Source organism: Phragmites australis, chromosome 4 (genome assembly GCF_958298935.1).
Source record: "Phragmites australis chromosome 4, lpPhrAust1.1, whole genome shotgun sequence".
Lineage (NCBI taxonomy): Eukaryota > Viridiplantae > Streptophyta > Magnoliopsida > Poales > Poaceae > Phragmites > Phragmites australis.
This window is the reverse complement of record NC_084924.1, coordinates 15,489,488-15,561,576: the sequence shown is the minus strand read 5'-3', so window position 1 is coordinate 15,561,576 and position 72,089 is coordinate 15,489,488. Positions and strand designations below refer to the sequence as shown.

The 72,089-nt window shown below is 43.0% G+C and overlaps 2 protein-coding genes across 4 annotated transcripts; one reads left to right on the top strand and one right to left on the bottom strand.

Annotated features, from left to right (window-relative positions):
* The first annotated feature begins 41,659 nt into the window (after positions 1 to 41,659).
* On the top strand, positions 41,660 to 47,123 carry LOC133915808 (serine/threonine-protein kinase Nek2-like). Of its 3 annotated transcripts, none has more exons than XM_062359132.1 (15): positions 41,660 to 41,861; positions 42,850 to 42,975; positions 43,055 to 43,121; positions 43,388 to 43,453; positions 43,628 to 43,674; positions 43,772 to 43,817; positions 43,902 to 43,982; positions 44,073 to 44,115; positions 44,205 to 44,254; positions 44,340 to 44,421; positions 44,510 to 44,559; positions 44,868 to 44,941; positions 45,033 to 45,084; positions 45,174 to 45,614; positions 45,968 to 47,122. In XM_062359132.1, the coding sequence occupies exons 2-15, from the start codon at positions 42,890 to 42,892 to the stop codon at positions 46,547 to 46,549; spliced, it is 1,767 nt and encodes a 588-aa protein (XP_062215116.1). In that variant the 5' UTR covers positions 41,660 to 41,861; positions 42,850 to 42,889; the 3' UTR covers positions 46,550 to 47,122. The 3 variants fall into 3 exon arrangements, with proteins under 3 accessions (XP_062215116.1, XP_062215115.1, XP_062215117.1); XM_062359131.1 differs by having other exon boundaries at positions 41,660 to 41,999; XM_062359133.1 differs by lacking the exons at positions 41,660 to 41,861; positions 42,850 to 42,975; positions 43,055 to 43,121; positions 43,388 to 43,453 and having other exon boundaries at positions 43,664 to 43,691; positions 45,968 to 47,123.
* Positions 47,124 to 63,665: 16,542 nt separating this feature from the next.
* Positions 63,666 to 67,914, bottom strand: LOC133914633 (glycine-rich protein DOT1-like). Its single transcript, XM_062357697.1, has 3 exons — positions 67,855 to 67,914; positions 66,292 to 66,390; positions 63,666 to 64,031 (listed from the first exon to the last, which is right to left on the bottom strand). Exons 1-3 carry the CDS (start codon positions 67,912 to 67,914, stop codon positions 63,666 to 63,668), a joined length of 525 nt encoding a protein of 174 aa, XP_062213681.1.
* Positions 67,915 to 72,089: the final 4,175 nt, after the last annotated feature.

The window sequence follows — 72,089 nt, the reverse complement described above, 5'->3', positions numbered from 1 at the left end:
ACCCCCGTAATGACGAAACATCCTTCGGGCATCCTACTGGGACCTCATCCATTCCTCTCTTCTCCGAACGTCTCACCCTCCAGAGCATCAGCATCAGGATCGACCTGACCATCCGGAGCATCATCTTCGGTTGTGCCCTGCGCAACGCAACATCAGCGGCTGTCTCCAACTCAAATTGATCCATGTTAAGATATGCACTCGGGCTACCGCCTCTTGTCTGGTCCAGCTCCATGTTTGCAAGCTCGTCTTGTATCGAGGCTGGACCCGAATCTAAAGAGGGGCCTTATATCGGAGGGGGGACAGGACGGGACCATGCACGGCGGTTAGATTTTGTACGTACCATTCTTACATAAAAATTTTAGACATAAGAAGCACTTGATTTAGAATTAAAATTAATGAGATATAAATTAAAATTCGCGAGGTAATATAGTTAAGTGCCCGTTAACAGTTCTTCTGAATGTCAAGTGAATTAGCATAACCACTTCATTTTATTTGCGTAGGCGTGGAAATAAAAGGACAGTGGATGTTATTAAAAAAATATTTGTTTTCTTGAATTGCATTGTTAATAGTTAGAATAAGTCAAAAAATTATTTGTCTTTTATTTTCTTTTAATTAATCCCTCTTTAAGCTTTAACTAGCTGATGTACCCGTTAACAGTTCTTCTGAATGTCAAGGTGAATTAGCATAACCACTTCATTTTATTTGCGTAGGCGTGGAAATAAAAGGACAGTGGATGTTATTAAAAAATATTTGTTTTCTTGAATTGCATTGTTAATAGTTAGAAGAAGTCAAAAAATTATTTGTCTTTTTATTTTCTTTTAATTAATCCCTCTTTAAGCTTTAACTAGCTGATGTAAGCGTAGGCGTGGAAATCATCGGAGATACGAATAATGATACTCCCGGAGTATCAGAACTCCATGCATGGAGTTTTAGCAAGTCTACTAGTATACTGCGTGAATGCATAATAATACACAATTTCCAAGAACTAAAATTATATGCTCAAAATATTGCTGAGTCAACGATCACACAAAAGCATTGTTCCAATAAATTCCAAAGTATTATTTCATATAATATAGTAGTCTAGATGTGTATCAAATAACAAGCTAGAAACCAAGACATAGTATTTTAAGAGTATTAAAAAATCTATTTCCCATCTCTCTTCAGAGATTCTGAGTTTCTGACTCTGAAGTATTTTATTACACTTCTTCAGTCCTCGCACTCCTGGTTCATGAGAAAAGTACTGAAGAGATAACCAATATGTATCAGGGAAAACATACATGATATATTGATAAATTTCAGCTAGACTTAACATAAAAAAAATGGTATCCAGCATTTTAGTCAAAGCTAACGTTATATTTACTACTTTACCACTTCCACAGGTGTTCAGTATGCAGCGTCTTCATGTAAATGCAAGCTTTTCTCCAAGAAAAATGTACAAGTACATATGCAAATATAGAATAACCAAGGAACCTACGTGGTTTCTTTGTTGATTTAGCTAGTTATTTTATCTAACCTTACTAATTTCATAGTTATATTTGGTTAATCAAATATTAATCTTCTATTTTTTTCTTGTTCACAGCCCCAGCAAATGTAAGTATATCAAGCCTCAGCAAGTATCTCACATGAGCATTTAGAAAATAATTGCTTCATATATACAAACCAAACCATAAGGTCAAATAGCTATAAGAATGAATATCATTGCTTGAAAATTTCTAGTTCAATTCGCCATAAGCTCTAGCGGTGATGTTTTAGTATTTTCTTTATGCACAAAGATCTGGCCATAATTCTACACAATCACACGGCTAACATGTACAATGTACCTAAGTAAGGACAAAGTTGCTGAATGGCTATTTCATACATGGATTCACTCATGTGCAGTTTTGTAGTCTTTTGAGAAAAGATTAAATATTTTAAATTAATTTGTGTGCATATGATTAGCTCAAAACTACAATTTGTTCTACAAGCTTATTGACTTATCTCTCTAGAAAGAAAAGAAAAGACTGTAGAGGCTCATCGGCAGCTCCTGGATGCAAATCTAGAGATCATTGAGTACTTGGTTTTTCAAACTAGCAAGCTTGGATCAATAATTGAGGAGAAGCATATCCAGTTTAACAAGAGTTTATAAGTATTTACTCTAACAGTGAAACATTTAGTGACAAAGGAGCAAATGATTCTTATATGAACGGTATTATTTAAAGCATTACAGTATTGCCAACAGTTACAATCAAAGCAGAGAGCAATCGGAGTTGCATTCAAACAAAATGGAAGTCTAGTTAGGAACAGAATAGCAAGTCGTGGAAAAATATGAAATCTAGCTAGGAACAAATAATAAGTCATGATCCTACACTACAGACTAAAATCAACCATAGCAATTTAGGCTGGTCACATGAAATGAGCGAAACCTTCCCTTGCGCAACAGTTAATATAGTTGCCCAAGAACTGTGCCAGGGGCATGAAGTGCTGAACGCTAAAGAAAGCTCACATAGGCAAAAAGACTGCAAGAATCTTGTGAAGCTCAGGCATGCAGCAACTCTTAGATCAGGGCTTCATTTAAGTCTGTTCATGTTCTCCAAATTTCTGGTTTTATTTTGTCATTTTTTTTCATGCACAAAAGATAACGAAATGACAAACCAATGGCAAACAGATTGTATGTTTGGGAGATTCAGTGGAAGTTTTGCAGTTTGAGTTTTTAAATGGCAAATCTGCAGTTGGAGGTGGCAAATATGCAATTTGCCCAAAGACGTACTGCTAATTTCAATGCCATCTTTAGTCTACACAGAAGCCAGCTTTACCTCCTGACGCTAATTTCAAGCTAAACAAGCTGCGTGCACGTTGAAAACCTGACGCTAACTCTGACTTGCAACAACCACAAATTAACAAATCGATTACTGAGAACAAAGCCTACCTGACATTTTGTAAGGCACGAAATATCTCAGCTAGTAAAGCCCATAACTCAGGTTCTTTAACCAAGTTGCAAGTTCAACCACATCCCACATGAATAGCTTTGTTTCATGCGGTATTGCAAAAAAACATCACAAATTTGTCCTAAATTTGCCACTGCATGTCCTAAACATCACAAATTTGTTTCATGCGGCATTACCTAATCCATCATCCACTACCCTAAACATCACAAATTTGTTTTATGCGTCACCCTACCATTCACAAATTTGCCCTAAATTAGACAAAATCACACCTACAAGGAGGAAGTGATGGTCGGGGAGGATGCGGCGGTCGGTCGGTGAGGAGGCAGCCCATCGGGGAGGATGCAGCGCTCGGGGAGGAGGCAGCCCGTCGGAGAGGAGGCGATGCTCTGTGAGGAGGTAGCCTGTCCGAGAGGAGGCGACGCTTGGGGAGGAGGCGGCGCTCGGGGAGGAGGCGGTGCGCTGGGAGGATGCGACGTTAGGGTGAATGGAGCGACCGGCTAAGTGTTGGATAAATATATAGTAGAAGTATCAGTGCCGATTCTATTATGTGAAGTATCAATGTCGGTTGCTATGTAGAACCGGCACTAATAAGTATTTTTTTCTGAAAATATTCTTCTATTGTTAAATTTGGCTGAAAACTTGAAAAATCATAGAAAAATGCAAACAAATTCTATAAAATCGTTTTAACTAGTTTTATGTTGAAAAATAATTCTACAAAATTTTAAATAAATGTTTAGGCTTTTTAAAATTTAGATTTAATTTTAGAAAAATAGTTTTCATCGTTTTTAACCGTTTAAAATTCATTTAGCCATAGTTTTCACATCGTGGCTCCGATTTGGGATGTTCTTGCTCCCAAATCTTTCTAAAATCATGCACTAGTCAGCCTTAGCGTTTGTGTGTTTTTGGGTATATGTTCAGGTACAATTGCGTATTCTTACTCCATACATACCCTCGATATAAATTAAAGCATATTATTACTTCATACATGCCATCGATATATACTAAAGTATATTCTTACATCATCCATACATGTTCTTGATAATAATTAAACCTTATCTTAAATTTATATAAATTTCAGCAAATACATGAAAGCTGCTTTCATTAAACGATTAATGCTTCGTTATGGTCACAGTGTATGTAGGTAGCTTCCTCAGTGTCATCAATGAGAGGCAGTTCAACATTCTCTTCAAAAGGAGGTAGATCATTGAATTTGTTGCAGTCTTCTTTGTCGACAACATCCTCAATACCGGCAATCTTTCTTTTTCCGTGAAGAACCATATGACGTCCTCCTTGTTAGCCGAGTCCAGGTCCTTTACATAGAAGACTTGTGCAACATCCTTAGCAAGCACAAATGGTTGTACTCTATATCCGACGAGTTTGAGGTCCACGGTAGTCATATCGTACTTGTCGACCTTGATTCTCCCTGGGAGTCTGGCCCATTGGCACCGAAACAGAGGGACCATCAACTCACCATATTCAAGCTCCCAAATCTCCTCTATGAATCCATAGTAGGTCTCTCTGTTGGCATCGCGGTCATAGGCATCAATACGAACACCGTTATTTTAGGTAGTGCTCTTGTTGTCTTGTGCTCTCGTATAAAATGTATAGTCGTTAATCTCGTATGCTTGGAATGTGCGAATCATAGTTGACGGGCCATTAGCCAGCAGTTCCAACATAGCATCGTCGGTATCATTACCCATCATGTGTTGACATAATCAATTACCAAAATTATCTATGTGCTCTCCTGCGATCCGATCATCAGATTTTGTTGGATTTGTGGAGCGTAGCATGCTCACATGCATAGTGACATACAGGCCCACTACAAGTGATTGTTGCAGAACTGCGAAGTGTGATTGAGTGAATGAAAACACGATATTTGATATGGATTGAAGTATGACCTATCGTCCTTTTCCCCTTTAGCCTCCCCTCATAGCGAGATATAGGCATACCAATCGCATTCAGTTTCATGTAGTCAATACAAAACTCAATGACCTCCTCCGTACTCCACCCTTGGGCAATGCAACTTTCCAGGCGACCTCAGTTACGAACATATTTCTTCAGAACCCCATGAACCTTTCGAAAAGATAGATCTGATGCAGAAACACGGGGCCAATGTTGTTTATCTCACCCACAATGTAGACAATTATATGGGGCATTATATCAAAAAATATTGAAGGGAAAATAGTCTCAAACTGATATATAGTATGTACCATGTCTTCCTGCAGCTTTGCCAGTTTGTTCAGATCAATGACCTTCTGATTGCGTTGAAGAACGAACACAGCTTTATGATTGGGTCTCGGACCTATCTAGCAAAATACCTCTAATTGCAACTAGAAGTATCTGGGTCATCATCACGTGATAATCATGAGACTTCATGCCAACTAACTTCTTATCTTTCATGTTTACCAAGCTCCTAATGTTGGAGGAGTAACCAGTCAGAACTTTGACATCACGCAAGCAACCACATAGGCTGATCTTCACTTCCTTGCTCATAGTATAGCAAGCTATGGGAAGTTTCTTTTTGCCATTGTCTAATTGCATGTAATGTAGGTCCTTCCTAAGGTTCATTTCTTCCAGGTCCAGCCGTGCATTTAGTGTATCTTTTGTTTTGCCAGATATGTTTAGTAAGGTATCAATCAAGCTATCAAAAAAATTCTTCGCCATGCGCATGACGTAGATTGTGTGTCGGATCATAAGATACTTCTAATAAGGCAGCAACCAAAATATTGATATCTTTTTCCACATAGGAGCATGTTGCCCAGCCGGGATTTTTGTACTGTCTGGCCCCTTTCCAAGTACAACTCTAAGTGTCTTTACCATCTTAAATACTTGTTCTCTAGTGCGAATCCTCAGAGCTTGACGATGCTCCACTGTCCCGTTAAAAGCTTGCGGTATGGGTGATCCGGACGAAGGAACCTACGGTGACCCATGAATATCATTTTTCGACTGTTCGTTAGCCACCGCCCTCCCCCCCCCCCCCCAATTTCCTCCAAGCACTGAACACGTCCATTGTACCTATTTACAGTCTGTCCTGATAGGTTACCAAGAGCAGGCCAACCTGAGATCGTCACAAACAACATTGCACGTAGGGTGAAATTCTCACGGCTGTACTCATCCCATACTCGTACGCCATCTTTCCACAGTACAAGAATATCTTCAACCAATGGTTTAAGGTACACATCGATATTGTTGCCTGGTTGATTCGTTCCACTAATCAACAAAGGCACCATAAGGTACTTCCGCTTCATGCATATCCAAGGTAGAAGGTTGTAGATACAGAGAGTCACGGGCCAAGTACTATGAGTACTTCTCATGTTGTCGAAAGGATTCATCCCATTTGTACTCAACCCGAACCTTATATTCCTCACTTCATCTCTGAATTCCTTGTATTTTGAATCAAATCTCCTCCATTGCATGCCATCAGCAAGGTGTCTAAGCATTCCATCTTTCTTACGCTGTTCAGTGTGCCATCGCATCAACTCAGTATTCACTTTGTTAGCAAACAATCGCTTCAAATAGGGGATTATAAGGAAATACCAAACCACCTTAACGGGGGATCTTTTCTGCTTTCTCTTCACCCCCACACCATCGCTCTCGATATCATCAACGTTGCGCTTGTACCGTGGTGCTTTGCAAACGCGACACACTTCCAAGTCTGCATCATCGCCATGAAATAACATGCAATCGTTTCCACATGCATGTATTTTCTCTACTTTCAATCCCAACGGGTAGATAACCTGTTTGGCATGGTACGTGATTTCGGGCAACACTTTCCCTCTTGGAAGCAATTACCTCAAGAATTCTAACAATTTACTGAAGCCCTTACCGGCCCAACCATTGCTAGCCTTCATTTGCATCAGTGTCAGCACCATATGCAACTTGCATGCTCATCTTTATAGTTCGGGTAAATTGATGTTTTCGAGTCCTCTACCATGCGCTGAAACTTTTGATTTTGTCTTTCACTGGTGAAGTCCGTCTCCCCATCGCACAACATTTGTTCTATGTCATCTTCATTGTTATCAACAAAAGTGTCCCATCCATCATTCTCGACAAAAGTATCTCCAAATGCCGACATATCGAAGTCTTTGTTAGCCGTCATATCGTTGCCTCAGTCTTCTTCGACCGTTGGTTGCTCTTCATGCCCAACATCTTCAAGTTCACCGTGCTCAGTCCAATGGGTATAGCCAGCCTTGAAACCCCTACGAATCAAGTGTGCACAAATCTGCTCTATGTTTGAAAATTGTTTCTCGTTATTGCAATCGACACACGGACAACATATATAGTGATCGGCACGCTTCCTTTTTGGCTTCTTGTATGCCGTGGCAGCCCTCAAAAAAGCATCAACACCAACAACGAGCTCTTGTCGTCGATCCTTGTACATCCATGACCAGTCCATCTGCAAATTATAATAATTAAACCAATTCAACTTATAGTCATTAAAAATTTCAAAATCTAGAATAAATTCATTGAATTACCTCGCATCTTGATTGGTCCCTATTTGAGGGTCCATCTCCTTCCGGTACTTGGGCTAGGTCGGGGGACCCGCCTTCCAAAGGCTTTCATGTCTGATTGCGACCTGTGGGTGGACCTGCCATCCCCACAACACAGTATTCTATCAAATGTGTTAAATTCACTAGGTTGATTAATGAATAGAGAAAATCCACTGGATTATTATTTAAATTCAAGACTTTAAAAATATACGCAATCCACATACTAGAAAATTGCAGCTAGATTTTAGAGGCATTTGCAAATACCTCCCTGATTTTTTATTTTTTGCAAGGATGCCACTTGAATGACAGTTCTAGTGGTATTTTTGCAATTTTTAATGGCAATAATGGTTCAAGTAGTGGAGAATTTGCAATTGTCCCTAGATTTTAATGTATGCACCCACATCTATTTACATGTGACTTTAATCTACTCTTTAAATCATCTACAATGACAAAATTGCGATCTTCCTATAAATTATATCGATATTGGAGCTCTTGCTCATTCCAAAATTCAACACCAAGGAACAACCAACTAAATTCAAACCTAGAGCAATCTAGCAACTAAATCCAACTAAGAATAAAATGTAGATCATCTTTATACATCTAACAATGACAAAGTTGCAAACTTTTCCTAAATTAGATCTCAATTGGATCTCAAAATCCATAACCATGGAACAAGCACCAACCATCAACCCTAGAGCAATCTACCAAGTAAATCTATCTAAAAATAAAATATAGATCATCTCACTAACCTTAGAGCAGTTAACTCCTCCAAATCTTGAATCCTCCAACCGAAGATGGCAAAAAAAAATGGCGACTGCGCTGTTTGCTTGGGCTTGTGGCGGCTCTGTTCTGGTCGAGCTGGGGAGAAGGTGGGCTTTTGTACTGTAGCTAGTATCAGTGCCAGTTGGTATTTGGAACCGGCACTAATAACTATCAGTGCCGGTCCCAGTCAACAACCGGTACTGATAGTGACTATCAGTGTTGGTTCTTAACTCCTCAGTCGTTGTTCGCGGGTTGAAGAAGCTCTTCACAATACATCACTCACTCAAATAAAGATCCAAATTATTACATAACACACCACCAGATCAACTCACTCACTAACACACGATTCTAATGACTCATAACAACTATAGGACAACCTCCTAAACGAACTCCTAATTCTGTCGAAACCTCAAGGTGCTGGAGTTGGATGATGACGGGCCTGAAGACGGTGCGGGGAATGCGGAGTTTCTTCCTCAGACTCAGAGTCTGATGAAGAAGATTCCCAGCAGTCCAGCTGGTTATGTTTCTTGTTGCATAGCTCACTCTGCGCCTGAGCTAGCTTGCCTCTGACATATTGCAGCTCCTCAGTGGTACGATCCAACTCCTGACTCAGCTCCAAAGCCAGGGCGGTCTGCTCTCCAAGCCTGGTAGTACCTTCTGCGATGACGGGTGTAGCGGTGATGTCGGTGAAGCCACTGATGCGCTGAGGGTAATGGTTGAACTGAGTGAAGATCAGGTCGTCACTGTGGTGGTGGCAGAGGACCAGAAGGGCTTGGCGTGTGGTGTCACGAATTCTAGCCTCGAAGGTAGCTCTTGGTGAGATGGCATAGTGGATGCTCGTCACTTTGTAGGCTCCACGCTCTGGTAGTGAACCGAAGATCACCACTTCGACTTTCCACTCAGGAGGGGCATCGGCGTACTCAGTCTTCACTCCTGTGTACTCTGGTGCCTTCTCGGATCCCAGACTGTGAAGTATCTTCCAAAGCTTGGCAGGGAACCATCCGGCGCGGCGTCCATCGAAGTGGTAGACACGGCTCCAACGCTGAATGTTGTGGTCTTGCAAAGGCCATGGCACGAGTCAGGGTCAACGGTCGAGCAGGGAGGCGACCATTAGTACTCTTGCATGCAGTCTTACGGGTCCGGGCCATCTACAACATTTTGAAAATAATAGGGAGAGTCAGTAACAGGGTTTAAATAGAATAAGCCAAGGAAAGCACAGAAAAGCCAAGGCAGAGTTTTAAATATTAGTTTTCTTAACAAAAAATATTCCTTAAGACTCGACCATTCTAACTAGGCTCGCATCCTACGGTCAAAACGGCTCTGATACCACCTCTGTCACACCCGATTTTAGAAAGGGATAAAACCAGATATAAACCACATGTATGCCAAGATCAAGTTTCATACATGCAACGACTTCATCAGTGTATCACACACAGTATCATTATTACAATGTTTAACTTAAATAGAAATAGAAATGCCTCAAAGTCTTAAACAAAAGCACACAAACTAAACACCGCGAAGCTCTAACTTCCACAGGCAATTGATCGGAAAAACCGCCAGCCTAGCAATCTTCATCTTGATCGACGAAGAAGACTGGTTCTCCTTCAATGTCTGAAGAGCACTTGGAGGACATTTGAAAGGAAACAGCAAGTATGAGTACATATCGTACTCCACAAGTGTTGGAAAATAAATGCCATGCAAGCTTAAATAAAGGAATAAGCTATAACAGTTTAAATTTACATAAAAGCCAACTATGCTAACGAAGGATTATAAAAACATCCTATTTGACTAGGTGAATCATCTCTAGACTTCCAACTCCGAGAAACATATCCACATGTTTCCCAACCTCCTGAATCCCACATCAGGCTCCCAAACCAACCGAACCAAACCAAACTCATCCAACTAATCATGTGAGGATCCAAGTCTCTCATATCCGTGAGCATGGCTGATATATCAGATTTTACACTCTGCAGAGGTTGTCCAGCTTTCCGCACAAGTCGTGAATTTTCTTGTTGCCGTGTCCGCAAAACACTTAACACACGCCAGTGGTGTATCACCCGGAAAGTCACTACAAAGCCGTTACAAAGTTTCATCCAGTATGTGCATGCCCGCTAGATTTCACCGCCGTCAAAGTGGCATTCAAACCACCCAGAAGCCCCCTTTTGCGCCCTGTAGTCTTCAGGAAGTTTTCACCCTTCCCTTCCACTACCCATCCCATACCACTAACCAAATGGTTCTGGTCTTTGCCATCCCTACACATCCACTCTTCCATTTGGCACGCACAAAACTGAAATCCACTAATTAATAGGCCAGGCCCGTCCCATACTAAGTCTCGTGGTTGGTACGATATTTTTTGGGTTGTCGCTCCACGAACCGGTCCTTACTTAGGTTGCTTGAGCAAACACTAAGCCAATAACATAACCATTAACATCAACAACACTACTTTGCTCAAGACCTAAGGTTCCATGTTGCTATACCATCACTAGTATTCCCAACTCACAGTTTCATAGTTCATTAGTCATGTTTAACCATTAACCCTTTCATCCCCTTGTGCAAAGCTAAGCATAACTACCCATCATATCCATTGCTAACAACTAGGCGACAAGGAATTATATGGAACAAGATACTATAAGTACATAGGATTCAGAATTAACAGCATGCATATTTGAAGTAAAGAACGCATTTAAAAATTGGGATCAAAATGTTCAAGGACACTTGTCTCTTCCAACTTGCTGGTCAGACTCTTCAAATACTTGGTCCTGGAGATTCTCAAACTGCTCCTCGTCTGCTCCCGAAACAAACTAGAAAAACAAACGACAAAACTAACTAATAATAGTACACCAATAGTAGCTAACATCTGAGAAAAAAGGTACTAAACAATAGTACACGCTGCAGCGAACGTGGGACTGTGAAAATCACCTAAACCGGAGCTAGAACGAGAAAGATATGCTAAAAACAAATTTTAGTGTTATTCTGAAAAAGAAAAGAACCTATTTTGGATAAAACAGAAAGGTTAGGGGCCTTTCTCTAAAAAAAGAGGACCTAAAAGTAATTTTATAAAAGTTTAGGGACCTAAGTGTAAAAAGACAGGGCTCTTTTGTAATTACAGAGAAGTTTAGGGTCTAAACTGTAAAAATACAAGGGCTTTTGGTAAATTCAGAAAGGTCCAGTGGCTTTATTGCAAAATTGACCTTTTCCCCGAATTAGAACAATTAGGAATAATAACTGGATAAAGGGCTTGTCAGCGGTTTGGATGACGTGGCCGGCTGATGTGGACAATGACATGGCTCTGGGCAGCTGACTGGATTAAGAGGCCACGTGGCAACACATGATTGGCTTGGGCGAAGGGGTTTTTTTGGATCTAATCGCGACCATCTAGCTCGGATCCAACGGTTGAGAATCCGGGGAGATATTAACCGGCTGGCGGTGGGCTCGATGGAGAGAGGTGGAAATCTCATCGCCGAGCATGGATGACGACGGCGAGCGACGCAAAATACTCAGGAGAGTGAGGGCTTTCCGTTTGAGGGCTTATCGAGCGCAGTGCGATCCGCGAAGATGGTCGACGGCAAGAGGGGCGGTGGCGTCGCACGGTTGCATGTCGGGGACGGAGCTCCGGTGGCCGAGACACGACGAGGAGAGGTGGAGTCGGCTCCTGGCGAGCACGTGGTTCCGAATTGCGCTCGGATGCGCCGGAGAGGCAGCGGACGCAACGGTCGGCGAGCTCGACCAAGAGCAACAATGGCAGCGGCGGTGGATTGGTGTGGGCGAAATAGATGGAAAAGAGAGGAGGTTGCTCGCACTTACATAGGCAGAGGTACGCGCGAGTGAATGAATTCGGTTGTGGTTTGTTAGGATTTAGTCAAGAGGCAGCGGTCGTAGGGCGGGATGCGGACTCGGCCGAAGCCTGAGCTCGGGTCAAAGATGACGACTGATAGGTGGGCCCTACACGTCACCGGCGCTGAGAGGCAGCACGAGCGGGGAAGGAGGGCGAGCGGCAAGCGGCACGCCACTGGGCCGGGCGCGGCTACAGCCCACGTGGGCGGGGAGGCGGAAGGGAGAAATGGAGCGGGCTCAGCCTAGGAGAGAAAGGAGGGTTGGGCTGCCGGGAAAAGAGAGAAAAAAGAGAAAGGAGGAGAGATTCGGCCGAGGAGAGAAAAAATATTTTTCTTTTAAAGAATCCCTTTTCAAATCTTTTTTTCTAAATTAAACGACGCGCCTCGAGGTTTTCAAAAATTCATTTCCACACATAAAACTCTAGTGCATCTACTCCAGCATGAATGCAACACCAAAAAATATAACCTAGGGCAAAATTCAATTTATTTTTTTAGAAAATAGGTTTTACCCTAATCTTATGATTTAAACCCTAAATAAAAAAATTCTAGCAAAATTTTGAGAAATTAAAAACCAGGGTATTACATTATGTTAGCATGTTGGTTTTGCTTGGAGTTTGCGTGGTGTTGCGTGAACTAATCTTGAATTAAGTCAGGAAGAACTTGTGCTCGTACTCGATTATTGTTTGATTAATGTGTAGGTGTTGCTCGAAGGCGAATGTGGTCGATGACAGATTGATGAACTAAGTTTAGGGAGGAACTGAGGTTCGACAACTAGGCTCAGGAGGAACTGAGGTCGTGGTGATCAAAGATGTCATGTGGGACGTTCGAGCTAAGAGAACAATGCATATGGAGACAAGGCTTCACGATGAACGCTGGAGGCGATCTGATCATGAGAGGACGTGAAGACGAATTCTTGTTCGAGTCGGAGCAAGCACGAGGGAGTTGTGTTGTGGCTAGACTCGAGACAAGAGTTGATGTTGGAGATGGACTCTGAGTTGGTTACGTATATGCATGTATGCATGGGAGATGTGCATGCATGATTACATAAGAGTTGTTGGTAAATTAGCTTAATTAGCAAAAATTATTTGTCCTCTTGTGATTAGAGGAGGATAGAGACCAGATTGGATACAACAGGGAGTTGTAGTTTGATTCGATCATGTTTTTGCGTGTGGTTACCCTATAAATAGAGAGGTCTGTTGTATTGGATAGTAGAGGCGTAGAACGCAACAGAGAGATAGAGAAACTTGAGAGAGAGCTGTTTTGGGATTTCATGAAAATCCTTGTTGGATGCTTTTGGAGAGGCATCTTCTGAACTCATCTATGCAATGAAAATCAAGTTTCGTAAGTTGATAAGTTGCTGATTCGGAATTTTCTCTATGTTCTATATTCTGCATGTTTGGTTTTGGTTTTCGATTAATCTCATACTTTTATCAAGTTTCACCTTGGTTTAATCCATCCAAAACCTTGCTAGAATATCTAGTGTTTGGTCTGAGAAAATTTTGAGTGGATTTGGTTTGTTCTCGAGTAGCTTTTTGTCAACTCGACTAAGTTTTGATCTACTCAATACTGGTTGGCACAGTCTACTTCGATCAGGAATTACTTTTGGTCCATATATCCGATTTACTCGATTCTTGTTAGGTTAGTTTCGTATATTTGAATCTAGTTTCGTATATTTGAATCTAGTTTCTGCTGACCAAATTTCAGAGTAATCTGACCAGTAGATCTTTCTGTACATCATTTTTACTAGAGTGCGCACTCTCTTTTGAGTGGAATACCGAATATAAATCGAGTTTTGATTTGGGTGAGTTAATCTTTGAATTTGGTTTCTGCAATCATTCACCCCCCCCCCCCTCTGATTGGGTATTTTACGCATATTCGATCCTACACCGAAGACCTACTCAGATGCTATAGTAATCGACGGGGGAGTGGGTTTGGCTCATTGCTACAGTACCATCAGGGGAGTATATATATACAGGAATGCTATTCTACACCCTAGGTCTTTGAGCCCAACCAAGCACGTCCGATCGAACCAACCCATCCACTGCCCCTGAGCCTGGCTGCCACGTCCAAACTATAGCAAAAATATTCAAGAATCCTAGTCATAGTAAATTCTCACGCTTGTTAGCTACCGAAGACCTACTCGGATGCTAGAGTGTTCGACTGGGGAGTAGGGGTTTGGCTCGCTGCTACAGTGCCATCGGGGGAGTGTATATACATACAGGAGTGCTATTCTACACCCTAGGTCCTTGAGCCCAACCGAGCACGTCCGACCGAACCAACCCATCCACCGCCCCTGAGCCTGGCTGCCACGTCCAACCTATAGCAAAAATACTGAAGAATCCAAGTCATAGTAAATTCTCACGCTTGTTAACTACCGAAGACCTACTCGGATGCTACAATAATTGGCGGGGGAGTGGATTTGGCTCACTGCTATTCTACACCCTAGGTCCTTGAGCCCAACCAAGCATGTCCGACCGAACCAACCCATCCACCGCCCCTGACCTTGGCTGCCACGTGTCCCCTGTGCACCCAACCCTGCGTCACGCACGCCCATCCAGCCTGCCCACCCAGACACGCATGCCGTACAGCCACGCACGCACATCAGCAGCTCGTCTGCCTGCCCCCAGTGTCCACGCCCCTTCCCTAGCACCACGTGGATGTGTGTTTATGTTCCTGTGACCCATCTCTCTCTTTATCTCTCTCTAGGTGCATGTGTGTCCTCTCCCTCTCTCACAACTCTCCCTCTCCCGCGTCAAATGTTGTAGTTGTAATAAAAAAAATATTGGGGTACAACTGACACATATGTGCATGCACGCCTCCTCTCATCAATAGTTTTCATGGTGGCAGTAGTTCTCAATTTTGAAAAGAAGTTCAGTGGTCCCTAATGTATTCAGTAGTTTAAAGTAGTTCTAGGTTACTTAGTAGTCCTCAGGCATTCAGTGGTTCTAGGTTAGTCAGTAGTCGAGTATTCAATAGTTCTAGGTTAGTCAGCTATTTAGTAGTTCAGTAGTTCTCTGTTAGTCAGTTGTGAAAAAAATGTTCAATAGTCCTTGGTTTAGTCAGTAGTTAGGTATTCAGTAGTCCTCAATGTATTCGGTAGTTTAAAGTAGTTCTAGGTTAGTTAGTAGTCCTTATGTATTCATTAGTTCTAAGTTAGTTAGTAGTTAGGTATTCGGTAGTTCATTAGTTCTTAGTTAGTCAGTTGTGAAAAACTATTTAGTAGTTCTCACGTGTTTAATAGTTCTTGGTTTTGTCAGTAGTAAGGTATTCAATAGTTCTCAGTACTTTTTTACGGTTTCAGTAGTTCTTAGTTTAGTCAGTAGCTAGGTGTTCAGTAGTTTTAGTAGTTCTAGGTTAGTGAGTAGTTCTCAGGTGTCTAGTAGTTTCAGTAGTTCTATGTTGGTCAGTAATCCTCTGGTATTCATTAGTTTCACCAACCGATCAACTGCACCACTGATTGCAACATGTGGCCGACGTCCAACCTGTTGTCTAGGCCATCAACTCACATGTATGCATGACTGCCATTTTGCATTGCAGAAGCAAGCAAGTCACACATGCATGAGCGTGGGCTGGCTATGTTGGGTCGGGCGCACGTGTTGGGTCGAGTGTGTTGGGCTGGGGTGTAGAATATTCTACACCCACGCATACACACATGATAGTGCTAATAGCTATTCTACACTTAGCCCCCTCTATATATATATGCCTCCCACCATACCCTAGCCCCGCATTACCCCAACTGCCACACCTCCTCCTGTCGCTCCCCGTCACCGTGCCTCCTCTCGCCGCCTTGCACCACCCCCACCCAACCCTAGTCCCACCGTTGCCTTGCACTGTCCCAGCCTCCATGCCTCCTCCCGCTGCCCCTGGCCACCTCGCCGCCCTCAGTGATCGCGCCTCCTTCCATCCCTCCCTCGCGCTGCCCTAGCCGCCGCACCTAGACATGACTCCCCTCACATGACTGCTCCTGCCTACCCGCACCCGTTCATGCCTCTTGCGAGCTCCCACCTCCCTGCGCCCAGCTGCACCGCCTCCTCCGCGTCGTGGATGCCAAAGCACGCCTGCGCTCGGTGATAGAAAATTCTATCGAACAAGGATTAGCTACTAAAACATAGGACAACTACTGAATCCAAGTCATAAAAAAGGACTAATCATTGCTATAGAGTTACTAAATGAGGACTATGGACACAAAAATTGCTATGAGATGGAAGCCCGAAAATCATATTAGCTGTCGATTTTCGCTATGGATTGGGGATCAATGAAGCATGAGCATGATGAATTTGCGATGAGTGGAACTATTGAATAAAACATCCAACCCATAGCAAAAATACTAAAGAATTACTGAATGACTACTGAACACTATCGAGCAACTACAGGGCTACTACTGAACTACTAAAAAACTACTGAATACTACTAAAAAACTATTGAACACTACTTAATAGGAACTACTGAATAAAATTACTGACATACTGAATCATCCGAATCATAAAAATTACTGGAGATTTACTGAATGACAACTACTACTGAAAAACTAATTAACACTACTGAGCAGGACTATTAAACAAAACTACTAATATACTAAAGCATCCGAATCATAGAAATCACTAGAAAATTTATTGAACGATAACGGTTAGAAAACTACTGAACACTACTGAGCACCACAGCACAGGACGAGCGCCACGTGGCGCAGCACCAACGCGAACGGCAGGTAAGTGCGATGGGCGGGCATATGCACGCGGGCTGGACGGCAGGCGCATGGCTAGGTTGGGCTGGTCTGAGCTGAATCGGTACATGTAAACATATGCATGCATACAACATATGCGATGGGGAATGAACCACATTTGAGAGAAATATTCCATTGGAGATTAAGATCTTTATCTGGTTGGTCATGAAGTACAGCATTTTCTGGCTATGGATTTCCCCGTGTGAAGAGGATGGAATAAGTCAAAAACATTGGATGTTTTATTCTGCTTATGAAGCAGTGCATAATATTTTCTTTACATGTCATATATCTTTCTATATTCGTCTGAAATGTGATTAAATGTGCTTCTGATATTCGTTTTCAGACTAGAAATGAGAATTTTGCAGGCTCGGTTTTGTTCGGGCCAAAAATCTATGTTTAGACCCACCCATAGGTAACCATCGGGCCTACATTTTCGGGTCAGGCCAGGCCACCCAACCATTTTTACATGTAAAAATAAATAAATAAATTGATCGGGCAGGCCTGTTTTGTTTCAGGCTTGTTGACCTCTGCCCAAGCCTGCCAATTAAACCACTTCGGGCCTGCTTCGGGCTCAGGTCTATTTCAGACTACTCCACTAAAATGTTCAGCGGCCTTTTCCATTACACGACGACATCCGTTTGAGCTTTGCTAGTTTTAGACCGGTGAAAAATATTTTTATCTCTTTTTTTGGGTCAGTCATCTAAAACTGTACAGTACTTAGCTTAAAATTCGGAAGTATATTTCAAGGTAAAGGAAATTTTAACCTTGAGGGCGCGTGCCCTAGTGACTCAGCTAGTTCCCAACACTAGAATCCGACATGGACTTGGTCACGCAAATTTTCGGAGCCTTATGTTTTGTATACTCGATCTCCGGTTGTCTTCAATATCAACCAGCACTAGAATGCTGGTTTTGTTTCGTTTCTTCAGTCTTCGCCATTCCTTATGGCTATGCTCCATACCTGTGCCGGTCTCTGGCCTCAGGTCCTCTGTTGCGGCCATGAGTGCCAGCTCCTAACATGCACGCCTGCCATTGTTGGTGATGGTTACTGCAGTAAGATGCTGGACATGAAAGTACCAGACACTGAGTCATTTCTACCGACCTGCTGTCACTTGACAAGCTGCCTTCGGAGCTGTTCAGCAAGATTAGAGAGCAGTACATGTGATGAGTCGAGATTTCAGGGCTCGATTGGAACAGCATCGATCTCAGCAATGTTTGTATAATTAAGCAGATAGCGAGCTCCCTGTATCCTGCATCGCAATATCCAGCTGCCTGAAGAATTGAACCCACACCAACTACTTCAAATATGATCTAGGCTTCTCCCCAACAAAGGAAGCTTTTTCAACATGATCTAGGCTGGCAGCCAAATTCGTCAAAGCGGTAGGCCTCACTGCCCACACCTGATCATAATTAGTATTGTAGTCGCACTCGCACGGGGCATTCAACCGACAGATGAAACTCCGATCCAGGGGTCTCTGCATCACTGTTGTGCAAGCACAAACCTTGAAGCAAAAAGCTCAACCCCACCACCCCCGGTGCACTGCAGAGTGGTACAGCTTATCGAGACGGCGACCTGGCTGGTGATCGAGCAAGCTGCTTAGTTAACTTGTGAAATCGTCGCCGACAGCCACTGGCATGTGGGTCCAATATGTCGGCGGCTGTTTGTGACGATTTCGTATGTTCTTAAGATGGTCGCGCATGGAGATTTTATTCACTGCCAATCACTAACCAGTGCCCCTGAGCAATTATAGAATGCCTTGACAACGAACAGTGGCCTAGTCACCGTCTATCTACTATTTTTTTCTATAAAGAAAGTTTATATTGAACTCAAACAATAACGTCAAGCTGATATAATCGTACTAAGAACACTTTTGCCTCTATATAAGTCAAGATGCACATAGATAAAAAGAAAAGAAATACAAAAGGAGGTTAACATAAGAGAAGAAACACGAAATGCTAAGGCGCTCTGATCCTCCGACTAGACCATCACTCATAAATCTAGGTAAAACACTCCCTAACCACCCGCTCCAAATGTTGACACGCCACTGTAACCATATCCCTGAAATCCGGCTTCTGTAGAATAGCCCAGGTACGGAGTTAATGGGTACAAAGGTTGATAACCTGCAAAGGAGATGAAATATTTCTCTTATCAAACACCATATTATTCCTGCATAACCAAAAGCGACTAGCAAGTAGCAGCCGCTCCTAGCAGTACGTTCGATTTTAAATCTCTCCTAAGACCCCGTAACGAAATATAAACATATGTGATACACTACGAGGTCAGAAGAGTCCTGAAGCCTCTTGTATGTAGTCCACACGGCGCGGGCAAGACGACATTCAAAGAAAAGGTGTTTAATTGTCTCTTCTTGGTGACAAAAATAACATTTCGTATCCCCTTGCCAATTACGCCTAGTCAGATTATCCTTTATTAGAAATACGCCATGACGTAAGTACCAAAGAAAGATTCTGACTTTGAGTGTCACCTTTAGTTTTCAAAGGCATTTATTAACATTGGGAACATCACTATGCACTAAGGCAAGATAGTGAGATTTCACCGAGAACTGCCCATTCGGGGTTAAGTTCTAGTTGAACTCATCTTGCTCCTGAGTAAGCACAATATTTGCGATTCGAGAAAGTAAAGCATTCCACGCTATTAATTTTAGCCCTTTAAGATCCCTTCTAAAAGAAACCTTTGGAGGGAAGGTTTGGAGGACTTCTGCCACTGTATCCTGTTTGTTCCTTACAATATTGTAGAGGCATGGATACTGTTCTCACAGAGTAGAATTACCCAACCACTGGTCTTCCCAAAACCTAACATGTGCACCATCTTTGATAGTGAAGGTTCCGAAGCGGAGAAAATCTTGCTTCACCTTCATAAGGCTACCCTAGAAGTGTGAATCCCTAACTTTCTACTGGACCTGCGATAAGGGTTTAGAGCCCATGTACTTATTACGAATCAATTGTTGCCACATACCATCAGACGTGAGCAACTTAAGAAGCCATTTGCTGAGTAAGACAATATTCTTAGTATCTAGATCTTGAATACCTAGACCCCCTTGATCTCTGGGTCGGCACATGATGTCCCATTTAGCAAGTCGATATTTTTCCTTTGATCATCACTTTGCCAGTAGAACCTGGAGAGAAAAATAATCAAGCTTTTTAAGCACACTCTTTGGTATGGCAAAGAAAGACATTATGTACATGGGCAGACTGCTAAGCACTGAATTTATCAGAGTCAAGCGGCCACCTGTTGAAAGGTGTTTTCCTTTCCAACTACTAAGTCTCTTCTCTAACCGTTCCTTGACCCCTTTCCAATCTGCATTTCTCAGTTTCCTATAATGTATAGGAATGCCTAAATACCATAAAGGGAATACGTCCATATCATAGCCAAAAAGCTCAGTGTACTACTCGGTCATGGATTGGGCTTCGCCAAAGCAAAACAGTTCACTTTTATGAAAATTGATCTTAAGACCCGATAGTTGCTCAAACGCACAAGGCAATAACTTCATATTGCGGGCTTCCTCAAGGTCATGATCCATAAAAGAGTATCGTGTCGTTGGCATATTGTAAAATAGAGATACCATCATCAATAAGATGAGGCACTACTCCACTTATTTGCCCATTTGCTTTGGCCCTTTTGATAAGAACGGCTACCATGTCTGCTACTATATTGAACAATATTGATGAAAGTGGGTCACCTTGTCGGAGACCTTTTGTTTGTTTGGAAAAAAGTTCTGACATCATCATTCACTTTAATTGTTACACTTCCACCTCAGACGAAAGTCTCAATCCAAGAGATTCACTTGGGCGAGAAACCTTTCATCCGTAGTGTCTGTAGAAGGAAGGGTCATTTGACCTTATCATATGCCTTCTCAAAGTCGACCTTAAAAATTACACCGCTTATTATCTTTTTGTGCAGTTCATGCATTGTTTCATGTAAGATGACGAATCCCTCTAGGATATTTCATCCTCGCATGAACGCAGTTTGAGTTGAACTGACCACTTGATCCACAACAGAATTAATCCGGTTAGTGGCTACTTTTGTGAAAATCTTGAAGCTAACATTCAACAAACAAATAGGTCTATATTGTTGTATACGATTTACCTCTTTGATTTTTGGTAGAAGAGTTATCACCCCAAAATTGAGGCTAAACAAAGGTAGATCACCTGCATATAATTTGTGGAATAGATTCATCAAGTTAAACTTGATGACAACCCAGAATCTCTGGTAGAATTCTGCTAGAAACCAATCCGGGCCAGGAGCTTTATTGTGTTCCATATCGAACACAGCATCCCGAACTTCCTTCTCCGAGAAAGGTGCCACAAGGAAATCATTTTCAGCCTCTGAGACCTGAGGGACGTCCTGATTCCTAGACTCATCCAGTGAGAAGGCATTGTCCTCTGGCGGCCCAAACAACTTTTTGTAATAATTGGTAATATAGGCTTTTAGATCGGTCTCACCTTCAATTTTGCCTTGTTCTTGCTCAAGGCAAAATATCTGTTTCTTCCTATGTTTGCCGTTGGCAACCATCTGGAAATATTTGGTATTATTGTCGCCTGGCAAGACATCAGTCACTTTCGTGCGCTGGTACAACTTGAGTTCTTCTTCATGAAGAAGCTTGGCCAGCCAATCTCTGTTTTAAGCCAATTGGTCCCTCTCAAAGTTGGTTAGGCTTCATACCTTAGCGGCAATATCTAAATCATCTATGATGGACTGAAGGTTAGACTTTTCTTGTTTGTAAGTACCACTAGTATGGGCTGCCCAACCCCGTAGATGTCTGTGCAAGGCGTTCATCTTGTTATTCCATTGTTGGGTATGATTGCGTCCTTTTACCGGCTTATTCCATATTTCCACCACACGGTCATGAAAATCATCCCTAATGAACCATGCAAGTTCAAATTTGAACTGCTTCTGGTTCCCTGGGAAAGCCGTCGTTCTAGTGCCAAGTAGCAGGGGTGTATGGTCTGAAACACCTCTATCCAGAGCATGTACATAGACCAATGGACACTTAGACTCCCACTTCGTACTCATAAGAACTCTATCTAACTTTTCAAACGTTGGGTTAGGAAGGGAATTCGCCCAAGTATATTGTTGACCCGTTAAATCAATTTCTCTAAGATCAAAACTGTCAATGACAGCATTGAACAGAATAGGCCAACAATCGTTATATTTGTTATTATTCTTCTCGCTATTGTTACGGAAGATATTGAGATCTCCGCCAAACAAGGTTGGGAGGTGGTTCTGCTGGCAGGCATGCACTAGCTCCACAAGGAAGCTAGACTTGAAATCGTCCTGCGCCGGCCCGTAGACCACCATGAGGATCCATTTAAATTTGTCTATCTTGTTGCTCAGATGGAACTTGACAAAAAAATTCCCCTTTCACAACCAGAAACAAATCTAGAGTGGATGCATTGATCCAGAGTAGAATGCCTCCAGACCTGCCACGAGGAGGGAGACAATGCAAAAGAAAATCAGCACCACCGGAGAGGTGAGCCTGATTTATTCTTGACATATCTCTATTTCCCCATCTCTAAAAGAGCCACAAAGTCCAAATTATGTTCCCTAATACCATCAGCAACATACCAAAATTTAGCCAAGTCGGAGAGATCTCTGCTATTTCAGAAGATGCCTTTCATTGGGAAACAATTTTATTGTATTTCTTACTACTATTCGAGGCCTTTCACCCTTTTGTCTTAGAGGAAGATTTATATTTTCTAGCAGTAGCCATAAGGTCATAACTTTTTGTGCCTAGCTCCGCCTCATCCCAATCGACCTCGGACACCTCCTTAACCAAGTGAGTGAACAAAGCACCATCAGGTTCAGTACCCTTGTCATCACTTTCGTCAAAGGGATTTATCTCTTGTACTTTGTTCATTGATTTGAAACTAGGAGCCACCTTCATTCTATCAATTTGACATGTTTCAAAGCATTGATAGATAAAGTTATTTTACTGCTACAACTACCTAATGACATGCCTAATTTACCAAATTAGAAGTAAATCTATCATTAGATAAAGAATCAATAGAAATAGCAGTAGAAGTTTGTGGCATACCTGAATTAGTATCATGAGTGGTGGTAACCAAGCATGGTGACTTAGAGGAGATAGTCACCATCCTTTCCATCACTGGAGAATCAAGATAGCGAGCAGCAGCATGCTTCATAGCCTTAACCATAGTGTCTTCATCCGCCAAAGCAAGACCATCCGATGAGAAGGCCACATTGAAGCGACTGCTTCAACGAAGGCCAGAGGTAGGCACGGCATGCTGAGGAGCATCATGACTCCTGGCCACACCTCTTGTGCTCAGGGACTTAGGCACACTTGCAGTTGGAAGCAGTGAAGAAGTATGTGATCCCATCTCACCAAAAGGCAGTGGAGTAACCAGTCCAGCCACTTGAGTCAGAGCATCCATTAGAGGCATCACCTCCCCGAGAGAATTTGCTGCCTTTTTAGAGTGCGCAGGCCAGGTGTGCGCGTCCACCAGAGAAGGCTCCTAAGGCGGCGTGTCCACCCTTGCAAGCAGTGCCACCATCTGAACCGGCATATTCTCATGAGCCGGTGTAGCATTCAAAGCTGGAGAAGCCACCTGGGAAGAAGCAGCAGCACCGAGCACACCCGCTTCCACGAGAGGAGGCGTGATCACCAGCGGAGCAGCTTCCTTTACTGGCACGTCTCCAGCCGGTGAAGCCAGCAGAAACTTTGCAGGCAGCTGGGATGGTGCCGAGGGCTTGGGCGCAAGTTGTGCGGGGGAGGACTCACACCCACAGTGCTCAGCAATAGCAGGTGAGACCTCCGAACTTAGAACCGTTAAGTATTTCATACTGGATGCGATAGGAGATGTGGAGATAGAGGAACACTACATGAAAAATGGACAAAGGAGGCACAATTTAGTGACGGGTCATTACCCTACTCGTCACTTTTGTCGCATCTAGCCGGGACCAGATATACCCATCACTTATAACATGTAATAGATGACGGGTCATAATATTACCTGTCACCTATGACATAAGTGACGGGTAATGAATAAAACTGTCACCTATAACCTGGTTATAAGTGATTTGGCAAAGGTGACGGGTCTCCCTGGGTCAGTAATAAGTGACGGGTAATATTATCACCCGTCACTTATTACTTAGATCTGTTATAAAGCTGGCCAGCCACTGTGCAGGCTGAACAGTGGTCAACAGTACCGCGCGCTTAGTTTTAACGATTTTCTCCAGTTCCACTAGAGACTCTCTAATATTTTGTTAATTAGAAGTTTGAATTGGTGCTAGGTCTTTAAAGGTTTGTATCTCCCCCTTTCCTTCTCCTCTAATCTATATTTGGTAGATTTGTTGTGCTTTGAGTTGTAATCGGTTATTTTACATCTTTATCCAAAATCTTAGTATGTCCACAATCAGGTTAAGAATATCAATGTTGTCCTTGGTAAGCAAAATCAATCCTCTAAGGATGATGAACAGTTAGGAATGTGGAACAAGAAATCAATACTATTCGAGCTAGAGTATTGGGAAAAATTAGATGTTCGTCACTCTATCGACAACATGCATGTAAAGAAGAATATCTGCGAGAGTCTGATCAGTACATTGCTCCAAATGAAGGGAAAATGAAAGGATCATGAGAACGCACAAGCTAACCTTGAAGAAATGAGCTTAAGATCGGAGTTCCATGCACAAGATATGGACAAAGGAAAACACCTACCCCCAGCAGCTATCACTCTCTCGAGGAAGGAGAAAAGAATTATGTGAGTTCTTGCACAGTGTGAAAGTTCCCTCCAGTTACTCATCCAACATCGCAAGACTTGTCTCAGTGAAAGAGCTAAAAATGAATTTCGCCATGATAAAGTCCCACGATTTCCATGTGATGATGACGTCACTACTTGCGATAGCAATTAGGAACATCCTCCCAATAAAGGTTCGCAAGGCTCTCTTGAGCCTGTGCTTTTTCTTCAATGCAATTGAACAAAAGGTGCTCGATTCAGACTCGCTGGAGGAGCTAGAAAGAAGACACTTTGAGACTCTATGTATTCTTGAGGTGTATTTTCCACCATCATTTTTTAATATCATGGTACATCTCACTGCTCACCTCGTGAAGGAGATACACTACCTTGGCCCCGTGTTTCTGCATCACATGTTTCCATACGAGAGATATATGGGCATTCTCAAGTCGTACGTAAGGAATCGAGCCTTTCCTGAGGGATGCATCGTGCAGGGTTACGCGATAGAGGAGGCATTGGAGTGGTCTGTTAATTATATTGACCCAAATAATCCAATTGGCGTACCTAAGTCTCGACATGAGGGGAGGCTCGCAAGTGTGGGAGTTCTGGGGAAGATGGCAATAACTCCTGATCCGAAGGCTTACGACCAAGCTCATTTCCTCGTGCTGCAACAAATGAGCAGAGTGTGCCGATATATCGATGAGCACAAGCAGATGCTATTTGAAGAGAATCCAGGGCAGACTAAAGCTTGGGTTGCGAGGCAACATATACGAAGGTTTACGACTTGGTTCCGAGATCGAATCAGACAATCGAGTACTCCTACAAGTGCTCTGCTAAAAAAACTGGCATCGAGCCCTATATACACAATTATGACATATCAAAGGTACGATATAAACAAATACACATTTTACACAGTTGTCCAAGATGAGAAGAGCATATACCAGAACAATGGTGTCCGTATATATGCTTATCACAACGACATGCAGAGGGGTACATACTATGGTCAAATAGAGGAGATCTAGGAGCTGAACTACTTGGGATTCAAGGTAGCCCTGTTTCGGTGCCGTTGGGTACATGGGGGCAAAGGACGTCACTAATGACAAGTATGGGTTCACTAGCGTTGATCTCAAACATGTTGGATACAAGTCCGAACCCTTCGTATTCGCTAAAGATATTCGCCAAGACTTTTATGTGACTGACACAACAAAGAAGAAACGCCATGTGGTTCTCGCTGGGAAAAGACGCATCGTCGGAGTTGCAAACGTCGTTTATGAGGAGGAGTTCAATCAATTCGATGAAATTCCCCCTTTTGCTATTGCAGTCGTGCCACACCTTTCGTCGATCGAGGAAACTCCATACATCCGTCTCAACCATAACAAAGGGATCTATGTCAAGAAAGCACGAAAATGGCAAATCTGAATTTCAGTGTCAAATTTGTAATATTAATGACAAATTTGTAATATTAATGTCAAATTTGTAATATTAATGGCAAAATTGACTTTTAAGTTATTTGAATTGTTAATGTTAATGTCAAATTTGAATTTTAAGTTTCAAGTTATTTGAATTTGTAATATTAATGTCAAATTTGAGTTTTTGATATTAATGATTTTTACTTACAATAAGTGACGGGTGACATTTATAACCGTCACCTATCACTTATATGTACAGGCCTCCTCGAAGTAAAATGCAACGAGTGATATTAATAACCCGTCACCTTTTACTTATAATAAGTGACGGGTGACATTTATAACCGTCACCTATCACTTATATGTACAGGCCTCCTCGAAGTAAAATGCAACGAGTGATATTAATAACCCGTCACCTTTTACTTATAATAAGTGATGGGTGACATTTATAAACTGTCACCTATCACTAATATGTACAGGCCAAGTCGAAGTAAAAGGTGACGGGTGATATTAATAACCCGTCACCTTTTACTTACAATAAGTGACGGGTGATACTTATAGGTGACGGGTAATTTTATCACCCGTCACCTATGACTTATTTGTATATAACCCTAGCTAGTTCTCGCACGCGCAATCTCGTTTTGCCTAAGTCTTTTTGCCTGCGCAAGCTAGGGTTCGCTGTCGTTGTCGCCCTCCACCCGCCGCCACGAGCCATCGTTGTCCACCTGTCGCCGTCGTTGTCCACCCGTCGCCGTCGACCCATCTCCCCATCACCGTCGTTGCCCCGTCGCCCCGTCGCCCGTCGCTCCATGTACTTCTCTCTCCTTCCCCCTTTCTTTGAACTTTTTGACCAACATACATACTTAACTAGCATAGCCGGCTACCTCAAGTATGTTTGAAGTGTTTCCAGGACATTGTATGTACACGCATGGCATCACCACAAGCCCTAGATCCAATTATATGCATATAGTCATGATTATTTTTCTTTCACAAATATGCATGTACTCTGGACGCCCTCATGCTAGGTTTAATCTTGAAAGAAAGTCAAATTGAATTAGTAAAGCAATGTAATCATAGCAAAACTTGAATTGTAAGATGGGGAAAATGTCATAATAATCTCTGGTTAATTCTAATATTAAAAACATGCATGTATCTGGAAAGATGAAAAAGTATGTGGTAGTATACTACATGAAGGACAACTATATATGCCATCAGTACGTCCAGAAAAGAATCTTGCAACGCAGTTGGAAACTTGGAATCTCCTCCTAAGGCGGGGGCTCGAGGTGAATCTTGGTTTTTTGTCGATGTACTTCACGCATCAATTCCTTGCCGGATGTTTCTCTTTTGTTCTCGTCTTTTCAGTAAGTGCATTAATCACAAGATATATGAACAATTAAATGTCAGGCAATTGATAAATTGAGGACCCACGACATAACAGGTTTACAAAGCCTCTAGAGCACTAAACCTAATAACACCCTGCTATAGGTTACTCCAAAATTCAAAAACAGATTGTACTAATGCATGCATGAGTAAGAAAAGAGATAAACAATTGTCAAATTAACCGGCCAGTTGTAGTCCATGTATCCTTGCTTCTCCTTTCCTGGTTTTGGACGAAGTTTTTAGATCGTGGTGTCCGGATCTGTCCCCATTTTTTGGCTCAAAATTAAGAAGAAAACAATAGGAGTGTCAACATTAGAAATTATTAAAGTAAAGAAGGCTTTGATTCACAACATGCCTCATGGTTGGGTTGGACCTTGCTCACCTTGGTTGCTTTCATTTTTCTTTCATTTTAGGCATGAGTACTAATTTCTTAAATACATGGAAATTTTTATTCAACGGGTTAAGGATGTGCGGTTGACTTCACACGTATCTATATTCTATAGTTTTGTTAAGTACTATTTTGTGCACTACCATCGGGATTGTTCGACTAGTAGATTTAAGAAAACGTTAACCTTGATTCCTTTTCTTTCCTCTAAGAAATCATAGAGAACAAAAGGACTGTCACCCCTAAGAAACCAAAAGCACAGAGGATGCTAGGACTAGAGGCCGCCCCGGCACAAGATGGGGCGGATAGGAGCCCAAGCTCGCACCCGATGTCCTCCTCCGGCAGCAGCGAAAGCTAGTATCACAGCCCGAGCCCTGACCCGTCATTGAATCAGGAGAGCCGATGTTGGGCAAGTGACGAAGAATACAATTCCGCCGAAAAGGTATTGATATGAGCGAGTCAATGCATTCTATACTTGTTGAATGGAGGAATATTCTTTATTTATGTCAACTCCCCTTTTTTCTCTCTTGATGGCGGCAGCGCAGTCTCCAAGCCAGACAGCTGGTAGTGTTGCACGAGCCCAAAAGCCAAGGACACAAACACAGTGGCTGACGGACAAGGTTACCGTCACAGGAATCGATGCTGACGGGCTACCTACAGATGAAAAGGCCCTGAAAAGATTTTGGAGGGTCGCAAGGCTCATTGCTCGGGAGAGGGTGCCGATAACGACTAAGTTCAATGACCTCAGTGATGAAGCGAAGAGGGACTTCTTCAATAATGTCGTCATGGAGTATCTGGAGTACCCTGGAAACATGAGCGAGCGTCAAAAGAACACCGCGGTCAATGCAGCAATGAAAGCGATCGCGAAACTTCACCGAAGCTTTAAGAGCAAGCTTGTGAATAGGTACTTTGCAAAAGGGGTGGCACCCTACGAGAGCTACAAACACTTGAAACCAGAAGATTGGGATGCTTTTGTGCAGATGAAGAACTCAGAGTAGTTCAAGAAGGAGAGTGAGAATAAGAAGCAGCTTTGGGCTAAGAATAAGCATGACCACAGGATTAGCGCAGCCGGTTATGCTGGGAAAAGGGCGACATGGCAGACAGAGGACGAGAAAATAGCCAAAGAAGGCCGCGAGAATCCTTGGAATCAATTCTTGGGATGATCGCAGTCATATTTGAGTGCAAGGGGTGAGTTGTCTGATAGCAGGGAAATCACATTCAGAAACAGCAAAACCTAGGCAGTCGCAGAAAAAGTCAAAGAAAAGGCAGCCGAAGCCAGCCAAGTTTCTTTCACCGGGGTCAAGAAAAGTGATGTTCTCATAGCGGCGCTGGGAAACCCGAAGCACCCAGGTCGAGTGCGAGGTGTATCAAGTTCCCAGGACTGAAAATACGGCTTTCCCGAAGACATCGGGATGTACAAGAAGAGGAAGAGGTCGGATGCAGTGGATGTGGATGCATTGACATGGGACATCACCCAGAAAGTTTACTCAAGCATCATGGGGCAGCTTGCAGCAAAGGGAATTGAGATTTCCATGCCAAGGGATTTTAGCCCTGGAGCTGTAGGGAAGAGTAGCTACGCCTCTAGGGAGGTCAAGCAACAAGTAGCTGCTACCGAGATTGAGCCGAATACAATCAACCTGCTAGAAGGGCCCACGTCCTGCAACCTTGTAATCAAGCCTGGCGGATATCACATCGAGGTTGCAAGGGGCCAGGTGCTTCCAGCCGTCCGTATCTTACATACGGTCCTGATACGTGCAGGCTATGCCGTGGTTACAGTGGATATGGTACATAGCAATGCCACTGATCACGTGTTGGAGGTCCCCCCAATGAGGAAGTCATAACTCTCGATGAAGCTCTTCATCAAAGGATCCAGTGGAAGAGAGGCAACATCGTGGTATCTAGTGCATCCCAGTCTTGACGAGCTCTAAGTGCACCACCACCGCGCCGGTCACCTCCTCCTCCAAAGAAGCCTACTTCACCGCATTCTCCTCCGCATCCGACAGCCTTGCTTCCAGACCCAATATCGTCTCCCCCAGAGAGCCCAAAAAAGAAGAAGTAAAAGGAGGTCTAGAAGAAAGACACTAAGAAGCCCCTGTCGGAGATGTCGAAGGCCATTGTACTGGCAAAGTCGAAGTCCATTGTACCGGTGAAGAAGTATACGGACATTGCACCAGTGTGGACTCAGGCCAACACGAAATTCAAATATGGAAAGCCCTTGATGACGGTATATGAGATAGCAAGGGTGGGAATAGCATGTATCAACCTGCATAATTACTATGTACAGGCTTATAGAGACAGCAATGATCAATCCATAGTCGTACAGTACAAATGACGACACTTCTTAAGTGATCAAGACGGCTACTTCATTGTGGGTTTTATGACTTATACGACCTCTTCAACCTTGATGGCCTTGACGTATCGTTATTACGGATCTTCACATTGTAAGTCCCTTGATACTGGATATTCATTAATTAATACCATTAAGACTTGAATCTAACTGTGTCCTTATCTGTAGACACTTGATGAAAGAAACAAGGAAGAATAAGGATCCCGTCACATTTCTTAACCCTGAGGCCATTACAATATCGGTCATCCAACTTCACCCCAACTACGCTGTGAATCATGTGGCCAGGGCAATGCAACAATACTCAAAAGTGAAGTACCTGATGGGCGCCCACAACACTGGTGGCCATTGGATCGTACTTAACATTTGCCTCGAGTGGGACTTGGTGTTTTACGTCGACTCGTCAAGACCAACATCTGCAAAAGGCAAACTTAGATCGCGTGATTATAGCGTTGTAAAATAACTCCTTGACACGTAAGTTCTACCTGTCTTAGTTCGCATATTAAACTTTTCTAACATTCAAAGGCTCTATAATCGATCCCTCTTTATGCAGGGCTTTCGACAAGTACCTTCGAGCTCAATCTGACTACGACGCGAAAGCCGGTCGTAGGCTGACACACAAGACCGGGTACGCGGTAAGTGCTACCAAACAAATTACCAAATATTCTCTGTTGCTATTTTTTTCTCTTTTCATCTAACAGTAAAGTTTCTTTTCAGCAGTGCCACCAACAACCACCGAACAACACCTGTGGATTCTATGTTGCGTGGAACATACTCCTCACTCTCCGAGCAAAGAATATCAAATCCCCCGATGTAAGTTCAATACAAGATTATTCATAACTAATCTTGGTAATTAGTTTAATTCTGATAACATGACATTGGTTATGCATTAAATTATGCAGCAATACAAGTGTATGTTTCTTGACGCCGGTGCACTCCCGGATATTCGACGACGAATCGTTGAGTTCATGGTGTCTGACGTTATCAGCCCACAAAGCGAGTTCCACTATAGAAGCCTTAAGTTGTGAAGTCTTAAGTAATTATGAGTTGATCGGAACTTTGTAACATTTGTGATTCTATAATGAATATATTTGAACTTTGTAATATTTGCATTTCTGTGATGAAGTGAGTACTCCTACAAGTGTGTTTGTCAATATGTATTTGGATGCGTTGCTATTGTTTGCAGAGAGAAGACAGCTGCCAAATCCTGGCTATATTCCAGGATGCAGTCAGGAAACAGCTCATTCCTACCGAGCAAGAGAAACATAAGTGACGGGTAAAATGTCTACCCGTCACTTATGTCCTTCTCCCAGTACATGGGTGAAAGCCATAAGTGACGGGTAACATAGCTACCCGTTACTTATAAAGAACATAAATGACAGGTGTAGGAGTCACCCGTCACTATAAATTTCTCCCCAGCACATGGGAGACGGTGATAGGAATCTATAAGTGACAGGTAAGTTAGTTACCCGTCACTTATTATAAATATAAGTGACGGGTGAAAAGCTCACTCGTCACCTATAAATTTCTCCCCAACACATGGGAGACGGTCATAGGTGATGTCGCCTTTGTGCATCATAGGTGACGTCACCTTTGTGCATCATAGGTGACGTCACCTTTGTGCATCATTGGTGACGGGTCCGTACCCGTTACCAATGACTAGTCATCAGTGACGCATTCAAGGTGACGAGTACGGTACCCGTCACCCATTAATGTTATCACCCGTCACCAATATCCCTTTTTCACATAGTGGAAGTAGCTGCATTAGTTTCAACGCTGCATGGCCGTGCTGAAATGTGTCGGAGTCTTGGATTCAAAGGGGTAACCACGATATGACTCGGCAGCTGTGGGAGTGATGATAGGCTCAGTAAACACCGTTCCTCATGTTCCATCTGCCTAGAGGACATCTTCGTGGTTTTGGCGACCTGCATAAGGGCTGCATTGTGTGTAGCTTCATCTGAGTTGGGAGGTTCATTCTTTTTTGATTTTTTGACTGTTCATCCGACCCCTTGGTATGATCATCATTATCATTGAGAAAGTCGTTGTCATCATCATTAAAATCCCCAACGAAAGGTGGAGCATTTGAACCATCATCGACGACAAAGCTCGAATCTTCCAAAGCAAAAGTGATTTTATACCCATCAAGACCAAAAACTATATCCGTTTTAACCAGAAGCATATTGGAGTCCATCATGGCCACCTACATACGAACAATGCCTCGTCTCCGAAGGCATTTCATGTCAATTTCATGTGAAGAGCCAAATATTGTGCCAATGACCCAAATGGTCAAATTGTATCGGTACGCAGGTGGTATTATAGAAACATGCACCCAAACTTTGTGTAGTTGATAATAGAGGATTGGTACATCAGATGGCATCCATTCTCTAAAAGAGAGTGTTATCCCATGTGCTTTAAGACGGAATTCAACCTTTACCATCTTGTGAAGCTCTTCCAATGTAAAAAAGCCAAAAAAAAAATATCCGCCCCTTAAGAATTGCCTCCCAATTTCAATCTATACAGATGAGGCCTCTAAGTTCGTTTTTGATGAACGTCTGCTGTTACGTACCACCTGCTGTTACCGTCCATCTACTCTGGGCAACTGCTCGGACTCAAGAGGTGAGCTTCCACTAACAATTGCTTTTCTCAGCTAAATACTATGTGATGTTGGCCCTAGAAGATGGCTGGCTCTGGCCATAAAGGAAGCAGAAGTACAGGTCTAAGACTGTTGCTAAGCAGGGCGAGAGAAACATCCGTGCGCGTGGAACCACGAGCAGAGGATAGAGACCGGAGGAGAAGAGATGCAGCACAGAGAAAGAACAAGATGACAAACAGAAGGCTATACCCAACAGCCTTGTACCCGGCCGGCCATCATCTCGTGCACGTCCTCCGATCCATCAATTGACTCCACACACACACTGCGTTTGCTCTACAGTCTTCGTACGAAGAAAAGATACGTAAAGATATATACCACGTAAAACACGGTGGGTACTACAATGTTGTGCACTGGTACATACAATGCTTGTGTATACGACAAGTTAAAATGGCATCCAAAGCTAACGTGTCTTTCCAAGATACGCATTACAAATTTAGTATCCTCCTTCGAGACGTGTGTGTGTGTCTTTATTTGGAGCCCAGATACGCATTCAAAAGCGATGCAAACGACAAGATCAGGATGGAACAATGGACACCTTCCAGTACGTACGTATACAATATCGATTAAAAATCACTCCTGATACGGGAGCGATACGTACGTTGTTGCCTGACCATGGTACCAGCTAGCAAAAATCTAAAATTAGATAATATATATGAGTATATTTATCGAAATAGATAATATATAGTCGTATTTATAAATTTAGCATCCGTATTCGGTACACGGTATATAAAAATTCATTTTCGATACACGGTGTACTGAAAAAGGCATTTTTGGCATACTGTGTACCAAATACAGCACTGTTGTCCATATTCGACATATCGTGTACCAAAAATCACCTGTATTTACCACACGATGTGCCGAATACGGGCAAAAGTGCGGTTTTCGGCACACCGTGTGCCGAAATTGCCTATTTCTTGACAGAATTGTTTTTTCTTGCGCGTGTTGTTATTTTATGTAATTGCCAAATATGATCATGGCTAGCTGCGGCTTCATTCTGTCATTTAATACTGGCATGGTGTTATTTCGTGTAATTGGCAACTTTCAACTAAATTTGAAATTATTTGCTAATTTAACTGTCATTTTATGCCGGTGTGTTGGCACATCATATAATTGGAAAATTTTAACAAAATTTAAAATTATTTACCAGTGTATTGTTATTTCATGTAATTGCTAACTTTCAACAAATTTGAAATTATTTGCTAATTTAACTGTACATTTCAAAGTACGTGAGAAAGAAAGCATGTAGTCTCTAAGGCGGCAGGCAGCCTTAACACTTAGGTATGTTTGAACATGCACAACATTAACCCTTGTATCATTGATCATCTCAAGATGACGGTGAAAAGTGACGACATAAATTAGCGAAAGAATGACAGTTGTGTCAGTCAAGGCTATCAGGGTAAAATGGTTATCGTCTCCAAGGTGGTGGTTGGAAGTTGTGAGGACGGGTACAAGGAAATCTAACATTATCTTCATGGTCATCACGATCCTCCGGAGATGGAGGCCTCGGAGAGAGGAGTCGAGGTGGTATGAAATCGTCGTTGTTGTTATCTTGAGTTATCACGGTAGGAGCACGTCCTATTTCGTTGTTGGTTGGAAACCATGTCGATGTGGTGTGTGAACGTCCTCTTGTAGTGTTCGTTGAACCTTCTCCTGTATGGCTGGTGGAACGTTGAGATATTGGTGGCATGAAATCATAATCTGCATCAGCCTCGTCATTTTCAGGTAGAATAGTAGAGGGCACTCTTGTACCCCTTAGGTTCGTTGATCTTCGTCGTCTTCTACGCAAACCAGGTATCACACCCCCGCCGAAGAGCATATGCATCACCAAGAAGTGTGGGATTTCTTTGTTGATCAACTCTGCGTCTTCTGGGAACGCCTAATGCAGAAGAGGAGCATTTGAATCAATGATAATAAGATAAGTAGGGTGACCAAATAGAAAATGACGAACCTGTATGTGGGATGCATACTGGTCGGGCAATATCGTCATCCTTCTTTACCTCATACAGAAACTTAGCACAGAAGGATGGTCGGCTAGTTCGCACACCCTGAAATATATTTGGCAATGCTCGTGCAAGAGGGCCCTAAGGTCGTCGGTTGTTACATGTAGGAGAGGAGCGGTCAACGCAGAACAGGGCGATCTTGCATGCAATTTGGACACAGTTTGGATTAGGTTGCTCTCATTGAAGGGATGATCCTTCCCTCCATGCACAATCTGCAAGGAGGCATTTAGTGCTATATTGATCATTGTAGGTGTTCATGGATAGCATGTACTAGAATATCCCACCATATATGTATTGATCTTTGACTCAACGTTTTTGCTCTGCAGACTGCACCAAAGCACGAATCGCTGATTATTTAATAAGCATTAAACAAGTATTAAATATCATAATTAATATATACAAATGCTTAATAAGTAACTCATAAATAAGTTATGTGTCCTAATTATTTGACAAATATTATGTAAATTAAATATAATTACTTTAACACTACAGCGCATAAGACACAGTACAGATCAGTACACAATGTAGTGAATAACACATGTGTCATTAACAAGTGCAAGTGCACCGAACAATTGTACTGTCTCATTAACGACGACGACGCTGCACGCAATCCCCAGGAGTGTAAACGTCTGGCGGGTGTGTGGCTCTCATCCCAGCGACCTGCGCTGGCCCCTGCCACGTGTGCCCTTACTCATCATCATCGTCGTCATATCGTGTTGCACCTTCACCGAACGTGTATCTAGAATCGCTAACTCGGCCCTGCATGTACCACGATGTAGGATCCTTATGCGGAAGTGTGGACACCAGTAGTACATGCTCCGATGGAGTCTGAATTACCGAAGTCTCATCATGCTGGTACCACTATGAACCCCTAGGTGCATCGGGATATTGGGGTACTGGTCACTTAGTAGCTCAGTGAAGCTGCCCACATGCAATGTAGCAGCCCAGTCAAAATCTGGTGTGCCGCTCCAGGTTGGCATCTGCTACGTGTAGTCAATCACGTCCTCGTGATGAGTTGATACTACTAGTGGAGGTGTCTACATAGTCTGAGGAGGTTGTAACCACTGAGGGGGCTGGAAATGCAGTGTACATTGCTCGGGATTAGGAGCCTCCATGAATTCCTCGGCTTCAGCACAAGAACGTGTCACATGATGGGCCACAAACGAAGGTGCCTCCAGTGATTGTGCCTCACGGGATCTGGACGAGCGCTTGTTGTGGGAGGCACGGAATGGGTCCATGGCTGGTACGTCGTACCCCCTCGAACGTGGGCACAACCACCTAGACCATGTAATGCGGACAACAAGCGAAACCCTCTCGTCCTCATGTAGTCCCGGAGAGGGTTCTGATACCTCCGCGTTGATGACCCACTTGTTTCCCCACATGCTTGCTTCGCCTGCGTATGCATTTCGTACCCCACTTTGGTCTGTATTTGATGAGGGTCACGTCAGTAATACGGATGTGTAACTAATGAAAATCGTTAGAAGTACAGCATCACTTACCACCACATGAAGAAGACAGGCATGATCCTCGGGGAAGGGTCTGGGGACCAGCGGTACGAGTTCGCTGAGTAAGGTGGCACGCGTGCGGGAACGATACCAAAAAAGGTACTTCCAGTACGTGCCGTCGTCGTACTGTCCCGCGGGAATGACGACATCCACTACGCCTGACTCCATCCACCTGTTTATGTTCTCCGCATTAATCTCAGACTAGTCATGCGTGCCTGCGTTCCCCTGTGCGCTCCTCCTGTACGTGACATAAACAGTTATAATTTCGTAACATGGATCACCTAACGTAATAATGGTACATACAATAACACACTTACTCATACGCCCGACCAGCGTCTCGTGGGGGAGGTACTGTCACCAACTATCGGTGACTAAACTGCCTCTTTACACGCTCGAGAGAATACACTTCCACATTGTTCATATACAGCAAGAAGCATCTTGTCATCCATAAGTCCGAGTCACGAAAACAAGAGGATGCGATGAGGCATCCGGTCACAATTTCGGCCACTCGTTCCATACGCCATGGATCCCACTCCACGAGATCGGTGCTGAGGGCATCCAGGTCACTGACCATCCAGGAGTAGTTACTATGTTCTTGCTGGTGAATCCATCTCAGTCTGGTATGAATCCACCGATACCCATCATAGGCCTCATGTCATCTGCAACGCCATCGGAGATGGAGACTGGATAGTAGCTCTTGCTCACCCACGGTCAACAAACCGGGAGGTATTCCCAGCTCTAGAGATGTAAAAGGTGTAGGCAGCCTGAAATAGAGCCCATCTTCTTTGACCGCCGGGTTGCGGCGCACAATCCTTTGTATGTAGCAGCCAACACAGCAGATCCCCAACTGTAAGATGTCGGCTCGTAGGGATATTACGCGAGCTGACCCGCTAACCATGCAATATGAGAAAGTACATAATCGTCTACCGTGTTGCAGAACATGATGTCTCCCAGCATGATGTACAAGTACACCTCATAATACTATATAATTGTAGCCTCGTCCATATCCAGTGGGCATGGACCGAACTGTGGTAGCCCATGAATCCATGACATGGAGAGCCCAACATCCTTCATGTCATATTGCACACCAAACCTACAAGATGCAGAGACTTAATGAAGCATGAATAACACTAGAACATATGAAGTGCATTACATAACAAATAATTACCTGGCCTGAATATAATTCTTCCACTGCTCCTTTGCTGGTCACAAAAGTACTAACGGGGTGCCCCCGATTGGCAGCCCGATAAACATGGCCACGTCCTACAAAGTTACGGTCATCTCTCCACAAGAAAAGTGGAACATGTGCGTCTCAGGACGTTAGCGGTCGACGAGGCCTATGAGCAGTGACACCTCAATCGGCGGGAGGGGAGTCCTGCCACCACCCTCCATGGGAGCTCCAACCATCATGAGAGCGAACGGTAGTAGTCTTGCCCGTGCGAGTGGCTCGTGGAATCGTGGGTCTAACTCCTTAATCTTGCGCACACTCCTGGAACGCAACGGAACCAACTACAAAGGTATCCAATACATTTATTGAGTAAGTACCGAGTTATGAGGGCAATTGGAAATCACATATTATTGTTGTACCTATTGCCCTGTGAAAATCATCCTTCCCCTGTTGTTCTCATCATACTGTAGCTAAAGAACCTCGGGAAGATGAACGTGAGCCATGCCAATGATTTCAAGCCTCATGGTTCAATAAAAAAACAACGTAAGATAGCAGCTATTACAAAATAGGTCCAACAACTAATAGGTAAATAACAAATTACAATACAAACCATGTCTGCAATTAACTTCATAAAAAAATTGCAACAACTCTAATACAATAAAGCTCAGTCATAGCCTGATAGTTTACCACCGGGTCGAACAAGTCCTCCTGTCATGGCCAGATTGTTTGCATATTTTGCACTTACGTAGGCCATCAACAGCATCTGCTGCATCCATGTCACCTTGCAGCCTCGTGGCTCTAGACCTCCCATGATCCGTGCGTTGTGCTCTGGGATAAGGTACCCACTTAGGCCCCTCAATCACTTTGTAGCTGCTTCCGATGTCGAAGGAACGCATCTTTGGAAGTCATGTGCTCCTCAATGTATCGATCGTGAAGTAGGGTGATACGTATTGTGATCCGTCGATGCCGCCTATGTCCCTGCAAGCGGTGAAGATATGGGAGCACGGGATATAGTGCAGTTTTGGCTTATTGCATATGCACTTCACCTCGTGAGGACCAATTTGACATTGTTGCATGGTGTCCCCTGCGCCACCATGTTCACCAACTCTAGGGAGCTTGCACCATCATTCTAGATCATCATCGATCACAAAAACCCACACCGTCTTGCTCAATGCACCGAGTAGAGCCCCTAGGGTAGATCATGATGAGTTTCGTCATTGGTATACCGTCACTGACGAGGAATCTACCGCCGTCTCCACCGTTGAATTTGGGGCAAGGGAACTATTGCCCTAATCCCCTCAAGCAAGTGGACCATGTGGCTTAGTCCACGTTGGACTACCCTCTGGACTTGGCCCTGATCCACGACATTGTGGATTGAGTCCACGGAATAGTCCTTGGACTGTTAACCATTGACTAGGTCAATAGTTGACCATTGACCGTGGGTCCTGGGCCCATGTGTAAGTCATGGAAAAATTCCATTTTCGTTAATTAGAAATTATTTATCCAAAAATCCAGAGAAATTCCCATGAAATATTGTTCTCTTTTTAATTTCTAGATTTAATTCTCCCAATCTACCTTTCGAAGGCCATAAATCCTCTGTTTCAACTTTGATTTCATTGACACTTTTGCCTAAATTCATCTAAAATCACAACCTATCCATTTGTCCTAGTTTGATAATTGTTTAGAGTCCATTTGAATTTGTTTAGATTTGGGTAGTTTTGTCATGAGTCATAACTGACCTTTAGGCTAGTTCTAAATAGCTTTTAAAGTAGATTAACTTGTTTAATCTTGTATTGGTCTTTAAATATAACCTTAGTAGAAACAAATAATAGTTTACTTAGTAATTAATTACATAGTAATTAAATATAGATATTAGACAATTAAAAGAGATAACCTTGATTAGGACGTCTAACCCTAGTTCTCAAAAACATACCAGCACACATGCACACACCAACACATAGTGAACCCTAGTAACTACCACATTACTAGCTATATTGTAGAATCATATTTAGTTAGTTATAATTATTTGATCAAGTTTTCTTTCGGGTAACATAATAATTTAGAACATTAACTTGATTTGGTTTTTGCTGGATAACAAATGCCTAGTTTTCATACTTCAGATTCACATAGCAATAGATAGCGGTAGAGTCTACCCCTCTAAAACCCGATGCCCGAGCTGGTTTGCTAGCTATGGTATTCTTCTTTTGCTTTGGAGTTTAATTGGTTTTATCTAGTTTTGTGTTGGTTTGTTTCTTAGTTGTTTATTTGTTTTTCGGGGTTAGATTGCGTAATCTAGAAGAAGAGCTCAAAGAAGCATTTGGAGAAAAAGGAACCGAAGTGCAGGACCTATACAACGAGGAGTTCAAACTACAAGGAAGGCAAAACACGAAGAAGACCTTGAAGAAGGCAAGTTCTAACTCTTCGATCATGTTGATCCTATGATTGCAATTAGTAAACATAACAACTAAAAATATGATGGATGTATGCTTGCATGCTATATTGCTTATTTTAAGTGTTGTAGTAGTTATACCCTACTTTGTTTAAATTATACCTTGTCTACTAAAATGCCATGTGCCATTATAAAGTTAGATTTTTTCCATCAATAAATATAATAATGTATGGATGCCGCCTTGATACTAGCATGCTTAGGCTTGGTTACTCCGCTCTCTTTGGAGAAGCATCTCTCTTCGAAGAGCACTTATTCACTTATTATCATGATCACTTGCTTTTTCAAATGGGTGAAATGTGTTGTGGAGATTGGTGGCGTGTGTGTGAAAAGGGTGGTTTTGGTGATAATAAAACCATGAAAACCTACTTTGGCGGAGGTGAGCAAGGTAGTCCTTTGGGGAGCATCCCTTATGAAGGGAGGATTGCTAGTATGAAGATGCTTGCCCTGACCACATATCCCTCATGTAAGGATCGAATTGTTGTGCCATCGTGCTAAGCTACCCTTGTGCAATCACATATCCCTGATTACGATAAAGGGTTTGGCCCTTCATCTTTTTTGACCAAGTTGGATAAACCACTCGGAGAGCTGAGAGTAGCAGGAATTAAGAGGCGATCAAGTGCTCTTTGTGAGGCTTGTGGACCAAGTCCTCTTTGTGAGGCTTGTGATCTAGTCAAAGGCCATTGTTTGTGAAGTCCAAGAGCCCTTGGTGCATTTCGTAAGTGGGAGTTCGCAAGGAAGGATGGGTGAGGAGTCTCATTGATTCGCCCCACCACGATGGTTATTGTGGACTGAGCGTATTGTGTGGGTAAAGTTGTACACCTCTGCGGAGTGTTAATCTATTTGAATAATTGTATTCGCACAGTCATGGATATACGAAGTTACGACCACACAATGGTTAGACGGGTGATGTGCATACTCCTTGATGTGTGAGTGGGATATGTGCCCGTGTTTTGGTAACAATCGGCTGTGAGCCATTGAACTGGTTAGGACTAGATGTCGACCGGCTTAAAAGATGGGAACTACTTGGGAATGAATAGTTTTCTCCAGGGCCAACAAACCCCTTTAATATTAATCAAACCTAGTTTTTGTTCAAATGCTTTGGATTGTGTGATACGTCTTAATTCACATTGTATATAAAATTGGCTTCACGCCCAAACTATAGCAATATGGCTTTATCCTTGATTACTCTCCTTATGCATCTATCAAATCCCTTAAAGTAGAGTTTGAACTTACTGAGTACCTTCCGTATTCAACCTTTTTTGCTTTCAGATAAAGAGCCGGAGTATGATCTCGCTCAGGATGGGGATGATGAGTAGAAGACTAAGGCGATGTCCGTAGCCAAGTTGTTTGTGGCATTGCGCTATCTTGTTATGTTCCAGTATAGGCTCCTTCTTTTGGCCGGTCGGCCGTGGATATAGTGAATCCTATGATATATGACCTTTTTGTGTTGGCATGCTATATTGTTGTAATCTTAATCGAGATATGACTATAATATTATTCTGTTGTAATTTATGCGTCTTAAACTACTATTCTAGGAATTGAAACAGAAGGTATAAGAGAACTAAAAACTCCATTCCTCTTCTCTGTTCCATGCGAGAGCAAGTCGAGACAAGAGTCAAGGGAGAGGGACCAGGGATGACAGGAGGGGAGCGAGAGGGGGTTGTGTAATGGCAATAGTTGGTAATTTATCTCAAACTTTAGTGAAACTCTCGTATCTTCTATAATTATAATCTTTAAAAGCTGATGGAAGATAAATTGTGAATTATAATAAAAAGAGTTAGATTGTGAAAATCACTTTTCATTTGTTTTAGCTTCTTTTAAAATCAAAATCCACAATCCAAACCGGGCCTACACGACCCCTGTTTTGTTTCCACAATCCTACATCAACAGCACATCACCGCCCGCCTCCTTTCTCTCGCCACTTCTCCTGTCATTTTCTCTCTCTACAGTTTCCATTGCCCTCTCTCTCCTCCCCCTCGGAATGCTTTTCCTCTCTAGCGGTCTGGCCCTCCCCTCTTCACCTTTTCGGCCATATAATTGTTTTTAGGGCTTCAAAGCATTCGGCGAATTTGAACTCGCTCCGCGCAACCCCCGGTCTGTCTCTCTGATAAAATGAGGCGAGATCTGTGTGCAAGGTGAACACCCTCAAAGATTTCTCCTCCTTCCCTTCCGCTTCTTGCATTGGCCCCAGTCGGGACGGTTGCTCCGGGAGGGGGCTTCTTGAGCTATTTTGGTTAGTTCTTGGAGTTTGCAACTGGCGTTCGGAGGTTTTGGTGAGTTTTGAAGCCTTTTGCTTGTCCTTCTTTTCATTTTTGGGTTTCAGTTCTTTCTCTGCAACTGTGACATTGCTCCAATTTCGCGCGCACAGTTTCCTGGGGCTTCTTGTAGATTTTTTTTGTGTGGTGACTTTGGTGTGCTCTTGGAATTGGTGTTGGAGGCTCACATGGGATTTACATAGGTGCTTTTGCTGTTCAGCATTTCGCTCCAAATTTTCTCTAGGAACTTGCGAGTAGTCATGAATTTTCTGCTTTTTGGAGCACAATTCCTTCTTGTTTAGATGTTCGTTTTCCTTTTTTTTTGCTTCGAGTTATGAGCTCTTGCTGTTCAGCATTTCGCTCCAAATCTTCAGCATTTTTGTGTGTTCTTTATGTTGGCCTTTGGGGTTCAAAGCTTCACATTATCCTCTAAGAAAATGGAACTATTCAGTTTTGTCGGCTAGTTTTGTCACAAAGCGCATTGCATTTGCATCACGTGGCGGCATTTTCCTTAAGAATTTTATTCTGAGCTACATTTTCCTCCTCTTCATTTGCCGCTGTCGGCAATTTTGGCACCATAGTATCCCCACTGAAAATTTGTCGCTATTAGGGCTTTGAAGTTCAGTTATGTGATTGTTTTTAGTACTAGTCTAGATTTCAGTAGCATGAGTTATGCTACTGCAGTAACAATGAAGCTGTAGAATGCTTAAATGCACTTGTTTTAAGTCAAATTTATTGATGGTCAGAACAAAAAATTGATTTTGGCGCTCTAAAGTTGAGTTTTTCTTTGGGTAAGTTTGCTTTTGTTCAGTCCAAAACACAGAAATGCTGACGAAATTTATGTTGATTTATTGTATTTTCTTTTCAGGACAGAAGGACAAAAAAAATCTTGCTGAACGTAGACAGCCATGGATCAATACGAGGTGTTGGAACAGATCGGTAAAGGGGCATTTGGTTCTGCCCTGTTAGTCAGACACAAGGTGGAGAAGAAGAAGTGAGACCACCACATTGCTTTCACCTTTTTGTATCAACATCTTTAGTCCATCTTGATCATTGGAAGTCTGAACTTGCAGGTATGTGTTGAAAAAGATCCGGCTTGCGCGGCAGACAGACCGCACTCGCCAATCTGCCCACCAGGAGGTAGGTAGCTACTGCTTTGCATGGATCATTTTGTGCCTAGTTATGATTCACACAGTGTCTTTTGTTCACCCAAAATGGCTTGTGCAGGTCAACTCCTGGTACAAAATGATTAGTTTTTGCCAGGGTTTGGTTTCCCACAAACTAGTGTGTTCATGATGATGATATTGCTTAGCTTTTTCCCCAACCGAGATCTGAACTTAAGAGATATTTTGCTTTTTAATAACGATGTTATTTGTGCACTGACGTAAAATGAAATATCAATGCAGATGCAACTCATTGCTACAGTGAGGAATCCATTCATTGTAGAATACGAGGATTCATGGGTGAATAAGGTTAGCAAGAGTAAATAGGATAAGGAATTGATGCATCAAGTATATAATACCTACCAACTTTGAAATAAAAGCTTGCATACGACTTCCCTAAACTCATTAACTTGTATTTTGGACAAAGTTGGTAGTATGACAGAATTATTTTACATCATTTTTCACTTTATGTTTCAATTTCAGGGTTGCTACGTTTGCATTGTTATAGGGTATTGTGAGGGAGGAGACATGTATGTATCTCTCTGAGGTGAAATATGATGTTCGTAGTTCCATCGTCCGAACTTTGTGAACTTTTTTTTACCACTAACACGTTCTTCTTTTTTCCAGGGCTCAAGCTATTAAAAGAGCTAATGGTACCCACTTTTCGGAGGAGGTACAGTTCGTGACTTTATTTTTGTTCATATGTTTTTGGGTTGTTCCTGGTTACAAAGGCATGCACTGTTTCCTCACTCTGCAGAGGCTTTGCCTGTGGCTAGTGCAGCTTCTCATGGCCCTTGACTATTTGCATGCAAATCACATTCTTCACCGTGATGTGAAGGTAGTAGTGCTGCTATGTTTGAAGTACATCATATGTGTTTTTGTACCATGTGGAAATATGTTTTCTGAAGCTGATTTGTATTTGTTTCAGTGCTCCAATATATTTCTTACTAGGGATCAGACTATAAGACTTGGTATGTCAGTTATCATTTGTACAAGGCATGCTTTGTAGCAAGTTACATAATTTTGGGTGAAATTTAATTTGCATTCTAAAAAAATGCAGGTGACTTTGGGCTTGCAAAAATATTGACCCCTGATGATCTAGCATCCTCGGTTAGCACTTACAACACTTCACTTCACTTGCTTCTGTTCCATCACTTTCTTAGTCACAACATATGGCTATATGCTCCTGATGCAGGTTGTTGGAACACCAAGTTATATGTGCCCAGAACTTCTTGCTGATATACCTTATGGCACCAGATCTGATATTTGGTCACTAGGTAAGGCATCAGTGAAATGTAAGAAATGTCATGCACATAGTTCCACAGTTATGGGTTGAACTGTAATACTAGGTTCACTCTGTTTCAGGATGCTGCATGTATGAAATGACTGCACTCAAACCCGCATTTAAAGCTTTCGTAAGTTCCGAAAATTCTTTTATTAGCCGCTTATGTGTTATCCAAGTAAGCTGATTGATTAACGTATTAAATGACTTCATGTATGCTTTACTTTTGCTGTGTTTGGCTCATGTTGGTGGCTTTAGCTTAGCATCTTGAACCTTTTTTTTTTGCTGCATATGGTACTGCTTGGGACATATTTTGGCTCTACCAAATGTTTTAGTAGACCTGATTAGGAAGATACATACATATTTTGAACTGCTTATCTGGCATATTAGCTAGGTAACCTTGCGGCTTAACTAATTCTGCTTTGATTGTTTATTTGGCAGGATATGCAAGCCCTTATTAACAAGATTACCAAGTCGATAGTATCACCTTTGCCAACAAGATATTCTGGTGCATTGTGAGTTCCTTGGTTATTCTTTTGCTCTTTTACTTCATTTTATTTCTAATTTGACTGTAACATGTTTTTTTAACAATTTGTCACTGAGCAGTCGGGGACTTGTTAGGAGCATGCTTCGGAGAAGTCCAGAGCGCAGGCCAAGTGTAATAACTTTATAATCCTCTTACAGACCAGTTATCAAAGATAATGTTTTGTGCACTTATATGAATCCTTACATCACTGTATTAAGCAGGCAGCTGAACTACTGAAGCATCCACATCTACAACCTTATGTGCTGCAAGTCCATTTGAAATCTTCCCCTTCTCGCGGCATAATTCCTGTCCATCAATCTCCTAGTGACAAGAGAATGACATTTCCCACAGAGCCTGTTTTGAGAAGCAAGGGCAGGAGGAACTCTTTTGGTAATGAAAGGATAGTAACCTTTAGCAAACCTTCTCCTGAGAGAAATTCTATCAGCTCTATTCGGAGTATAAAGGATTACACCACCACACAGAGTGTCAAAGAGTCATCTATTGATGACAGTCAGGTTGGGGAAGTTACTAGTAAAACCTTAGCATCAAGGACCTCAAGTGTCATGAAGACTCCAAAGATGACTCCATCCAAGATAATCACAACTCCAAAGAATCGGCTAGAACCTCCACAAGCATCCTACAACAGATCAAATTGTAGTGAGGTATGCCCTATCCAGCAGTAAATCAGTTAAAGCCTGTAGATAACATCCTCAATAGGCTTGTGAATTTCTTCAGTGCATATCGTATTCATTTGATGTCCATTTAGTGGTCATAGTTCTACTGAACCTTGTTGCCTATTAAAAAAAAAACTTGCAGCAACCTACTAGTGTACTATCAGATACATAACCTCAATCTTTTGAATGTGTATGCTTTAGATTTTGGTTTTACACCACGAATGTGCTTCCATGACTAAGATTGCTTGCTCTTAATGTTTCCCTAACATCACTGCTACTATGTTCTCTGCAAAAAATATGAATTCTCAATACTGAAAATTCTATTCTTCCCTTTCCAACAGTTTCCAACAACACCAGTTAACAGAAGCACTCAGCTGGCCTGCAGAGCATCACTTCCATTGCCAGCATTCGAGACACCGAAGCACAGCATCAGCATCTTGGAGCAGCTGGAGTCCCCTGATGTCTCCGTGAATTCACCTCGAATCGACAGAATTGCTGAATTCCCACTAGCTTCATCTGAGGATCCATTGTTCTCAATCGGCAAGCCCTCATCTGCTCACGGCTCGTGCTCAGCCTCAGCCACGCCTCTGTTCGTGGACCGGTCCATCACCAAGGACAAGTGCACGGTGCAGACACTCCGTGCCGCAGATGGCGACAACGACAGGAGCGACTCCTCGGGCCGCAACGCCACCGTCGCTTCGAGCCGTGGCTCCACGGACTCCAGGCAGCGGCGGTTCGACACGACGTCATACCAGCAGCGCGCGGAGGCTCTGGAGGGCCTGCTCGAGTTCAGCGCGCAGCTGCTGCAACAGGAGAGGTACGAGGAGCTGGGGATCCTGCTGAAGCCGTTCGGCCCAGAGAAGGTGTCCCCCAGGGAGACGGCCATCTGGCTCACCAAGAGCTTCAAGGAGACAGGGTTGTAGTTGTAGCCTCACCTTGCTTGTAGGCAACACCAGCACTTTCAGGTTTGTGATGTGCAATGTAGCTCGATCAGGTAGCTAAGAGATGTTAGCATTCAGTTTTTTCGATGCTGGGAGTGAACACCATCTCAGTGTTGTCCTAGCTTAAGTCCTACTACCTTTATGGTGCTTTTTCTAGGCCCCCAGAATTAACAGCAGGAAGTGAAGTAGTAGCAGTAGAACTGGAAGTGTGAGGCAGGAAGTAGTGGAATCCTGGCTAGGTGCTGTAAGGTTGTAACAATCTGGTAACTTGAGAGCTAGTTTCATTCAACAGTGCTGGAGAATATTTATCCATAGATTCAGCCTAGCTCATTTGATTTCCATCCGCATTGCTTGCTGATGCGTGCATCAAGGTCACTACTTGAAGGCACTTGGAAAAGGAGTGTTTGATCTTCCTAATCTAGATGCATGGATTAGATATGGATAGCTCGGTGAATTTTATCTTGATGTGTGAAATGAAACTATGCTGGATGGCTGGTTGATCCCTAGTCGTGGGCACGTGAAGGACGCAAGGAGAGAAGCAAGTTGAGAGCTAGCACGATCGATGGTACAAACTGTTTGGGTTTTGGGATGTTAGCTAGACTCATGGCATGGCATGGCATGGGTGCTGCGTTTTGGCCTCTTGCCGGTGTCTTCGACTGTTGACAGAGACATGCCAATGTTCCAAGTACTGGCATTATTGCATATGGTCTTGTCCTCTGCGAGCACGCGTGAAATCGCAATTCTGTTTCTACCATTCAAGAACATAGCATTGTTAGTAGATGTTTTGTAAATTTTGCCAGGACACTTAAAATATGCAATCTTTGCTGAAAGACACTAAAAAAAGTGTGTGCGGTCTTTTACTGAACGCTTTGATATCGTGGTATTTTTTACCGGAGGACACTCTACTATTTAAAAAATACGTAATAGTTCTCATACTACTACGTCCTACCACCTCTCCCCGAGTTTTAATAGTGGGCCCTCTTTCCCGTCCGTGACTCCGGGTTCTGCCTCCTCCGCGTACCTTTGCTCTCGTCTCGGCATGTCCTTCCCTCCCTCAAAACATGCATCTCTGCACAATCCACGTCCAGATCGGTCTCCTTCACCATGCTTCTCATCCAGATCAGGCATATCCACCCCTAGCCACGCGCCACACGCTCCTCCCCAGCCACTTGGTTCATCTGCCGCTCGGTCGCCGTCTGCATCTAGCGGATCCACCTCGGTCGTCCCCGCCGCCATCTGTGCCTGTCGGATCTGCCTCGGCCACCATCACTGACCGCTTCTCCCGTGGCTGCCACTGCCGCTCTGCTGCTCGCCTCTCCGTTCGCTGCCTCGTCCGCCCACCCGTTGGTCGAGGATGGCTTCTTCGGTTAAATCTGCGCTGCTCTTCCGCGCCGCCGTTGCAACATACTGCAATCACCACAGCAGGTAATCAAAACAACTAACATCCCGGCCTCCTTCCCCACAACGCTCAATTCCTACACTGCCGTCGGCCTCCGCGCCCTCGGCCCCTCCCTCCCCACCGCTAGCCATCCGTTCCGGCGCATTCGCCGACCGCTTCACCACTAACGCCTGGATTCGTATCATCGCCCCTCGGGACAGGCTCGCATTCCAGCGGTTGAGGTGTCAGATCAACCTCGTTGGTGAGCATGCGGAAGGTGTTCGACAAAATTCCCAAGAGGGACCTAGTGTCCTGGAACATTTTGGTGCTGGGGTACGTGGAGGACGGGAGGCACCAGGAAGTTGTGGGCTTGGTCAGGAAGATGTGGAGGGATGGGTTTAGGCCTGACTCGTTTACCTTATCGAGTATCCTGCCAAGCTTTGTAGAGTCCGTCGATGTCAGGAGAGGCATGGAAGCGGATGGATTTGCTATCAGGAATGGGTTTGGCAGCGATGTTTTTATTGGCAGTAGCCTGGTTGATATGTATACTAGGACAAATTACTCGGTCAAGGGTATGAAGAAGGAGCCAGCTTGCAGTTGGGTTGAAGTGAAGAACAAATTGCATGTGTTTGTAGCTCATGATAGGTCGCATCCTTGGTATGACAAGATTATTGGTGCATTGAATGTTTTCTCAAAGATGGCACTCCAAGGATATGTACCTAATACAAAGGATGTTTTCCAGGATAGTAAAGAAGAGCAAAAGAGATGTGGTATGTGGTCACAGTGAGAAACTTGCGATAGTGTTTGGTATAATAAGGACACCTGCTGGAACAACAATTCATGTGATGAAGAATCTCTGAGTTTGTGTTGACTGCCATACAATAACTAAATTTATTTCAAAGATGGCTGAAAGGGAGATTATTGTGCGTGATGCAAACCGTTTCCACCATTTTAAGGATGAAAATTATTTTTGTGAGGACTTTTGTTGATTGAATAGCAATTTGGGATTATCTTATGTTCACGAAATGAGTTCCTACTGCATGTGCTTTGTATTGGGTGTGAGCAATTGATGGAAAGCAGCCTTGACAATTTCTGGTGATCTTCAGAAGTTTTTGCTCTCTCTTTTACATGTATTGAGACCTTAGCTAATGTATTGAGACTCCAGGATGACTAGATGAGATTATTTGCAGTCCTTTCCACAAGTGTTAAATGACATTATGCTTGCTGATTCACCATAAAAATTGTTCACTTCTCTGGGTTGCAGAGTTGGCTTACCATTTTGAGCTGCTGACTTTTGGCATTCCCGACAGCTGGTTGCATTTGGTGATTGAAAATACTAGTTCTGCTTCTGTATGGTGTTCTTTATGCTGTGACATATAGGATTTTATGAAGGCATATTACTATCATCTGTTGTTAAGTTAATATTTTGGATTTAGAAGAAATATTTTTGAGAGTTATTGCATGATTCTACAAAATATTTGTGCATCAATTTGTTTGATGGCATTAAATAGTAATGTTTGAATAGTACACCTTCGTAGTCTAATATAAAGCTTCTGTTACCTAAATCATAAATTGTTATTGTGCTGCTTACATAAATTATTTTTGCTTTCTAGGTTATGTTTTATCCGGTCAATAATATTATCTTGTGCAAATTTTAGTCTCTCAATCTACTTGTTTGTTGTGCCTTGTTTTTACGAGTGTTGTTTGTTCGCTGCAGGTATGAATTCCAAATACAATATGGTTCAATTGGATGGTCAGTGGATGCATTGCTCGACTACGCTTAGGGGTGAAAGACAAGCGTGTGATTACCTCCATTGATGTAAGCAATAGTTTTTGCATATTTTTGATATCATTTTGTGTAATTTTTATTTTCATCGAACACACGGACACTCAACTAATAAAATATAATATATGGATTATAGACGAGAGAGAAGTTATGCAAATAGTCTATTTTGCCCCCCTGTCAGTTGGTGGGCCCGTCTTCTACCTCCCATTCCCTTTCTCTATTACTCGTGCCACGCCGCGCCTCCTCCACTCGCCTGCGCAAGCCCGTCATCCTGAGTTTGCCGCCGCCGCCCCAACTGACTGACTGACTGACTGAAGTCCTCCGGCCGCAAATCTGACGACCTCCCCTTTGGCCTCTGGTAGCAAGCTCGACGGTGTCCATTGTCCACGCACATCACCACGGACGGGGTGTCCAAGTTGTTGTGCCAGCGGAGGAGCAGCACATGAACTCATGCACCCATGATCACTCAAATTAGCACCCGCAGTCTCAAACTCCTAACCAGTTCAAATTGCAACCACCAAATCCTACCTATTTACACTGATTAGGCACCAAAGAAGAAAATTAAATGGGTGCAACCAGGGGCAGTAGACGTCATCTTGAAATTTTTTTCTGAGCCGAAATATTATTCTATTACGACCGATTCACACACGAGGTTATTTGCAATACAGAGCAATGGGGGATGACAGGCACTGCTCCGTACGGTGCTTGGTCAGAGTGGTTCATAAACTAGACCATTTCCAAACTGGCCCGCAAGAGTGCTTCGCTTCCCTAGTGCATCCCAACTTGTTTGGGTTGAGAAGAATTCCCTCCAATCCATATATTCTGGGAGGGATTTTTCTACTCCAATCCATACGGATTGTGAGGGATTAGTTCATTTTTCTACTCCAATTCATACATATCGTGAGAGATTAGTTTTATCCAAACAAACCGTTAGAATATCCTAGAAACCAACCCACCCCTCCATAGAACCCATGGTTTCAAACCCTTTTTTTACCATCCCCGACTCATCGGTCATTGCCACAGCCCATGAGGCCACCATTCTCATTTTTTTTATTTCTTAAATCAAAAAATTGTAAAAAAATTGTTGAAGGGCCAAACCCTTTAAAATAATCAGGTATGTATGGTTGCACAAGGACGCCTTAGCACAATAGTATGACGATTCGATTCTTACATGGTCAAGAAAAACATCTCCATACTGCCAATACTCCCACGAGGGATCCTCTCTAAAGGACTACCGTGCTCACCTCCACCAAAGAAAGTTTTTATGGTTTTATTATCATCAAAACCACCCTTTTCACACACACGCCATCAATCTTCACAACACATTTCACCCATTTGCAAAAGCATGTGATCATGATAATAAGTGAATAAGTGCTCTCTGAAGAGAGATCAAACATCTCCAAAGAGAGTGCAGTAACGAAGCCCTAAGCATGCTAGTATTAAGGCGACATCCATACATTATTATATTTAATGATGGAAAAATCTAAGTTTATAATCTGGGGATGTACTGTGCTACGATATTAGTGTAGTTGCCCTCCCCTTTCGCAAAAAAAAAAACTAAGTTTATAATGGCATGTGACATTTTAGTAGACAAGGTATAACTTAAACAAAGTTGGGTATAACTACTACAGCACTTAAAATAAGCAATATACCATGCAAGCATACATCCATCATATTTTAGTTGTTATGTTTATTAATTGCAATCATGGGATCAACATGATAAAAAAGTTAGAACTAGCCTTCTTCAAGGTTTTCTTCTTGTTGACCTTTCTCGTAGTCCGAGCTCCTAATTGTACAGGTCATGCCCTTCGGTTCCTTTTTCTCCAAATGCTTCTTCAAGCTCTTCTTCTAGATTACGCAATCTAACGCAGACAAACAAATAAACAACTAAGGAACAAACCAACACAAAACCAGATAAAACCAATTTAACTCCAAAGCAAAAGAAGAACAACATAGCTAGCAAACCGGCTCGGGCATCGGGTTTTAGAAGGGTACATTCTACTGCTATCTACTACTATGTGAATCTGAAGTATGGAAACTAGATATTTCTTATTTAGCGAAAACCAAATCAAGTTATTGTTCTAAACTATTATGTTTCCCGAGAGAAAGCCTAATCAAATAATTATATCTAACTAAATGTGATTCTACAATATAGCTAGTGATATTGTAGCTACTAGGGTCCACTATGTGTTGGTGTGTGTATGTGTGCCGGTATGTTTTTGAGAACTAGGGTCAGACATCCTAATCAATGTTATCTCATTTAATTATCTAGTGTCTATATTTAATTACTAACTAAACTCTTATTTATTTCTACTAAGGTTACATTTGAAGACTAATACAAGATTAAACTAGTTAATCTACTTTAATAGCTATTTAGAACTAACCTAAAGGTCAATTATGACTCACGACAAAACTACCCAAATCTAAGCAAATTCAAATGGACTCTAAACAATTATCAAACTAGGACAAATGGATAGGTTGTGATTTTAGATGAATTTAGGCAAAAGAGTTAATGGAATTGAAGTTGAAACTGAGGATTTATAGCCTTTAGAAGGTAGACCGGGAGAAATAAATCTAGAAATTAAAAAGAGGACAATATTTCATGGGAATATTCTCTAGATTTTTGGATAAATCATTTCTAATTAACCAAAATAATTTCTAGAAAATGAAAAAAAATTGTGACTTACACATGGGCCCAAGACCCATGGTCAACGGTTAGCAATCCAAGAACTAATCCGTGGACTGAGTCCACAGCGCCGTGGATCAGGGCCAAGTCCAGAGGGCAGTCCAATGTGGACTGACCTCATGATCCACTTGCTGGAGGGCATTAGGGCAACAGTACCCTTGCCCTAAATCGGACGGTGGCGACGGCGGCAGATTGCTCACCGGTGACACGAGTCTAGATGTGCGATTTTAAAACGAGCGCCTATTTTTTACAAGTTTTCGATTTAAGAATTGTAAAAATAAAAAATTTCATATCCTCATCTCGGGCCTAAAGAAGAACTGATGTGTCCTTTTCAACACAAAAATTCTCATACTCTATGAATACTATAGAAACACGTTGTTTCCATGTGGCCACTCATTTCCACACATTAAAAAACTACATACAAATCTATTATACTAAAGTGATACACTTTCTTGGCTCATCGTTGCACCACATCACCCAAATTTGACAGCCCGTCCAATTGAAATCGGACAGTCTCTCACGATGTCCCCTCCTTCCTTTCCTCTCCCTCACTCGATGTCTCTCGATCCAACCTCGACCCTGGCGCCTCTCCTGCACCCCTTTGCTGCTTTTTACCACCATGCCAGCAGCCACCTCTCTCCCTCCACCCCTCTTCCTCCTCTGATGGTCGATTTGCCTCTTCCTTCCTGCCCCGTCACCACTTTCACCGCTGCCGCTTTCCACCATGTCTTCGACTTGGCTGCTCACAACCTCTGTCCACAAGCTCCATCCCAACAAGCGCCTCTCTTCCTCTACCTCTACACACACCCCCATCTTGACACCCATCGCGGCCTCCCTCCTTGTCGGCCTCCTCTCCACGTAACCCCCTCTGCCTCTACGCTCTCCCTCCTCCGCTCCACGCCTAGCCTCACAACCGAGCTTTATTCCCTCCTCACCACACCCTGCCACACGCTCAACCTGACCTCCCTCACACTCCTCCACTCCCTCTCAGCATAGCACCACCTCCCGCATCCCTCCATGCCGCTCCTCACCAAACTCATCGCACACTTCCCCTTCCTAGCCCACGACGCAAGCTTCCTCTACCGCTGCTGGCCCGCCACCATGCTCATCGATGGGGCGTGTACTAGCTGTTGGCTACAGGGTACGACAACAACGATTACATAAACAACAATGCTCCTCCTCTCCTAGGGCCTCGCCGCATGTACTCCCGCCTCCCGTGGCGCGCCTACATGCTCTAGGAGGCCACAACCTTCGCCATCGCCACAAGCAACAACAATGTCCTCCTCGCCGCTATCTCTAGGCCTTACCTACCCTTCCTCTGCAACTGGCTCATCCGCATCCACCTTGCTAACTAGGTGCTTGACATCGCTGAGGACTATGAGACCCTCGACCACATCAACATAACAATGGCTCGGCCATGTGGTCCTTGCCCCCCCCCCCGGCACCCGACTCCCAGGCCACCCACAAGTTTGGATCCCAAGTGAGGAGAGGAATTTCTTGGTGTCGCATCTATCCCACTCCTCCCCAGTGTTCAATGAGATGCCCCTATGTGTGATTGTACTCATCTGTCTCTGTGTGATTGTGTGTTGTGTGCAGGGGTTCTTCAACTTCACCTCGCGCTGGCTATGGCACATGCTGCAGATTCTTGAGCTCAAGTACAATGTCATGTACAACAACATGGACATGGTGTGGCTCCCCAACCCGTTCCCGTACCTCCTTGGGCACCATGATGTGTACTTCATGGATGATGTGACTCCTATATGTGCAGTTGTTACGTTTGTGATTTGGGTATCATTGGAAGATAGCTTATTGAGTTGGAATTGTGGGTTGCAAGAGAAACCACTTGATCATTCACATGAGTTTCCACCGCTGGGGAAGAAAGAGCGGACATATATTTGTAGCTGCATGATCTTTCACTAACCGATGGAAATGGATCGAGGAGCTTAAGAAGCAGTCGTGGTCAAGAAGTTGAATGATCAGCTAGCTTTCAACTAGGCTTTGAACAAGACTGTTGTGCAGGTCTTTTTCTGCTAGATTTCTTTGCTTATAATGCAACTAGACAAGGCGAAATAGTCTTAGTATATCTTGTGGCTTGCTATTCTTTAATTTAAAGTGATGATTTGGGGCTCCTTTTTGTAGATGGTTTTGGAACATTTGATTAAATTGATCATATCCATACCTTAGGGTAATAGGTCTTGCTACTTATCTGCTTGACCAAAATAGTGGTTTTCTTTAGGATTTCATCTAAATAATATGTTGGTAATGCTAAATGAAAGAACATGAATTGAATTATGCAAAGTAGTGTCCATGATCGGGTGGGTTTTAACACTATGGGGTGGTTGCATTATCACTAGGGTGTTGAGGGCACTGCTGATCTCTCAACTATTTGGAGGTGGTTCCAAGATCTAGCATAACCAGTCAACCTCGGTATTTGGTTGGGGGGCGGCACCGGGTTAATTGATCAGATGTAGTCTCAACTGCATATGATCTTGTTGTGAAGTTTTGCTCATTTGAAGAACAGAATAAAATTGAAATATTGGTGTCATTATGAACTGATGCTAAAGACTTGTTGAGCCTAATTTTTAAACAAATTACTTGCTCAATTGTCGGATTTTGTTGGGCAGGGCGACACAGGGTTAATTGATCGGATATAGTCTTAACTGTATATGACCTTCCTGTTAAGTTTTGTCATTTGAAGAACAGAAGGAAATTGACATATTGGTGTCGTTATAAACTGTTGCTAAAGACTCGTTGAGCCTAATTTTTAAACAAATTACTTGCTCAATTGGCACTTTACATTCTTAAGAAGTGAGTTGAGGAAGATGGCGTCGAGCAGTCCGTCAAACAGCGCCAGCGCCCAGCGGGATGGAGCCCTCAAAGTCGTTGAACCTGAGACCTGGAAATGTTCCATTGTTCCAAAGACCCAGAAATTTCCTAATCATTGTGGACTGAGACATCGAGCTCTTCCCTGGCAAGTTGGCTTTACGGATCTCGCGGTTGCCAACCACCACCGACGAGCGAGAAAACTCGGCGTGGCTGGATTTGGGGTGGCTTCAGAGCTTGAACAGGTGTATTGTGCCCATGGGTTCAACCCATATACGGAACAGAAAATACTGAAACCAAACCAGCCCACCTCACGGGGTTTGCCAGACCGATCCAATCCATTTTGTCACTCAGACCATTTGAACCCAAACCGATTGAACCCATTAGGTGAATCCAGACCACTCAACCCATTTGAACCCGCACCATTAGCACGCCTGGCTGCAGTGTCGGTCTCACCGCAATCTCTCTTTTCCTGCAGATTAGTAGATTCGATTCTTCTCCGCAAGGGCGAGGTCAGCTTGTGAACACGTCTCCTCTCGATTCATTTTTTAAAAGCATTACTGACTCAGACGCTCATACGCGCACACTCACACCCTTGTAAACGTAACATCCTACTTATATGTACGCCTAGCAGAGACTAAACCTGCAGATCTTGAAATTGACGAAGTTACTATAAACATCTCAATATCGACAGACATATCACATATCATTGAAAGAATAATTAGCTAAAAATACAAAATAATTAACCAAAAATACGAGCATCTATACTAAGTCGGAGACTCAAATCCAAGTAGACTAGGAATGACAATCCAAGTGAACTTGTAGTTGGTGGACTCGGCAGTAAGGAGTGTGGGTATACTGGATTAGTCCCACATGTCATACATACATACATACATATATATATATACATATATATATATATATATATATAGGAAAACTAGTATATACTTCTGGGTGTATGTACTCCCACCTCTCATATACCATTTTTACACATGAGTTATACTTCTTTATCACTTTAAATATACTTCATTAGTAATTATAAGATACTACAATACAAATTCCACGAAAATTTTTATGAAATTCCATGATTTTTATCTTAATTTGCGTATATACTTCTTTTATGTATAAAAAAGAGTATATAGCAAAAATGAAAGACTAACATTGAATTTTTTTTCATACAACTCATATTGAAGTATCTTAGAATTAGTATTAGAGTATACTAAAAATGATAAAAGAGTATAAAGTGTTTGTTTAGGTGGTATATTGCATGTGGGAGTACATACTCCTAGGAGTATATATCCGTACCTGTATATCCGTCAGGAAGCGATTTGTATCTACGAATACGTGCCCGTAAATAACAAATAAGAAACAAATATGATCCTATTAAAATATTTACCTACAAATAAACAAATAAACAGATAAAACAATCATCCCTAAAATAAACAGGTTCCACACAAGACACTTAACCAACTGCTCAGTTCGCGTCTCCTCTCGATTGATGACTCCACCAGCACCGTCAGCCTCCTTCATCGGCCCTGCGCAGATGCTTACTCGTGAATTCGTGAAAATTGCTGGTTGCTGCCTCGACGTCGGCAACCTCGCTTCGCGTGTGCCGCTGCTCTGCTTTGCGACGACAGATTGTTGGAGAACAAACGGATTTCGCATGCAGTTTGGGCCCAATCAGTCTCTGTACACGACAAGGCTTTAAGATGGATCGGCCAGATAGACCCAATGGATCCTCCAAGTTCTTGCCCAATCGGCGGTTACTTTTGGTAGACCGGCCCATGGCTACGTACTATCGATTTCAAGCCAAATTTTGGTGACAGGCTAGCTCGTTCGTTGCACTACAAAAACTGTCTCGTGCTCTAAGCCTCTAACTGAAGATCCCGATAGAACAACAGTTGCCAGCGTCCAAACCAGATTTTGCCGCTCGCCATTGGACTTCTTTTAATAAAGGAAGTAAATTATCCCGGCCTCTGCAACCAGTTGTGCAAACAACTATTTATTATTACAAACTTTAACTCACAATCCGGTGTTCCGGGCTGGAAAACAAGAAACCTCTCACGCCGCCACATTGATTAATAGAAATTAAACACAAAGTCTATTACTAAATTACCAACCATATCGGGCATGTTACTAAACTGTCAACCATATCGGACGTAGACTTCCAGCACTGTGGTCTCCAAACGTCGATATGTATCTTTCATATGAGGTCTTTCCTCTAACCTGCATAGAAGTTTAAAATGTTATCTTGTTAAAGAATATGTCATTACGACTTAAGCATATAGCCCAGCAAAGAGCACTAGCTCCAACCAAAACATGGTATTTAAGGTTTTGACTTAACCCAGTAAGCTAACTCCCAAACAAATTGGAAATACTTGTTGATGGATTAATGCCAAAATTAACATGAACTACTCGCCAAATAATTTTAGCAAACTGACAGTCAAAAAATAGATATTGTATTGTTTCTTCCTTGCGACAATAGCAACACCGAGTACTACCTTCCCACCGCCTCTTTGCTAAGAGTTTTTTCATTAAAAAGAAACCACGAAAATACCTTGATCTTTAAGGGTAGCTTCAACTTCCAAATATAGGTGTTAGCAAGGATAACATGTTCGCTAATCAAAGTTCTATACATTGATTGGACAGAAAATTGTCATGTTGATATAACGACCATTGAAACAAATCTTGATTGTCAGTGAGTTGAATGAACGCTAACTTAAAGATCAATTCATTCCATGCTATAAGATTATCTCCTACCAGTGCTTTTCAAAAAGAAATATTTAAGGGTCGTGTTCTAAAAACATATTCTATTGTAGCATTCCTTCTCTGAGCAATGTTATATAAAAAAGGGTACGACTGCTTTAAGCTATTTTGTCCAATCCACATGTACTCTCAAAATCTTATCTGACACCCATCTTGCACTCTAAAAGAGCAAAACCTTAAGAAGTCTTGTTTTACTACCATTAGAACAATCCAAAACTGTGAATCCCTTGGCTTATGCTCTACCACAGCAATTGTTCTATTCCTCAGATATTTTTTCTTAAGAGGTTTTGCCACACCCCATCTTCGTCTACTAATTTAAACAGCCACTTGCTAAGCATACTCTTATTCTGCAACTCTAAGTTAAGGATTCCCATACCTCCTTGATCTTTAGGTATGCAAAGAATGCTCCATTTCACAAGTTTATACTTCTTCTTGTGCCTATCACATTGCTAAAACAAATGAGACCGATAATAATCTAATTTCTTTAGGATCCCTGTAGCCACTTGAAAAAAAGGAAAGCATAACTATGGCTAGGTTGCTTAACATTGAATTTATAAGAACTAAGTGATCCCTATAGGACATATGATTTCCTTTCCAGCAGCTCAACTTTCTCTGGAATCTCTCCTCAATTTCCCTCCAATCTCTATTCAAAAGTTTCATGTGGTGCATAAGAATACCCAAGTATCTAAACGGAAAAGATCCAGACCCAGACCCAAAAAATTATGAGTAAGAGACTTCACAATCTTTAGCTTTACCATAGCAAAACAACTCATTTTATTGAAATTAATTTTCAAGCTTGATAACTTCCTAAAAGCACAAAGCAGTAGTTTCATGTTCTTTGCTTGCTCTAAATTATGATCCATAAAAATAATTGTGTCGTCGGTGTATTGAAAGATTGATAGCCCATTTTCGACAACATTTGGAATGACACCTGTGACATGCCCCTCCTCTTTAAGCTCGTTCAATGTGAATGACCAACATGTCCACAACCACATTAGACAAGATTGGAGATAGGGGATCACCTTGCCGCATACCCTTGTGCGTCTAGAAGTCATGTCATATATCATCGTTTACTTTGATCCCTACACTACCTCCGTGTACAACCTTGTTTATACATTCACACCATTTTGGAGTAAACCTTTCATACGTAAATTTTATTGTAAAACATCTATTTTACCTTGTCATATGCTTTCTCAAAGTCTAATTTAAGAATAGCCCCATTTAGCTTCTTCCTATGCATCTCATGAATGATTTCATGTAAAACTACAACACCTTCCATAATATAACGTCCTGGCAAAAAGGCCGTCTATGTGGGTCTAATTACTTTTTGAGCCACTAGAGTAATTATATTTGTTAGGACTTTGGTGAAAATCTTAAAGCTAACATTCAAAAGACATATGGGCCTATACTGTTGTATTTAATAGACTTCTTATGTTTTGGCAGCAGAGTGATTAATCCGAAGTTTAAGCTAAAAAGAGGCAAGTCATCCGAATGGAGCTCCCTGAACAAGCCATCAAATCTGCCTTTAGGATTTCCCAGAAAGTTTGATAAAACTTTACTAGGATCATCAAGACCTGGTGATTTATTAAGCTCCATCTGAAAAATTGCTTCTTTAACTTCTTTTTCGAGGAACGGTGCAGATAACATATCATTTTCAAAATTAGAAACTTGAGGGATATCATCTCGGCGTGTTTCATCCATGGAAAATTGATTCTCCTCAGATGGACCAAACAAACCTTGATAATATTGGTAATGTAATTCTTCAAGTTCTCTGTACCCTCAATAACTCCCTCCTCTTGTTCTAATTTAAAATATTTAGTTTTTCTATGCCGTCCATTAGCTACTAAATGGAAATATTTAGTGTTATCATCCCCTTGCAGCAACTTTTTAGATTTAGAATGTTGGAGCCATTTAATCTCTTCTTCTCTCAACAAATGAGCTAGTCTAGCTTTCAGACAATTTTTAAGTTCCAACTCTTGTGGTAACAACGGTGAAATTTCTGCTTTCTTGTCCACGACATCAATTTTATGTAATAACTCATTCTCCATTATATATGCACCCAAATAATTTCTAGCCCAACCTCTTGAATATTGTCTCAATTTTCTAATCTTAGACTGCCACCACTCTAAAGTTATTGACCCTTTATTCTCATTCCTCCATACCTCCACAACGATATCATAAAAACCTTCTATAGTTAACCCTCATAATTCAAATTTGACAACAGCGGATTGCAACTATTGCAAAGTTCCCCTATGTTTTGGTAAAAGCAGTGTGTGATCTGAAATTTCTCTAGTTAGAGCTTGCACCGTTGTTAATGGATATTATTGCTCCCAGTCTATACTAGTTAAAATAAGATCCGACTTCTCGTAAGTGGGGACCTGTCTATCATTCGTCCAAGTGAATTTTTGACCAGATAGGTCAAACTCCCTTAAATCCAAGGCATTTATTATAGCATTGAATAAGAAAGGACATTTGCTATCAAATTTTTCATTGCTCTTTTCGAAAGGGTTTCTAATGATATTGAAATCCCCACCCACTAATATTGGTAACTTTTGTATACTACAAGAGTGCACTAACTCAGTCAAGAAGCTCTTTTTGTATTATGGTTGTGCTGCACCATAAACAGCCACCAAAACCCACCGAAAGCCATCAACTTTATTTTTTAGTGTAAACTTGATGTAAAAGTCACCAAAAGACAAGCGTCCAATATCAAGAACCTCCAAATTAACACCAAGCAAAATGCCTCCTAATCTACCATGGGGTTCCGTCCAATTCCAAAACAATTCTCTCCCTCCATAAAAAGCATCAAGGCAGTCGTCCGAGAAATGCTTTCTATTGATTTCAAGAATTGCAATGAAATATAGATGCTCCCCTTTCGATGTATCTAACAAGAATCTATATTTAGCCAAATCTCTAAGGACTCTACTATTCCAAAAAATTCCTTTCATTTAGAATTTAATTTGTTTTTTTAGTGGCAAAACTTACGAGAGACTTTTCCCCTTCACAGACTTACTCATCTTCTTTCTAGGGATGTCTCCACGAACACTACTACATCCATCCCTATGCTTATCCAAAACCTCTTCCATCAAGCCACTGCAAAGATGACCAAGAACCAAGTTATCAATGTCACTATCTTCCTCATCTAAAATATCCTCCTCAACATATTTGTTTATCTTATCAACCTTTTGTGGCATAGAAACTAATCAACTCCCTTAATAAGTGCAACTGATTCATCCATATTGTGCCCCATCAACACCCCAATGATAGAGTTAGATTTCATACCCTCATCATATTCCAAGTTCTTTTTCGCCACCAAACGTGCAGCACATTGCACCGAATCCTCATGCGAAGTTTCAGCCTTCACTTGCTTTGTTTCAAAGGTGTAGACATTGGGCTCACTTGAGCCAAAGATGCCTTAATGCCACTTCTGTACTTGGTGCATCATGCAGCTTTGAGCTACATCAGTCCTAACCCACCATCTGAGCCACCCAGGCGCCTAGCCAGCAAGCCTGAGTCAACATGCCCACCATGCTCTGTCTCCTGGCCAAGTTGCCGGTTGCGACCAACCAAGCCTGACCCTCCTGCCAAGTTGCCACAGCTAAACAACTATAACGAGGCTACGAGGAAACCTTCTGCAACCAAGCCAAGTCTAGAAGCGGGATCCACCTCTACCTGTGTTGGGGACGTGCTTCTAGGTGAGCCATAGTCCCTGGCTACGATCCACCTCCAAGCCGAGCCTAAGTGCGATGTCACCCCCTTGCGAACCAGTGTTGTTGTCTAGGTTCACCAAGGGGGAACTGCACCAAGGCTCAGCTCACCATCAACACCATTCTCCTTGCGTGGAGTCACTATTAACAAGCCAGTTGTCTTGTCCAGCCACGATGGCTGCACCAAGTGAGCGATCTGTGGTAAAACCTGCAACTCAAGATTTGGATCAACTAAAAACACCACCGCCTATACCTTCGCAACTCCCTATCCCTCCTCTAACTCAACCTCCTCCACTATAACATGGTCATCTTCCTCCGCAAGCACTTTATCGACACACTCACCCAACACCCTATCCAAGGCCATATCTAATATTTCATTAACTTTATGCTGAACCATAACTTCCATATCATGACCTGATGATGGTGAGCTTAAGGATAGATGTTCCCTCATGTGACCCTCCAAAACCATACCCTCATTGCAAGACTCCATCTGTGTGTCACCTCCCAACATATTGTTTGCCCTCTTCATGTTTCTATCTTGATTACCAAGGTGTGGGTTGTCTCCAATAGCCTCATCTTTCTTGTCAAAGTGCTTCTGATCAATGTCCATAAAGGAAGTGCCTGTTTGCTCCTTCTCCAACTCCACTTCAAATTTCAGCTCAAAAAAACGATCCCCAATTACCACATCCATTTGATTAGGGATGAGTGCTGGATTCAGTATGGCTACAAAAAATCTCCCAAAGTTGTTATTGTTGGTGGTTACCATGTCTACCTTCTGGGTGGCACCAAACATAGTGCCGATGGCCCAAATAATTTAGAAAGTGTGCAACTCTTTTGATAACCCTTTAACCCTCATCCAAACCTGGGCAAAAAGTACCCTCCTTCACCGTAGCGTACTCCTCAAATTTGAGCTGAACTCTCAAGTCCTTTATCTTTGCACCTTCATATGCCATGGTCCTCTGCAGCTCAGCCTTCGATGGGAAAGGAACCACAAAAGAGCTTTCATCTTGTTCTTGAACTTCCCAATTCCATTTCCCTTACACCAATAATAGAAGGTGAGTGATAAGATGTTCTGAACTAATCCTCCCCCAAGTACCTTGATTAATGCAGTCTTGTGATCATTCTTAACATATGAAATAGGAGCATAAGGAATGTAATAAAACCCAAGGCCCTCAGCTGCATAACCCACCGATTGAGCAATCATATGTGGTTCTTTAAGCACCGGGCATCTTTGAGCAACATGATCATCACCTTCACAAATGTTACAGAGCAGAACTTGAGAACAATCTATGGACTGGTGGCCCTTGGTACAACACTTAAAAACAGTAGTGTTTCTTCATTTTTACTGTAGGCATTGAGGTACCCACTTCAACACTTGCTACCATAGTATTGTCCATAATAGTGCTACCCAAGTGCAGAATCACTGGCTTTTTCCTTGTTAGCTTCTGTCCTTCATCCCCACTTGCAGTATGCCCTTGAAAGGCAACAGAGCTCAGCAAAAGAACCATCCCACTGGTTCTAGCATGGGCAGGTACTGGCGAAAAACAGTCGTCACAGCCGTCGTCAAACCCCTAGCCTGAGCAGGTATGGGTGCATGAGCCACAGGTTGTACCACCTCTATGCTTGATGCCTCTACCTCAATCGGCATCGTAGTGGGTGCATCAGATGGAGCAGATATGATAGCAGTTGCCGCCCTAACCTGAGGAGCTACCAGGGGCGCCTGATGTTGCTGTGTTAAAGTCACTAATGTTGCATGATTCACCGTAGGAGCCAGAGACCCGGCGTGTGGCATGCTGGTATGGAATGATGCACCACAACCATGTCTTTGGCCATGACCCTGGTAATGATGACCGCTGGTGCCACAGCGCGGTGCGAAATCCCATCGGTCGAAAAGTGTCACGCTGATCGCCGCCATATTCCGGGCCGTATCCTCCGAAATCAGGGTTGAAACCCTATCCACCGAACTGCCCCCATCCACCACCGCCTCCATAACCATAGCCAGCACCACCAACACCATATCCATAGCCATATACATCACCACCACCACCATATCCATAGCCGACACCTTCAAAATCACCTTGGTTGTAGTCAAAGTCGTACCCTCCTTGGTCACCATGACCACCACCATGGCAACCGCCAAAACCTCCTCTGTCACCCATGAAGCCTCCTCCAGTGCCACCCTGATTGCCTCCTATAGACATGCCATAGAGAACAACCTCCGCGTATGTCGGCCAAGATGAGGAGCGTCCTTTCGGTTGACTTAGGTGCGCGATCCGAGTAGCCGCCACCTTCTCCTTGTATACCCTAGGAAACACACCCTTGCGCGAGTAAAATCAACCCAGGCCCTAAGAGCAACAGAAAAAAATTGGTTTGGTCGCACTACGAATAAGCACTGATGGTATGGGCCCATATTTGTTAATCACCACAGAAATAGGATATGAGGCTACATGTACTTTTGAAATTTGAACATCGTCTTCTTCCTTGGATTGTGCCATGGCTGAACTGACAACCACTGCATGAGGCACCATGTCCTTGAGTCTTGCCGGTGACCAGGAGCATGAGATCAAACAACAGTCATTGATGACCACGTCACCCATCATGGCCAGCTTTCTTCTAGAGTGCTGGGAGGAACCTCGCCATGGCTTGTCCCCGCATGTAGGCTGTTGGATAACTACCGAAATGATATTCCATGCCAGAGCAACTTGAGGTTTGATGCTTGCTAGTGACTCCATCGAGCCTACTTTGGCTATGTGACATGAAGTCTCCAGAGACACCTCCGCCTACAAAACTTATGCCGCTTTGAACCCTGCCTCTCCCGGCGAACGCAAAAAACTGTATGTAGTGATCGACGCAGGATCTTCTACATCCTCCGTGTCTTCCTAAACTGTGGTCAGCCAAAATCTAGGTCGTGATCCAACAGATCAAATGTCATGAAAAGGATGATTTTGGCTGCCCGATGTAAAGCCACAAGTGTCCACCTGTCGTCCTCCTCATCTTCTTTGGTGGTATGAGAAGAGTACATGCTCCTCATCGTCACTCTCCTGCATGCTTTTTCACGTTCCAGCTATATGAAAGAGGATTGCACATTTTGACACTGTTGTATGTAGAGCCTCCGGTTAAGAGGTCATCCACCGCCCACCAGAGATGTAGAGGGGTGGGGCCACAAAGAGGAGCACCGACTGAGGATCTTGCTACTGGAGCTGATGAAGAATGCGTTATGCGGCTTGATTCGGTGTGGGATCCAGCAAGGAGAGCTTGGGGATGGCCTGGAGAAGCTCGATGAGGGCGAATCTAGTCAACAGCGACTGGATTTGGGGCTTGGTTTCATAGGATTTGGGCGACGACGGTAGGATTTGGTGAGGCTCGAACTCTTGAATCAACAGTCAATTTCGCTTACCACCAGATTTACCTTTTTCTTTTAGAAATAGGGCCATCGGCCTCTACCACTTTTTGAAGGTCGAACCTAACTAGGTTGCTCCTCCCTATGAATACCAACCAATTGCCCTATTGTCTTGTTTGGAGACTGTCCAAAGTATAAACTCATTTTTTGTTTTTTACCCGCTTAGACTTTCTGTAAACTGGTCGGTACATAATAGTTGAATATGGTATCATAGCTAAAGGTCTTGAGTTCGAGTCCTGGCCAGCGCAATTTAAATAAAAAATTGTCGCACACGCCTATTCCACGTTTGAGGTCTGAGGGAGAGTGTTAAAAGTATAAATGACTTCCCCATGTTTTTCAATCAGCTTAGCCTTTTGGGAAAATGGGTCAGTGTATAGTAGCCCCTCTATGGTTATAAAATGGTAGGAGTTTGCTCCCTAAACTCTCATTCCTCGTCCCATCAAAACTCTTGTGCCCACCAACCAAATAAGACACAAAATAACTTTTGTCCTCTAAACTGCTATTCCCTCCCACTAATTCCCCCAAACCAAACACAACCTAAGAGCTTGTTTGTTGTTTTTAATTTTGAATTCTCTCTCAAAAAACCAAAGCTAAAACAAACAATCTAATTTTAAGAATCAATTCTTATAATCAAAAGCTACCTCTACCATTCGAATCCACAATATAGTTAGGAGGCGCTTATGTGATTTTGGAGAGATGTTGTTGTGATATTGCCACTAGCAGTATTACAGACATTACACTCTTATGATGCCAAATAGCCATAGCTTTGAAAAATCAGTTTTTTTCAAAATGGTAATGATAGTTTCAGTGCACTGAGGCGACAGAGACGCCATAGCCCCCAGATCGTAGAAGGGTGGTGGCTAGCAACAACAGCATGTGGGGAGGATAGGTGGGGTGGAGAGGTTGTTTTAGGTAGTGTTTGGTTGCTCGAATGAAATTGAACATGTATGGAATTGTTCTATAAGGACCCCGACCTCGGGTTCCCCTGTGCCTCCTGTATCAGTCCTTGGATCAAGTAGCTGATACGCACAGAATTCAACAGCATGATATCAAATACATACTTCAAATAATATAATTAAAATAATTACTTGAAAGGCGCAAAAGATGGTCTGGTGGACAAAGATCCAAAGCAGACCAGCCAGGCAGAAGAACCTACAACACAGTGGAGCAAAACAAACGATGTAACCCAATGCCACAGGCAACTCGGGTGCAGATGTGACCTTAGAGTTCTTCTCTTCAACTTCGTCTGGATTGAGGTTGATCTCCATCTCAATAATCTGAAAGCAACAAGAATAAGTACCGAAGGCACTCAACAAGTTCTATACTACTTCAAGGGGTTGATAGATGCATAATGGATATTTCAAGGATAAGACTTTACGACATAGTTTTAAGCATAAAGCAGGTTTTATGCAGGTATCTAGTTATATTCTCTACTGTTAACCTTTTGAAACAAAGGTAACCTGGTAGCAAAGCTTATGAAACAGTTTAAACAAGGTAACCTGGTAACAAAGCCTTTGAAACGGTTTTAAAACAAGATAATCTGGTAATGAAGCTTTTGAAATGGTTTTAAACAAGGTAACCCGGTAACAAAGCTTTTGAAATGATTTAAAACCCAGAAAACAGTAACAAGTTATATCTGGCATTTAGGGGCTACACCTCACTCCGCAGTACCTTTCATCACATCTGGTGTATCTCTAGCACCACATAGATCCTGACAAATTTAGCCAGCAACCTCATCACACGAACATCTAGTCCACACGCTCACTCATCAAGACACACGCGCCCAGAGTCTAGTCAAAAAGGTTCTTCCTTCGCATGTCCATGACCATGGATACGGTTATTTGAATAGATTTACACTCTACATAGGTTGTACAACTTTACCCACGCGATATGCTCAACCTCCAACTGTTGCAAGCAAAGGAGCAAATCATACCGAGACACTCCAATCACCTTTCCTGCCGGGCTTTTCTACGAGATTTACCCCCAAGCATCAGAGTCCATGTATTGAAAGCTAGTCCCCTTTTTAAGCCTAGGCCGGTACTAGCAACCTCCAAACAGAGGGACACATGGCCACTTGATTGCTCGCTACTCCTAGCCTCCTAGTATGATACCCAACTCAGTCCGGTGAAGGAGAAGTCAAGTCCTGCCCATTCAGGATGCATGGTTGCACGAGGGTTACTAAGGCATGGCTGCGAAATGACTCAGTCCTTAAGAGGCCGGGCCAGGCATCTTCATTGGCAATGAATACCATCAGGTAACTCAAGCCCCCAAGAGCATCCTCCTCGGAAGATCACTCTACCTGCCCACGCCAATACAATTTTCACCCATTTTTACACATCTCCCACCATATCCCACACGACATCAAGGATTTCACAACCATCATGGAATTCACAACCATCAAGGATTCATGGTATATGAGTTAACATGGATAACGATGAAGTGATATCTATGAAGAGACGTATTTCTAAAAGCGACGTCTCTGTGGAAACGTATTCAATCCTAAGCATGCTATATATCATGGCATCGTCTGATGTTAATATAAATAATGACAGGTAATCCTAGGGTGATATGTGTTTTGGATGTTAACATTTATGGCAGGGCAAGTGTTTAATAGGATTAACTACTGCAAGCAGTTTGTAAAAGCGCAATACATAGCACATGCAATATAAGTCCGGTTTTAAATTGATCATATTGATTATTTGAAAAGATAGGTTCAATATGATCAAGGAGATAAGACTTGCCTTCCCGAAGGTCAATTCACGATTGGTCTTGCCGTCCAGGTCTTCTGGGCTCTTCATCATCGGGCCTCTCCTTTAGTTCCTTCTTCGCGTTCATGCTTAGAACCTTGAATTCGAGCCTACACATATTAATGATGAAAAGCGCACATGACTAAGAAAATGAAGACCAGAATAAAACCAAGAAATATCAAAGCGAAGAAGAGTGACCGAGGAAAACAACAAAAGCTAACCCTGACAGGAACACGATCGGCAACTCTAAGCTAAGCGAAACTGACATCTAGAATCTAGCGAGGTTATCTAGCAAGGTTATTTAACCCTAACATAATTATGGAATTATCTAAACTCAACTTTATTTAATAAAAGACTAAATTAATTCTAGGTTAAACGCGGCGACACAAAATAAATACCAGACGAGAAAATTAAACAAAATCAAAAAATTACAAGACTTTGCCGGAAGATAGATTATGATTTTAGAGGAATATCGGCGAAAGAATCGCTGAAATCAGAGTTGAAATGGAGGAGCTATGGCTATCGAAAGATTTACCAGAATTGGAAATTCTGGAAATTGAAAAAGGGATTACTATTCCGTGGACTTGTTTCATGAATTTGTGAACCAGAGGGAGTTTATGAGGGGTCTACGGTGCACCAGATTTGTGGACTCGGTCTGCACTGTGTGGTGAACATGGCGGACCGAGGCTGACGGCAAAGGGAGGTCCATGGTGGGCCAAGGCCGATGGACTACTGGACCAGCCAGTGGGCCCACATGGCAGTGAGATGAGGGGGAGGATAAGGAGATAAGGCCAGCCGGGTCTCCTGGCATGCACGTGGAGCTAAGAGGGGGGAGAGGGTCGGAGGGAGAAGGAGGCACCGGCCGAGGGAAGAGGGAAGCGGAGCTGGAGATGGGGGTGCAGGAGAGAGAGAGGAGGAGGAGGAGGGAGCTCGGGGAGGGGCGAGTGACCATCCAGTTCTGTCCCCGTGCGGCTCACAGAGAGCAAGAGAGAGAGAGAGACCAGAGGGGAGAGGGGCACCAGGAGAGAGGGAGCCGGTGGGGAGGAGGCTCACTAGAGAAGGAGAGGGCAGAGGGGTTGAGGGAGCTGGCTGGAGAACAGGGAGAGAGCCGGTTAGGGTGGTCGGAGAGGTGGAGGCCAGTGGAGATGGAGGCGGCGACCGGAGTGGGAAGGTGGCAGGTCGGAAAAGGCAACAGTGACCCGAGGGAAGAGATGGCCGGGAGAGAGAGATGGTGCGCACGGCAACCAGCGGCAGTGACGGTAGCCAGGGGAAGGCGTAGAAGGAGTCGGTCGGCCAGGGCAATGGATGGGCGCCTGGGCCAGCCGAGCAGCGCAACGCATACGACATGGCATGGGCTAGTGGTGCGCACGGTGCAGCAACTGGATGGTGCGGCATGACGCGCAGAGGAGCACGCGGGTGGCTAGGTGTGTGGACCGGTGCGGTGCAGCGTGGCATGGTGTGTGGCTGCATCGTGCGGGACGGTGGAAAGCAAGGTCGGCCAGGGAGGAGAGCTCTGGGCGGCAGCTGTCTTGGCCGAGAAAGAGAGAGATAAGGAGAGTGAGGCTCACCAGCGATGAACGGAGACGGCTCGCGTGACAGCAACACGCACGGTGGCTCAGCGGGGAGCCCGCGGCGGTGCATGGCCAAACAGGGCAACGTTTGTATACTCTGATGTTGTATGCAGGTGCAGAGCTCGTTGGTGATGCCTATGTGTGTATGTATGCTTGTTTGAGAGAGAGGAGCAGAGGAAGTAAAGAAAATGGCTTTGGATTCCTGGTGAAAAGATCAGAGGGATGATGGCCGGTGCTGTGTGAACACAGCCAAGAGCTCAAAGAAAGAGCAGAGAGGACTTTGGACGGCAGGTGACATGGGCAACATGTGAGCGTGGTGAGTTAAGAGAGAGAGAGCAGAGAGGACTTTTGGGCTGCTCGCGTGGAAAGATCAGAAGGTGTCATACCCGGTTTTAACAGACAAAACTAGATGCGGCTTATGTGTGTCCAGGATGTTCAACACACATAAGGACGTCACATGTGAAGTAACAAAAACAATACTTTTATTAAATAAACGTTAAGCTCTTACAGTAATTGACATATGTTGTCTTCTATGAAGATACCAGTAGTAGAACAGAAGCATTGTTCCCAATAACACCGCAGGCAACCGACCGGGAGACACGCGCCTAGAACGTTACAACCTCGTCTTGATAGTCTTCAACATCTTCACTCACTGAGCAACAACACACATGTGCATGGCATAGGGAAAATAGCAAGCGTGTGCACATGACGCGCTCAGCAAGTGTGAGAAAGATAAAGATATGCAGGCATATATCAAGAATAGGCTAACACATGGTATATTTGCGTAAATACGAGTAATAAAAACATATTTAGACTCAAAAAGTATTAAACAATTATTAAGTGAATGTAACACATATAGTGCAACACCGAACATACAAGGCACCCCACCGTTCATACCATAACCGTCTAGTACTCCCTGTACTATATCCAAAATCACAACCAAACCCATAACTATAACCCATTAATCATGTGAGGATCCAAGTCTCTCATAACCATAAGCATAGTTGTTATAACAGTTTTACACTCTGTAGAGGTTGTCTAGCTTTCCTCACAAGTCGTGATTTTCATGTTGCCGTGTTAGCTAGACACTTAACACAAGCCAGTGGTGTGTCGCCCGGAAAGTCACTTCAAAGCCGTTACAAAGTTTCATCCAGTATTTGCATGCCCACTAGGTTTCACCGTCGTCAAAAGTGGTTTTTGCCCCACCTAGAAGCCCCCTTTTGAGCCTTGTAGTTTCCAAAAGTTTTCACCTTTCCCTTCCACTACACATCTCATGCCACTAACCAAATGGTTCTGGCCTTAGTCATCCCCACACATCCACTCTTCCGTTTGGCATGCACAAAAACTGGAATCCACTAATTTATAGGCCATCATGTCCTATATCAGATCTTGTGGTTGGTACGATATTTTTTGGGTTGCCACTCCACGAACCGGTCCTTACTTAGATCACTTGAGCAAACACTAAGCCAACAACTTAACCATGACAACCACCAAAACCACTTTGCTCAAGGCCTAAGGTTCCATGTTGCTAGACCATTAACACATTAACGACCATTGTTGCATAAGTTCATTAATCAAGTACATGACACTTCTCAAGATCCCAAAAGCATAGCTAAGCAATCTACCCACCAAAGATACCTAACCATAAACCATATAAGTTCCAAAGGATGATAAGGGAAAATCTAGAGAAAACCCTAACATAGGTGACTACCCATCAAATTGACAGACACTGCATGCAATTTTGTAAAACAAAACAATTTAAACCATAGGTTCAAGATGATCAAGGACACTTGCCTTTTACCCAATGCTGCTTAGTGTTGACGAAACCTTGGTCTTGAAGTCCCTCGAGCTGCTCCAGAACGCTATTGACTAATCACTAGAACTACCGACAAACAACATAAAGGAAAACACTAAGAACAACATACCAAACATCATTAAAACACTTTAAAAACACTATGGTTGGATAGGTATGATTTTAGAAACATTTGGACACAAGAATTGTCTAAATCGGAGTTAAGATAAAAAGAGAACAACTTTCGGGAGATGGATTAGACTGAAAAGGAAATGCTAATTTACCGGAACTATCTTCCTATGGAAAAAGACTTTATTGCACAATCACTGTGTCAGGCTTTACAATATCATTGCGCAAGATTCAAGAAGTGTAGGGAAGACCAGACTTCGCTGACTAAGGTAAGGAGAATGATGTAGCATTGACTTGGCATGCTATGCAGGTACCATCTTGGGTTTAAGTAGGGGTATGATGAGGTCTAGTCTCGATCACCCATGATCAAATGGCTGGAGTTAGGACTTGGCTAGAGACTTAGTATGATGTTAAAATAGTACTAAGGGAGTATAAGAAGGGGTCCTCACCTTGCTTTGATGGTCGAGGAAGGAGGATTCACGGAGAAGACGATAAGGTAGCGCATCACGGGCGGTGGCGGCAGCTCCGGCGAACGGTGGCACATGGACAGGGCAGCAACAATGTTAGGGCTTGGTGGCATGGAATAGGGGTAGGAGAGGGTGTGCAACTCATATTTATAGGGCTAGAGGCGGCTGGTTGAGGTGGAGTCTAAGCCGAACACGAATAGGGTTTGAGTTCAAGTCGGCTAGGATTTTCTTTTTCGTAGCTCTCTATTCCAAGGATGATATCTCTATCAT

Bases quoted from the DNA above. Each gene is read 5' to 3' on its own strand.
- LOC133915808 (XM_062359132.1), top strand. From the start codon at position 42,890: ATGGATCAATACGAGGTGTTGGAACAGATCGGTAAAGGGGCATTTGGT. The intron at 44,422-44,509 runs GTAAGGCATCAG...ACTCTGTTTCAG, and splicing joins ATCTGATATTTGGTCACTAG to GATGCTGCATGTATGAAATG. The intron at 44,942-45,032 runs GTGAGTTCCTTG...GTCACTGAGCAG, and splicing joins ACAAGATATTCTGGTGCATT to TCGGGGACTTGTTAGGAGCA.
- LOC133914633 (XM_062357697.1), bottom strand. From the start codon at position 67,914: ATGATGAAGAGCCCAGAAGACCTGGACGGCAAGACCAATCGTGAATTG. The intron at 66,391-67,854 runs GCAAGTCTTATC...TGTTGCTTTCAG, and splicing joins GTGAATTGACCTTCGGGAAG to ATTATTGAGATGGAGATCAA. The intron at 64,032-66,291 runs GTTTGTTTTGCT...TACTCGCGCAAG, and splicing joins CTGTGGCATTGGGTTACATC to GGTGTGTTTCCTAGGGTATA.